General features: G+C 31.8%; 1 protein-coding gene across 1 annotated transcript; it reads left to right on the top strand.

Annotated features, from left to right (window-relative positions):
- Nucleotides 1–8,564: 8,564 nt before the first annotated feature.
- LOC124533681 (ras-related protein Rap-2b) lies at nt 8,565–52,007 on the top strand. The gene is made up of 3 exons (XM_047109109.1): nt 8,565–8,763; nt 38,580–39,015; nt 50,628–52,007. The coding sequence occupies exons 1-3, from the start codon at nt 8,675–8,677 to the stop codon at nt 50,949–50,951; spliced, it is 849 nt and encodes a 282-aa protein (XP_046965065.1). The 5' UTR covers nt 8,565–8,674; the 3' UTR covers nt 50,952–52,007.
- The last annotated feature ends 20,082 nt before the right edge of the window (nt 52,008–72,089 follow it).

Raw genomic sequence — 72,089 nt, forward strand, 5'->3', positions numbered from 1 at the left:
CAGTCACAAAATATACTGAACATTCCGCAGACATTTTTAACTTTGCCGTTTCGTAAATTCAAATCGTTTGTAAAAAATACATTGGAAGAAAAAGCATATTATTCGATACAAGATTTTATAGATGATAATAATATTTTTTATGGTATTAATACCTGTTGAGTTCCAAGCAGGATATATTAATTTAAATAATTGTATTTAACTAACATGACTTTGTATTTTTTAAATATTAAAAAAGAATAACTACTGATTTTCTTGCCGATTCTTCTCGGTAGAATCTACTTTCCGAACCGGTGGTAGCTTCACTTAATTGTAAAATGACGCTTAAAAAGTGCTTGCTTAAGCCTACTTGAATAATGTTTATTTTGATTTGATTTGAACAAACTACAATGATTCCTAGACTATATAGCAAATTGGAATTTTAACAATTTAGCGAAATAAGCATTTTTATATGAAATAATTTAGCAGACTGGCAAAGTGACCCACACTTTATCACTTAACAGGACTCTGGTTGGTCCATTTCTAATGTCACTTCTGCAGCTATCAAACAGCTGACTATTCAAAGCGCGCGAGAAATGCTGTCATTGATACAGAAGGTACTCTTTCTATTGGTTACTATTATTCCACAATGTAATTGGATATGTTCAATTTAATTTCAGTTCACTGAAATGATGAATTTTGCTCAAGCGTTGTCACAAGATAACACATGCAAACTTACAGATTCCTTCGGGTACTAGTACAGCATATAGTAAAGTAAAGTAAGAGTCCGTAAATTTCCCATCGTCGGGCTAAGGTCTCCTCTCCTATTAAGCCAGCCGTGATCGTTTAGTGGTTAGGACCCTACGTTGTGTACAGTATATATCTACTGTCTATTATGATCATTATCATTACATAGTATAAAACAAAGTCGCTTACCGCTGTCTGTCCCTATGTATGCTTAGATCTTTAAAATTACGCAACGGATTTTTTAATTGATTGAATTATTCGAGAGGAAGCTTTTAGTATATAATACGTGGACAATATAGTACAGAAACAAAAAAAATCTATATTATATTTAGTATCAACATTGCACCAATGGGAAACCATTACAACCCGTGCGAAACCGGGGCGGGTAGCTAGTTTCATTATATATATATAAATTGAACGTAATTGAAATAGAAAATCAATAGCAATATTCAGACCAATGTGCAGTGGTATATTTCAAATACAAGGGTATGTGTATGTTTTATGTAAAACTTAAATACACGGAAAGCCATTTTATCAACGAGAGGAATCAGAGCGCTTTCTCGAGTCGCCCCCCGGCTGAGTTCGTTACCGCCTGTAGGTTTCGTCCATTGCGTTTCGATAAAATTATTCGTGAAACGAAAATCCTTATGTATTTACGTTGAGGAAAAAGTCTTTTAATAAAATCAGTACCCTTGTAAAAAATACTTATTAATTTTCGGTATTTACGAGTTCTGATAGGTACTTCATAAACCTTTTTTTAGTACCGAAAATTTATGACGCCTAAGTAATAATTAGAGTTGTATATTGCAATTTTGCTAAAAATATAAATTTTTCATTGTATTCAAACAATTGAGATGAGATGACCAAATGGCTAGAACCAGGGAATATTCATGTGCTTAATTTGTGTTTACAATTTATTTCGTGCTCGGCGACAAGGGAAAATATTGTAAGGAAACCTGCATGTGTCTAAAATCAAAGAAATTCTACCACATGTGTATTCCACAAAACCGCATTGGAACAGCGCGGTGGAATATGTTCCGACCTTCTCCTCACAAGGAGAGAAGGACTTAGCCCAACACTGGGAAATTTAAGGACTGTTGTTATTGTTAAACAATTTCCTACCGTTCCCTGAAACACAAACATCAAATATTCAAAGAATCGACGTTCCGAGTCTAATCACTTTATTATCATTATATTAATGTATTCGCGTGAGTCAGTACTATAAAATTACGTTTAATTTAGAATTTCCTTTAACGAGAATCGACTTTTATAACTTTCGTTTACCTAACCTTTACGTTTTTTTCTCCGAAGGATTTATTTTTTTAATAAATATACTTTGTTGTAATAGGTTTGTTTAGATAGACCTACCTGCGGTTGACTTATAAAGATAATTTTTGTTTTTTTTTGTAGGTAGGCGTACGACCAATATCTTAAAAACGGAAAAAAGTATTGATACATTTTTTATAGATAATTTATGATCTTTAATTTTTGTCTTTAGCATTTTTATGATAAAACATACAGTTCAGCTGAAAATCGCGAAATATTTTTTTAATTTTATTCATTACATTTTTTTTTAACTTTAACCTTAAGTATAGTTCTACCATACAAAGGAATGGTGGGAAACTACAACATTTTATTTATAATTATATTTTAAACAATTGTATCAATTGTCAGCTTATTGTAAGTTTATGTATATCCACTTTTGTTTTTAGTTCTAATTTGAATTATATACTCATGTATTTATACGGTTGGTACAAATAATTATTGCTATTTTAATAGCAATAAACGTTAACACTTAAAGACAGTAAGTTTTATTTTTTTATTTTAAGGCTTTTACAAAATGCGAATGATATAAAATATGTTGAGGAGAGGCTCTTTGGTGTCGCGTGAATTTAGTAATGTGATCGACTTCAGATATATAATATCTGATTCGTAACAGTATAACGTAGCACAAAATAAATTCGATTTAGTAGATCTTTTTTGTAAATGTATATGAATTAGATATTGAATTAAGGGCGTCAAATGGGAATTTTGTTTTGTTTATCAAGTTTTTTGTTAATATCTCAATTTTAACAAAAATCGCAAAAGCATGTTATATAATACTAGCGAACCGCCCCGGTTCTCACGGGTGCAATACTGATACTAAATATAGTACAGATTATTTTTATAATGACATGACATTACAAACTTCTAAAGTTATCAGTGTTTCTTTACTATATTGTTAATATATAATATACAAAGACCTTCCTCTTTAATCACTTTATCTATTAAAAAATCCGCATCAAAATCCGTTGCGTAGTTTTAAAGATTTAAACATACATATATATAGGGACAGATAATGCGACGTTGTTTTTTATACTATGTAGTGATATTGAAAATATAAAATAAAATTAATACAGTAATCATTAATAATACGTGCGAAGTAATAACGTAAAATATCAAAAACAAATGCTATTGTTTAATGATAGTGGGTACTAATGATCTTATTTTCAATGGGGACTGAAGAACTGCTCAGGATAACAGTTCAGAGGCGTGTATTGCATGCTTGAGTATTTGTTATCTCATCTTCATTATCCGGTGGAAACGCAATCCGACACGACACGAACAGAGATCAGAAGCAACCAGCGGCTTTATGTGCATTCTAAAACTTGGGAGAAGAAATACAACCGAACCATACAATAATAGATGTTCTATTTGACCTCATCTGCAGCCTTATAAACCATACTAGACCAACGAGGCAGATAAGGACGATTCACATTGAATACGCCGCATCGAATCGCACCGATGTGGAAATTAGAAAATTGAAGACAATAGCGCTACGATTTAAGGGCTGCCTGCGCTGTAAAAAGTCGTAAGATCTATCCTGACCTCTTGAACTATTGTTATTCCCAATCCTAATACAAACTTGAATCATATAATGGAGTATGCTAGTATTCTCTTTAAAATATGTATCTACATTATATTTTAAAATAGAGACAGTCGTCTACAAAAGTATGTTCCATGTGTCCGTTTTGATATATAGATGTCATACAAGCTTGAACTTTAAATACACTGTACACTTTTTTATATATTATAGGTGGGAAACGAGCAGGAGGCTCATCTGATGGAAAGTGACTACCACCGCCCATGGACATCTGTAACACCGTGGGCGAGCAGGTGCGTTGCCGGCCTTTAAGGAAGGTGTACACTCTTTTCTTGCCGTATGCAAAACGCACTGTGGCGCGATTCAATGCATCGCGTTTGATGTGTATCGTACCTTAAGGTTAATACTAAACTTAAGTGTAATGAAAGTTTACGAAGAGTTCAAGTTGATTACTTTTGGTAAATATACGACAACTATCAAGGCGGTAGGGACCCATAACTTTTTAATATCTTTAATTTACGTCTTCCATAAAGTTATGTTGTTAACAATATAAGTCGTTGTGAAATGAACAAATTACAACGTCATTAACACCAAATGTGAGATAGATTATGTTTATTAATTTCCTTCTCCTTCTGATTAACTTGCCAGTGCTGTTAAGGCCTAGCGCGATTAGCCCAGTCTTTAAGCCAAGAAGTTTATCTACGGCTAGATCTTTTGGTTTTTATTTTCTTCGTGTGCTTTGTATGTATCTAAGTAAATATTTGCGTTTTCTTCTTTTCAAACTTTGAAGAAGTCTGTGGATTTTTGCAACACAGAGATATTGCGAACATGACCTTTATATAATATTTACAATATCTGCCTGTATAAATAACTGCGCTTTACATATTTGTTATTACTGTTTATCCACAGCCATGACGCGTGGTGCCTTCGGCTTCGATTATTTCTTGGTTAAAAAAAAAAAAATTATAACATAGGTACTCGTATGCATTGGCGACTGTATTAATTTATGTTAGTATACTATTTAATTTTTATTAATATCAAAATATCGACTGTTAACTTTTAAAAAGAAAAGAAATCAAAAAGAAAACATTCTTATCGTATTGATTTGTTATTTATGAGAAATTTAGTATAATGTCTACTTAATGTTGTACAACCCTTCACGATTTCGCCCACGAAATCTTAAATATATACGTTTTTAATGCGATTCTAACGCTACTCGTTTACTCAGCGGATACTCTTCATTTATATAAGAATTATTAACATAAAGAATAAAATAAAATATGTACAATTCAAATTAAAAAAATAGCTACTATACATATCATGTTCGCGTGTAATAGTTGCAAGAATGCTAACAGTATTTCCTTGTTGAATCGCAACACTCCGTGTATTACATACTGTGTAAAATTTTTTGCATGACTACTCTGAGGTCAAAATACAACTGAATTGAAATAAAATTGAGGTATCTATTAAGTAGCGTTAATTCTATTTCAATAACGTATATCAACCAATATATATTTTTAATACAGCAAAATTTTTCTTAATTTTTTCTTGCTTAAAAATATCATTAATCATACCGTATTAATAACGCCTTATATTGCCTATTTATATAAAATATTTAAACTTCGAATTTGAAATTTCGAACGACCTATTTATAAAATATATAACGATGATAATCTCCCTGTGACCACGGATGCTGTCTACAACAGCCCTTGACAGCGAAGACTAATTGCTAACCGCCGGAGCAACACCAAAGTTCAAGTTAAAATAGAAGTATGAGACACATGAATATATTTTATATCTACATAAGTGTGTGTATGCTAACACACACGTGCAATGTTATTTGTTATATAATATATCACTTCAACTTCGCGTTAAATGTCACTAAACACGACTATAATGACACATTCCATCTACATTCCGAGGAAAATGTTTCAAAAATAACGAAACATTTATGATGAAAATAAATGCTAAAATCATTTCGAGAAGAATTGTTATAAGTGTCATTTTAAAAGGATTTCAACGTTATATTCTGAAGCATATGAGTTCTGTATATAGGTGTGAATTTTTCAACTGGCATGTATGACCAATTTCAAAACTATGACGAAGAAAAAATGCTGAGTTCTTAGAATCGATTCCGATAAAAACTAAATTGATATCATTGGTATCTTGAAATTCACTATTCCGAGCCAACCGATTCAATTCGCGTTGTATTGGAATGCTTTATTGTTACTATTACTTCAGCCGCTTCGAGATGGTTTGTCTTACTTCAGTTTATAGCTTGAAAGCCTTCGTTTTTTTCATAGCATTTTATTATACCTCTAGTAAATCTCATTTAAAAAATAGATGAAAATATTTTTTCTGCTTTTGCTACATACATATCTAATGTAAATGAAACTATTCAAAATAATAACCATAATAATTATTTATACGCCAATTCCAGTCATCTCCATTCGTTTGCCAGAAATTAGTTGAGGTATCTCACCGCTTGTCTTAAACATTGGCTGCGAGAGAAATTGTAAACAACTTCTTATATGGCCAATACGCCAATCTTGGGAACAGAGGTTTTACCTCCCCTGTGCCTGTAGTTAAACTGGCTCCTTCGCCCTTTAAAATGGAACACACACATTCAATTTGTTTGGTCTAATTATTAGTAATTGGTATTTATCCAGACGGTCTTGCAGCCCTACCGCCAAGTTAGGGGCTTGTAATATGTTTATGAAACGGCTAAATCGAAAGACACCTACAAAGCATTAACTAAATATGTACGTGATCTGCTTTTCTACTTTGTTATAAAGTTATTTGCAATTCCATTCGAGTTTCCAACAATAAACTTTTGGTAATTTCATTAACTAGCTATTCTTGTACATTGACCTCGCTTTATCCTATGCGATAAATGAAAAAATAAGCACGTATATCAGAATTCAATTCAAAAACAACTTAAATATCATACAATTATTTGGAATTCTAATGACCTCTTTGATTTTTATATTATCTTGAGAATATAACTATAGTCCATGTATGCAATGGTTTTTTGAATTGAATGGTACAAGGCGAGAGGACGTAATCTTCTAGTCAACAGACAGACTGACATAATATGTATGTGTTTGTAAACAAGTGAATTCTCACAAAGAAAGACCGTCGTAGTCTTAAGACTAACGGTTTAAACAGCTTTCCAAGACAAGTTTTAGATTTCGGAATGCTATTAAGAAAGTCACGATAGGAAAACCTTAAACTGTTCCAATTTCATCCACTAATCGACTTCAAATTGCAAACTCAAGATTGAACCCAAGATCGCTAGTTACTAAAAAAAATAGACCATCAAATATACTTCTATAAATTAGTAATATGACAGTAAGAATGTTAAACGAGCTAGTTAAGTACATATTGTATTAAGGATATTAAACATACAAATATTACCGAAGCAATTTTCTCATAACTCCAAACCCATTAATTATCCCAAAATTCTGACTATATAAAATCGAAAACATCACAATCTGTCATAACAATGTTCAATAGCTAAGTATTAATCTTTATCCTTTAATAAGACGTCTACGAATGTTTAATTAAACCGTAGATAGAATATTTATTTTACCGACGACTCGACCTCGTTATGAAAGTAAATATTTAAAAGCGGCATACCCTCTTAAATTGCCTCCTTCAGTTTTATTGAACTCAAAAGAATATACTTGTAACTTCATATATCTGCTAAGAATTAAAAAAAATAAAGAAGCGTCCAAACGCTGATAATATATATTTTATAGGTCTATAAAATGTGACAAGAATTAATATAATTATTTTCTTATTTCTCATATTTGAATAATTAAGGAGAGCTGAGATGGCCCAGTGGTTAGAACGCGTGCATCTTAACCGATGATTGCGAGTTCAAACTCAGGCAAGCACCACTATATATATGTGCTTAATTTGTGTTTATAATTCATATGTGAGATATTTTGATATTTTTGATCTCGTGCTTAGCGGTGAAGGAAAACATCGTGAGGAAATCTGCATGTGTTTAATTTCACCGAAATTCTGCCACATATGCATTCCACCAATCCGCATTGGAACAGCGTGGTGGAATATGTTCCAAACCCTCTTCTTAATGGAAGAGGAGGCCTTATAGCAGTGGGAAATTTTCGGGCTGTTACTTTAATTTACTTTAAATAATTAAGAACAGAGAATATTATACTAACTATGGATCCATAGTCGCAGTAACGTACATTGCTTTCCAAATTCTTATTTAATTACTTTAAGGCTTTAACGGTTAAATTAAAATATATTTCCATTCAATTAAAATCTTTACAAATGGAAAGCATTTTAGCTAAGTTCGTGAAAACGCCGATCGCTTGAATATTTTATACCTCGTAATAGACGTACGTTGAGATACCGAAGCAACAGGCTGGTTCTACGTAATATACCTACACTTCGTATATTCAATCTCGATATGATTTAACCGATATAGTCTATAATTTTATTAACTGAAAATATAACTTTATATAACAACTTTAAGCTTGACATTTTATTAAATATTAATTTAGCTCTTGCATTATAAATCAAATCAAATCAAAAATCAAATAAAATATCCTAAATTATAAATGTGTACTTCTATAGTTAAACATTTCTAGTTTTCATTACACGAATAGTATTCGTAATATGTATTTTATTCAAAAAATAAAGCAGACGTAATCTAGGATCGGATTCGATAAGTTTCGCGATAAAACAAAGTGAAAATCGATTGTGACAAACGAAAAATGCGAAGCGTATTCTGGACTAAGTTGAACTTATCGTAGGTTTCCCTTTTGGATTCCTTCAAAGAACATTATTGTTTATTATTTATTAAGAACAAGATAATGTTTCTGTTATTTATTAGGTTATAAAAGTTAGTAATATTATTGTCATATTGGCTTATTTAAGTGGTAGCCTGAAGCTGCGTAGATGTGTACTCCGTATACCGTAGCGTCCCGGCCACCACTCGCCGCCCGAGCGTCACGCGTTGCGCACGTCTACACAGTATCATCCCTGACGGAATTTACGCGTCCCGACACTGACAATCGTGGTAGCATGTGTTAAGTGGTCATCGAATTGAGCAATATGAAAGGCAGACATCAATTCCGTCGCCGATTTAGTTTACAGCCTTCCTTCCTGAAAGAGGAACCCGAAGAAGATAGAAGACCGCCAAGGTATGTGATTTCCAAAAATATTTTAACAAAGTCAATATTATTGTTAGTTTCTATTGAGGCTATGTTTGCAAAGGCCTGTTGTATTACATAGTTTATCCTAACTCGTCGGGTCGAAGGAAAGTTTGGACAATTAACATAATTGGAGCTAAATTGCTCGATCCAAGAACGTATCCTATTTCTTCGACAAAGTTTTACACCTTTTCAGTTGGAGAATTTATTACATTTAAAAGCTATATCGACTGAAAATGATTATATACTTTTTAATCCTTTTATTTTAAATATTTAAACGAATACACTTCTGTTCATGATAATTTAAATAGTACTCGAATCGAGTCCGTAAATTTAGTGTAATTTATATTGTGATGAGCTATTTACAGATCATTTTGAAGCATTGTTAAACAAAAATTTAAATTTGTGAAACAATTTTTTTTAATGGATATACAGACTAATTATAGAGCCATTTGGTGACTGGACACCACATACACAGGGATAGGATAACAATAAATGTCTCTCAAATATCCAAAGTATCTTTGACCTTGGAATCAAAGATTTCTCTTGTGCTGATTGATACACTGGCTCATTTAGCCTGCAACTTAAATACAACGATAATAATACATTGCTGTTTCGTCTGTGTTAATATGATATGGCCCATACCCCAATGGACTTGCATGAAGATCTACCACAAATTATTTCCAACCAGTTAATCTTCCTCCAAACTTAATATATTGGAACTTTGATTTAGAGCATTACTATATAAATAAATGGCGCATAACATTTAGCGGACATTAAAAATTAAAAGCCTTTGTGAGTATTGCGCTTGTTTTAACGATCGGTAATAAATTAGGATTTACCTTTAATGTATTTTATCCTTGACTCTTACTGTCTAGAAGATAAAATAAATGGTTGATGTCTGAACAACCTTTGTTATTTCAGATCATATTATCTATTCAAGTTTATTATTATATTAATAATTTATTTTTATTGAAAAACCTAATACATCGAATGAATATAAAAGTGTTTTATATGGTAGAAAAAAAATGAAATTACATTACTTCCACCATCGTATGGATAGCACGTAAAAAGGTTTTATGAAAAAAAAAATCGCAGTCGATGATTTCATCAATACATTTTCGTTATTATTTTATTTTTCAATTCGCAAATAAGCACCATCCAATTAAAAACGTTTTTTATATTTGTCTCACTCGTGTTTTTTTTTTAATTTATTGTATGAAAATATTGCCATTTCGATAAAAAACGAGATTGCATTTGTGTATATTTGCGTTAAAATAATATGACAGATTTAAAAAATTCAAAAAAAGAATCTCCTCTTAATGTTATAAATTATTTGTTCAGTTGATTGCTATCAACTTTTAAATAGTAAATGTTTAAAGTAAACTTATATGACGAAGCCCGTGGGAAGATTTAACAGGATGGCCTTACATTTGGAGAAAGATCACTTTTAAGTTTTTGCCTTAAGATTTAACATAAGTACGCTAAGATTAGACTGCATTCTACATCTCTAGCCTTAACCTACATTTATATACAAAAATAAAATATGCCTTTAAGTCTAATAGTTTTTTTTATCTATCTATGTATCTACTGTAAAATTGAAATTATATTTCTTTTAATATTAAAATGTATTTATATTTAAATATATGTATTTTATTAGTTTACTTCAAACTTACTAGCATTTTAAGATATTTATAAAATTAATAATGTTTATGATGATTTGAGGTTATTTTATCTAAGTTGACGCTTGTTCAATAGTACACTATAAAACGAAAACCTTTCCGAATACACTCTTTTTCATCCGCATTATTGATCTAATAGTCATACATCTATTCTTATACAGGTACGTGAGGTGTTCTGTAATTATTAATGATATATTAATTTTAACATTTAGTACCAATCTTAGTATAAAAATTATTAAATTTAATAAATTTAGGTACTTTATTCCACTGTATTAAATATTATAATATTAATTATAATTAATTATTCACTAAGAAAAAAAGAATCCTTTGTTTAATTAATTATTTATATGTCTAGAAATAGATACTTGGTGGTAGGGCTTTGTGCAAGCCCATATGGGTAGGTACCACCCACTCATCAGCTATTCTGTCGCCAAACAACAGTACTCAGTATCGTTGTGTTCCGATTTGAAGGGTGAGTGAGCCAGTGTAACTATAGGCACAAGGGACATAGGATCTTAGTTTCCAAGGTTGGTGGCGCATTAACGATGTAAGGAATATTTAATGTTTCTTACAGCGTCATTGTCTATGGGTGATGGTGACCACTTATCATCAGGTGGCCCATATGCTCGTCCGCCAACCTATTCCATAAAAAAAAAGATAGACTCTCATAGTTGGCATCGATAACGAAACAAAACTCGAATTGTCACACACTAAATGGATATATAAATAATCTATGGCTTAAACAATATACTGAAAAAAAAAAATTGTTTGCTAATTTTTCTAAGTTTGTTGGCTGACTATTAATAGATAGTATAGCTCGTCTTCCGTCGGGATTTGATAAAGACTTAATATAATTTACTGGCCCTCTTCAACCTGGATTTGCTTTAGCTCTAGAGCAGAACACAGTGAGTGTTGAGTGTGGACTAATCTCGTAACTGAATCAGCTTTGCATAAAATAGACTAGGTATTCTATTATAAGACAACCAAACCATATGGTAGCACTTATGTTGTACTAATGTAATACATTATTTATGCGTCAAACTATGCCCATTAAATTATCTATACACAGTTTCTAGGTTTCCTTTTCGACAAGATTGTTTTGAATGTTATACACATATTATAAATGTGAAAGTAACTATATCTATCTGTCTGTTTGTTCTCCTTAGAAAGCTAACCTACTGGACTGAAATGATATGAAAATTGATATATAGAAAGCTTGTACTCCAAGGCACGGTACTAATTTGTATGCGTAACACCACATAACCCTTTAACGCGATAACACCTAATAACTATTTATTTTGAATGCGAGTATTTAAGTTACTCAATTTTGTTCGTGTATTGACATTTATTTTGTCTTTGATACTATTCATTAAAATCTAATTGAAATATGTCTTTCTATATTATTTCGTGAAGTAATCACGAGAAAATAATTCATTCAAACAAAACAAAAGCATCATACAATTCTTAATTATGATTAAATACGTGCTTACTCGAATGTGTGCTTATATGACATAACTTGTCGTTTCGTTTATTTGAACGAGCTTGGAGTTCATTTCGTCAAACATATAAGCAAAACATTTGCTTAACAGATAGCCTATATGAGCAAAAGTATTCCCAACGCTCTCATATGTCCTCAAATACGCTGCAATACGTTACATTTGTGTGGCATAATGTGTTGCACGTATGTATATCACTGTTTGTATGTGTGAGTGCATATAATGATAACGTGATGAATAAATTGAGTTACTGTATTATACGTTTTTGAATAAATGAATACAATTCACCAAGCTTGACATGAAAACATTTTTAATTTCAACAGTTTCTCCGTATGAAATGGCGGAAAATACAACTTTTTTTAATGTACAAGGTTACTTGTGTGGAGTTTGCATCATCATGTCTATACGACTGAATGTATTTGGATGACTATGAAAGCTAAATAGATGTGGTCGTTTCCTAGATAAGAGTTATGGAAATTCTATGAAAGAGAAGCAACAGACAAAAGCTCTTATATGAAATTGTTTTCTAATGGCTTTACGAAACAATACGAATGTGCTACTTTCAGTGCCAGGTCGGAAAAAATATATTTGTTCAATGGTAGTTCCATTGGATTTAAAAAGTGAACTTCGCAAATGGAGCGCAATGCTGCTTGGATATTAATAATAACACGTTTTTTTTTCTATTTCGATTGTCTGTTACTTAACTTACTAAGATCCTAAGTATCAATAATAGTCAAAATAAAAAAAATCATTAGTAGCGTGAACTTTAGAAATTAAGAAGAAGATTTCTTAAGAAATTTTACACTGTAATGGTTAAAATTTGTCTACACTGAGGACTATAGGCGGGAGTAAAAATTGCGTTTTATTCATATCTATAACGCTATATAATTATATATAATTGTCTCGATTTCTTAGTAAATACTTTGTATATTAGTTATTTTATTGAATTGTCACACTTAAGTGGCAGTGGGCGGGGCACATTGCTAGAAGAACTGATGGCCGATGGAGGCGACGAGTTCTCGAGTGGCGACCACGGACTGGAAGACACAGCGTGGGTAGGCCCCACGAGGTGGTCCGACGACCTGGTGAAGGTCGTGGGAAGACGCTGGTTGCGGGCTGCACAGGACCGGTCGTTGTGGTGATCTTTGGGGGAGGCCTATGTCCAGCAGTGGACGTCTCACGGCTGAAATGATGATGATATTAGTTATGAATTTTAATCAAGAACAAAACAAATATTAAAAAAAATCGACTTAGAATTTAGACATTTCTCCGATAGAAGTTTATCGCTTTCATCGACATCTTCTTACAATTATTATGGGATCGCGCCACGTGTAGCCAGTGCTATTGTTTACTATTGTGATAATTAACTTTCATCAATACCCTTTATTCAAACGACACTTGGAGTATTTATTATACAGCCTTTTAAATTGTTTTATATTATGTAGTTTATAATTAATTATTTCATTAATAAGTATTGTAAGTGTGAGTATTTCGTAATGACAGTCATTATAAAATTTATATTGATTACATGACGTGGTAGGAGAATATTTTATGTGTGTGCAACGTCGTGACATTAGTTGCTAGTGTGTGTGCTGTTTTTTTATGATGGTTTTTATTATGCTATCACATAACGATGTAACAATATGGTAGACGAATTTTAGTGGGTTGAATGACCTCGTTTTACATTAACGTAAAATTTCAATATACAATCACATTACAACAACAACAACAGCCTGTAAATTCCCACTGCTGGGATCACATTAACGATACATAAAATATAAAAACAATAATAATAAAAATGATAAAACACTCCATTCGTACTAATGAGTGTCGTAGGAACACCAATCACAACCATCAAAACAATACAATGTATATATAATATAATAAAGAATTTCTGAAGAAGGTAAAACATAAAGGACGCGTTTTATTCTATTCTAGATTCTCTTATTTCTACACAATTTATAACTCTGCGAAGATCCAAAATGAATGTACGATCATAATTAATAATAAATCGATCCTATGAGATGGTATATGTGCGAATCTCTATCGCTCCAAGTCCGTTTTATTTTCACTCGAATTTCAAATAAAGTGTTCTGATTGGTCATTTCGAATTTGAATAGAAAAGACTGGTTTTACATACAACAAAGAGAACAATGATCGTTAGTCAATGTCTAACGTTGCTGACTATATATATAGCCACGTCGTGTTATCCAAGTGGGTGAAGCCTTAGGGAGCGCTTCTGAGAAGACTTAACAGATCATAAAAGCCAAAATCCCGAGTTATCGTGGCCTTCCGTTTTTAAACACAGCGAACAAAGGCTTTTGCTGAGAACTTGCAACACTTGATAAATTTTATATCAGACATACATTTATTGTTGCTAAAAGAACTTCGGACCTACCGTCATATGCTAATATGTAAAATTTATACTTACACTCCTTCATTCATTATTTTTCTGTTCTATTGCTTGCAGTAATTTTAGGCTATTACATTTACAGGCAAGTTTGTCTCATTGACAGCGTAATACCATTGTTAGGTTTGGCTTTTATTGTTCAAAATGCCAATAAACAAAACCGGAACTAATTATCACCGGGAGCTAAGAAATACTATTTATTTAGGTACCTACTTTTGTTCTTTAGAACTGAAAGCAATAATAACACATTTCTTAAATGATCCTCGCAAATTGAAGAGATAATTTCTTCGGTCAGATCAATATAACTTATTGATTTCTAGTGGCTAGGTTATATTTTGGCAAATGATTATTAAGTCTCAGGTTAAAAACAAAAAAGTGAAGCAGCAAATGTTATCGCACTTTGCTTACGAAAAATTATCCATACCAACTTACAAGACGAGATACAAGATTATTATGCTCTTCGTAAGACACGTGAGGCCTTCCATCCTGTACGTGTCCTTCAGGTAAAAAGAAAATTAGGTAAGAAGAAAGTTTATATGGATATATATATCATGTCAACAGTATTTGTAAATACGAAAACCGTCACGGTTACTTTTATACTGATTTTCTTTAATAAAAACGCCAATAATTATATTGAAAAAAAAATAAGCCACGTTTCAAATGACCGTTCACGCGTTCAACGACGCATCCGAACATTTTTACATCGGTTACAAAGAATCGCACGACGCGGCGTCAGCTCTTTTATGAAACTATCCCATTATGTTCGAATAAAAGCTATGACGACGTCGCACCCTCTTTCTAACTGTAACATTATTACTGTCCATTCATCCGATATTAATGATGTTTCTTTTTAAATAAAAGTATCGATAAACCGTATCGGAAAGTTCAAATGTCACGTCCTGTAACAAAGAATATATTTTTGTCTTTGATTAAAAATGGAACGGCGTAACTCACATATCTGAACCATGGGATTCCTGTTAAGGAGAAGATTTGTGAGCTTATTATCGCTCTAATGCATGTTGGTTAAATACATATTTTATGGTAGGATGAGCAAATGCAGCCTTCCCGAGGCTTTCATCGCCAATCAAGAGAGTTATGCACACGGATTAATCACGTGAATAATCAGTGTTGTTTGCAAAGATCAAATATTTAATAAGATGTAAGATTAATCTCTTCCTTCCACTGGCTTATCAATACAATACGTTTGAGTAAACTAAGTTAATCTCTGTTAAAACAGATGTATATATATCGATCGAAATAACAAAATCAACTGACTACACGGAACTACAATCGATATTAATTTCTTAATTTACGTCTTAATGAGATTTGAATTTTTTTTTATGGTTTAGGTTAGCGGACGAGCATATGGACCACCTGATGGTAGGTGGTCACCATCACCCATAGACAATGAAGCTGTAAGAATTATTAACTCTTCATTACATCGTCAATGTGTCACTAACCTTGGGAATTAAGATGTTATATCCAAGGGACATATGTCTCATGTCTGTAGTAACACTGGCTCACTCACCCTTCAAACCGGAACGCAATAATACTGAGTACTGTTATTTGGCGTTAGAATAACTGATGATGAGATGAGTGGGTGGTACCTACCCAGACGGGCTTACACAAAGCCCTACCACCAAGTAATATATATACCTAATAGTTCACATTCTCGATTTGAAATGTTTAATATGAGTTATTTAATCAGGTAAATATACTATGTTTCGAGTATATTATCCTTTTATTCAGATGCCAATATCATGAATTACTTATTATTCACATGATACCTATTGTATGTTGAAGATACAACGCCAGAAACTTCTACGCGATTGTCAACAGCAGTTGTATAGAATAGTAAATTATTCTGAGAGACATCCATTTTATTTATTTCGAAGCCAACGAAAGATATCTATAGGAATTCGAATGGGATGTGATATAGTATTCAAAGTATAAGAGAAGTATTTTTTAGAAATAAATACTACTAGTACAAGAACGAACATAAGCTAGATGTGAACGTTAATCATGTAACACAGGGTTAGTAATTAGTTTGGTGTCTTAAATGTTTTGCATATTGTTAAACTGGTGACTCCAAATTCTATGAATTTTCTTAAACTCTACAGTAAATCATTTTTGAATAAAGTAAATTAACAACCTGTAAATTTTCCACTGCTGGGTTAAGCCTCCTTCTCTCCTATCCTCTCTTTAATGGGAGAGTAGTAGTAGAATATTCCACCACGCTGTTCCAATGCGAGTTGTTGGAATGCACATGTGGCAGAATGAAATTGATGAAATTACGTTAAATGAATGAAATTAGACACATGCAGGTTTCCTCGCGATGTTTTTCTTCACCGCCGAGCACAACATGAATTACAGTCACAAATTAAGCACATATATAATAAGTATGCTGGCCTGAATTTGAACCCAAAATCATCGGTTAAGATGTACGTGTTCTAACGACTGGGCCATCTCAGCTCTCATTTTTGAATCGTCTAATATAAAATAATAGTCCTGCTAAATTTATTTCACCGTCATCTACGAATCGGTGGTGTTTGTTATTGACAATCTGTAAGTAAGTATAATGCTTCTATTTAATGCCTTTGCTTGAAAGCAAAGTGCCACTAATTAGTAGTGACACTTTGCTTTAGGACACTTTGGACCACCGCTCAGCTCGAATTTTAAGATTTATTTTCATATGTACGTACATTGGTCATTGTCAGGTAAATCAACATGACTAGTTAAAAAATTATAACAATTTTTATTTACATTTCATTTCAAATTCAAAGACTAATTCTTATTTCAATATAAAAGCACGCATACACTACACATTTACTTATTGAATGTAAACAAAATCTCTCAATGGTTTACAAGGAAATAAAGTCATCGCGATTCGTGTTTATATTATTTTAAAACATCTGCATGTAACATTTTTTCCCATCTATTTAAATTTTTTCATATTTTCTTACTTATTTATCTATTTGCTTTGACGGTTCAGTCATTTCCTCCATTTGTCGATTATTGTTGTGATTTCTATTGCTATGAATAAAGAAAAGTAAAATGGCTACAAAAATATATCCCAAATAGACCAATTCCTGTATGTTTTGATCATTTTTTTCAAGAATTATTTGGTCGAATTTTGATGTGGAAAAACTAAATAGTCAATAAATTTGTTAGCTCACAATTACGTTCGACGCAAAGACATTTATTTTACTTTATAATTGATTTTTTTACGTTAAAACACATGCATAGTCCGCAAAAAAATTCCTAACTCTGTGTTATCTAATAATAGAGGTTACAAGGTTTGCTTGTTCCTTGTATGCAAAAGTAGTTAGAGCAGCACCATTTTTGAAATTCTACCACCATATATTATGAAGATTTAGAAGAGACAATTAGTATAATAATAATAAATATTGGACAACATAACAGACATCACTCTGATCCCAATGTAAGTAGCTAAAGCGCTTGTCTTATGGAAAATCAGAAGTAAATACGGTACCACAAAGACCCAGACCCAAGACAGCATAGAAAACGAATGAACATTTTCTAAATCGACTCGGTCGGGAATCTAACCAAAAAAATATTTCTTAAGACCCATTGAAAGGAATTAAAATGTCCCACATTTTAATTCCTTTCAATGTCTTAAGAAATATTTTTTTAACTGATATATGATCGAAATCAGGACACTATCACACAGGACAGCTATCATATTGCCATAGACAACATCATCCACGAGTTAAATTTCATACGATAATAAACTAATGAAGAAGTAGCTGAAATACAAGAGATGAGATATATCCATACCGATGAACTAATTACGCCTTATTAATTGATTGATTACGCTTGCTGCCCCACTCCTGAATCCATTCTTACTTATTAATATAAACTTATTGTTTTTTGATATTCATAACGATATACAGATCATAATATTAATTTATAGATATATATTGTGTTGCTAATATTTAAATCTTAACAACTAATACTCGGTAATTATTCATCTAAGATGTCAGTGTCCTATTTCTAATGACCTATTGCAAGCTTTTACATATAATTTCGACATTTGTCTCTCGTCACTCGCTTAGGGAGGTCGAATGTTACATTAGACGTTAAATCACACTAATTTGGCCCTTGGAATTAACTAGTTATAATAGGAATTAACGTCATGTTATCTTATATATGTTTTAATATAATATATGTATATCATTAACATTACATTGTGTAAAACAAAGTCGCTTACTGCTGTCTGTCCCTATGTATGCTTAGATCTTTAAAATACGCAACGGATTTTGATGCGGTTATTTTAAAAAGATAAAGTGATTTGAGACGAAGGCTTTTGTATATAATACTCTATATAATAATGAAACACTTATAATTTGAGAAGTTTCTAATGTGATGTCATAAATAAACAAATTTTGTACTTAATTTAGTATTAGTATTGCACCCGTGAGAAGACGAAGCGAGTCGCTAGTAAGTAAATATTAAAAGAAATCTGTTTACGTCACCATAAATGGTTTTTATTGAAAAATATGGCAATGAAAAGCATATCTGGTTTTAAATAACGAAGGTTTCAAAAAGAATTCGAATAATACATGGCACGTTTTATTTCTCTTTCAACAAAATCAACTAGAAGTTGGTGACATACCCTTTTGTCTCCGACTGCATTTTACATTTCTAAGCCGAGAGTATATGGCTTGATTGCCTCTTTTCAGTTTAGTTCGCTGACTGTTTTTTTGCTTTTTTTTCAGTAAATCTATTTTAAGCTTTTTTGTTTCACTACGAATGTACATATTATATATTCGACCAAAAAGTTTTAATGGCGTGACCACCGTTTTTTGATCTTGCTGGAAAAACGTTCTCATGCGATTCACCCATATGATGCGTATATGGGACTCGCCGATGCTTAAAATGCAATGTGGGGCATCCTGGCATACTGGAAAATCTATTAAAAGTGGGAAAACATCGTTTTTTTTCACGGGATCGCTTGCGCATGATACTATAATGTATCGAAGGCTAGCTTCACTATGCGGGCCTTCAAGCTAAAGGGGTTCCCAGCATAGATAAAGAGTCCCTCATTTCCCAGCGATATTATGGCGGAAGGAGAACGTGCGCGTAAAGCCGAAGTCTTCTCTCCGGTGTGTCGTGGCACCGATAATCCCAGCGTTTCAAATGGGGGTCGAACGCCGCCACTGACATTTTCCCTGCTGATTGGGTCCTACATCTCCAAATCCGGGCTCTTTGAGCAATAGCAATGACCCACCCCGGCTCACTCTGGCTTCCCCCCGGTAACGGTTCCGGGAACTCCTAGGGCAGTGCCTAGCAGGTTGACTTCTAATCTTTATTCTATATCTATAACTTGAATTATCTACAATTTGGAAAGAAGCAGAAAAAACTGTTTTGATTAAACAGTAATGCATAGAATATTCTTCTAAATATTTTCAGGTTGACGCCTCGCTCCGCAGGGATTAGTTATTCTTGGTACCATTAGAAATCAATATATAGGCTAAAGGTCACTCCTTCCCCATATTTATTATTAGTGTCTTTCATACTATTTAAATTAAATAACGACATCTTATACAAGTATATCAAAATTCGTTGTCTCTTTAGCGTATCTACACTCCTACATATATTAAAAATCATACCCCAGTCAAATAGTAGAGTTCCATTTTCAATTTTCATAAATGTTTTATACGAAAATTTAATAATTCATAAAAAAATATCACCATTAAATTGACTACTATTGTTCCTTGGTAGTTATGTTGATTTCAGAAATAAAATGAATTTCAATTTATTAAAATGAAATTTCAAACATAATCAAGTGCGTCATGTATTGTATTGTAATTGTTGCTGTGACTGCAATCGCATGAATTTTAATTTGTACGACAATATACATTAATTTTACATTTCGTATTAACAGTTAACTGTTACAGGCTGGTTCACGATCAATATAGGAATATTAATACACTGGAATATGTCACTGTTTGAATATAATATCACCCAGAAACAATGGTTGATATGGCTGACAACGCTTTATACTCGTGATCACGCCTATCTAATATTGCCTGTCTAAATTATGTCTCTTATTATTATTTATATAAAATAACCTATATTTGTAAAATGGGTTACTTTTCACTTGAATTGCCAACAAATAACTAGATTAAATATAATGTTAATTACTAGTTAATATTTATAAATGTCGAAGCATCAAAAAGACTAATTAGGACGTTTTTCTTGACAACCTCCATGGTCAAGTGGTGTGTACACCGGTTTTCATGTGTACGCCACTCCGAGATCCCGGGTTCGATTCCCGACCGAGTCTCTCGATTATCATAAGATTTCTATGTTGTCTTGGGTCTGGGTGGTACCATCGTTACTTCTGATTTTCCATAACACAAGTGCTTTAGCTACTTACATTGGGATCAGAGTAATGTATGTGATGTTGTCTCATATTTATATTATTTTTTATCGCAAACATGACAGTTGAAAAGTTTTGTGTCAGGAAATATCGGAAGTGAGCCACTACACTTATATTCTGAATATTATCATGTCTGATGGCATCATCGAGTTGATGCCTAACTCTTCGTTATTGATGAGTACGTGTCCACCAAAGTTATTGTACTATTAAAGTTAAAGTACTTATTACTAGTTGCCGCCTGCGGCTTCGCTCGCATTTGTAGGGGTTATTTGTCTATTTGTCGTGTTAGCCAAACTAGGTACCCCATGTCATTCCTTAGAGTTAAATTTTGATACCAAATTTCATGAATTCGGTTCATTAGGTTCGTCGTGAAAGAGCGACAGACAGACAGTTTTTTTATGGCTAAATGTTGACGGATGAGCATATGGGCCACCTGATGGTAAGTGGTCACCATCACCCATAGACAATGTCGCTGTAAGAAATATTAACTATTCTTTACATATATCATAACTTAACTTAACTTAACATATATATCAATGTGTCACCAACCTTGGGAAATAAGATTTTATGTCCTTTGTGCATGTAGTTACACTGGCTCACTCACCCTTCAAACCGGAACAGAACAATACTGAGTACTGTTGTTTGGCGGTAGAATAACTGATGAGTGGGTGGTACCTACCCAGACGGGCTTGCACAAAGCTCTACCACCAAGTAAACACAGATAGAGTTACTTTCACACTTATTATATTAGCATAGATAAAATAAAGTGAAATATTATATAAAGATATTGTGTAAAGTATGTCCCTGAACGATAAATACCAATTGGACTTGTACTGGCAATCCACGAAGACGCACCCCATAATTTTCCGAGCGGGGAAAGCGCGGCGTGCTCAACCCAAGCGTTGCTTAGTCACGGCGACCTCAGTACGTTGTATATGGCCAATTAAACTTACATTGGCCTGGATATATCAGATTACTCCATTTTTTATTATTAAATATAAAAAAGTGGTTAAAAGATTAAGTTACCAAACTTCCACAAAATTCACTAAATGAAAATTTTAAAATGAAAATTCGTGCCCTAGACCAAACAATTCTGAATAATTTAAAAATTCAAACTAATATACTATTATTATAGTATATTATTATAGTTCTGTTATATAAATGATATTTAGTTTTGAAACATACCAACCTATTTTGAATATAACACTTATAAATATACATTTCTTGCAATAAATATTTATTATTTAAAATATTATTATCATTATATGTATCATTTAACCGATGATTACGGGTTCAAATCCAGGGAAACACTAGTAAATGTGCTTAGTTTATGTTTGTAATTTATCTCTTCTCGTTGGTGAAGGAAACATCTTGAGGAAACCTGCATTTGTCAAATTTGATTGAATTTCTGGCACATGTGTATTCCACCAACCCGCATTGGAACAGCGTGGTGGAATATGTTCTAAATCCTCTCCTTAATGGAAGAGGAGGCCTTAGCTCAGCAGTGGGAAATTTACAGGCTTTTACTTTATATTATTTACAAGTACGTACGTGCTGATATAATCCAATATTTAAATATGTGCCCGTGGTGTCCTTCTTTCCTAATTATTTCCAGTGTAATGAATGTATGGCAACATGAAGAAAAAAAGGTTCTGGTACAATATTAACGTTATTAACATTCGTTTTTCGTCGTTATCAACAATATTCACCTCCTTTAAATTGTTTTCTCAGTAATACCTTAAATAATTATTTGTTTAGAAAACTAAAACATTAATTACTTGTTAATTTTTATTGTTTACTTGGTGGTAGGGCTTTTTGCAAGCCCGTCTGGGTAGGTACCACCCACTCATCAGTTTTCTACCGCCAAATAACAGTACTCAACATTGTTGTGTTCCGGTTTGAAGGGTGAGTGAGCCAGTGTAACTATAGGCACAAGGGACATAACATCTTAGTTCCCAAGGTTGGTGGCACATTGACGGTGTAAGGAATAGTTAATATTTCTTACAGCGTCCTTGTCTATGGGTGATGGTGACCACTTACCATCAGGTGGCCCATATGCTGGTCTGCCTACCTATACAATAAAAAAAAATTATATAAATTAATAGAAAATAATTATGAGTTAATTTCTAACATATTTTGATTTTAACTACAAACTATTAATATGAATAAATTATTATTTTACAGGCTGTAATATTATGTTTTCTCTAAAAAGTATTTTATATTTTTGTATACCTATAAATTGACAATAAATTGAAATACAGTACAATACTATCAATTGACATACAATTATGACTATTGGATGCGAAAATTGCATCCGTATTAAATATATATGTATACAGCTATTCCTAAATTTAAACTTTAGTGTAACAATTTAAATAAATAAAACTTCCTTTCTCATTCACTACTTAAGTGTATAAAAATCTTTATTTGTATTTGGAATGCCTTTATTGAATATCTATCATTCACGAAAACAATTGGTATCATATTATACATCATTTTTTTTAACACACATATATGTGATCACATGTTACAATGGCGTAGCTAGGTGAGAAAGGTCCCCGGTGCTAGAGAAGAATCGGGTCTTCACCCCCGATACCACATAAGAAAACTTGTGAAGCTTAAGCTTTAGTTTAGAGGGCCCCCTGAACTCCGGGGGCCTGGTCCACTGCACGACTTGGCCTTACGATAGATACGCCACTGCATATTAAACACGCTCACTCAGAACTCAAGAAATCTAGCGACGGTGATGATGCTGTAAAGGTCAGTGAGTTCAACAGCACTTATGAAGTCAGAAAAAGATCTTACCTGTATATAGGCCTAGTGCGTAGCATTGTACGTAAATCTAAGTACTCACTTTGTATGATATGAAGGAGGAAACTGATCATAGGAACTCCTTAATGGATAACAATTAACGCTTTGAGGAACACTGTACACAATAGCTAAGTAATTGTTATGGCGTCTCTGCAGACGCAGAGTATAATACAGTAACCTACCGATATTGTCCCAGAGAGTGTTAGATAATCTACTGAGTTTTGACTCATTTCAATTAAATGAGTGAGTGTTTAATTAAGTAAACATATTATAGTTATTACAAGGATCTGATGTAGAATTACAGTACATATCCCATATAAGATTACCAAATAAATATATATAATTTTATTAACGCCCCAGCTTCGCACTGGTGCAATGTTGATGATAAATATACTACAAATATATTACAAAATTTGTTTATTTACTAGGTCATATTGGAAACTTCTAAAATTGTCGGCGTTTCTCTACTATATTGACCATGTATTACCTATAATCTACATAAAAAAATCCTTCCTCTCGAATCACTCAATCTATTAAAAAAACCGCATTAAAATCCGTTGCATAAATTTAAAGATCTATGCACATATACGGACAAATAGCGGTAAATGACTTTATTTTTTACTATGTAAAGATAAATTGCTTATTTAAAAGTTTGTACAAGTTTTCTTCACACGTGCGTGAAGGCGATATCATTAAAGCACAATAGAGCCTTAACCAAATAGTATCATTACTTGCAAGATATACACAACTATGTAAAATAATATAACTATAGTTTGTTCGCGTTAAGAATGCAGTTAGTTGTCATTTTACTCCGCCCCCTGACCAATCAAATCTTTTTTAACAGCAGGGTGAAGGTATATGCATATTTGTGTTAAAATTCCAACAAATTATATTTGTTTTAAAGACTAAGTATAATGAATCTTAAATTTTCGCGATTATTACACATTTAAATAAAACTAATTATAACGGATGAATCGCGTATATTAATATTTTAAACATCCCGATGTTTCGAGCACTTTGCAGTCTACCCGTGACCACGAACACTGCAAAGTGCTCGAAACGTCGGGATGTATAAATATTAATATACGCGATTCATCCGTTATAATTAGTTTTAATTAAAAGTATAATGAATTTAAAAAATACACATTAAAATAAAAAATCAAATCGGGGTGTTTAATCAACAAAATTCTTAACACTAAATACAATCGTTTGCGAATCTTGCCATCGCGATGTAGAAATTTACATATTTTCAACCGACTTCCAAAAGGAGGAGGTTATCAATTCGTCTGTATTTTTTTTCTTTTTTTTTTTATGTTTGTTACCTCATAACTTTTTACTGGGTGGACCGATTTTGATAATTTTTTTTTGTTTGAAAGGTAGTGCTTCCCGTGGGGTCCCATTTTTTTTTAATTTTTTTCCGATGATGGTATCCATATGAAAACGACATAATTCTTAAATTTGCATTATGTATATGCGCGACAAATAGGTGAATAACTGAAAATCACGTTAACCAATTTTGATTATTCTTTTTTTATTATAAAATATATACTTCAAGGGTAATTTGGTGAAAGTTTGGTAAGGTTCTGACCACAGGATCCATGACAAAGTAACGGAACGGAAGGGAACGGAACAATTCTGAGGAGCACGTTAGCGATACTCAGTCGAATCTTTTATTTATAGGTTATTTGGATATTTGAGGCACCTTCCGTAATGTGGTTATGTTTATGTAATTATCTTAGTCGAATATTATAATCAACTAGCTACCCACCCCGGCTTCGCACGGGTGCAATACTGATACTAAATATACTACAGAATTTGTGTATTTACGACATCACATCGCAAACTTCTAAAATTATCAGTGTTTCTTTACTATATTGTTCATGTATTATATACACAAACCTTCCCCTTGAATCACACTATCTTTTAAAAAAAACCGCATCAAAATCCGTTGCGTAGATTTAAAGATATAGGAACAGAGAAAGCGACTTTGTTTTATACTATGTAGTGATGGAACTCCTATACGGCTCGCAGTGAGGGTGCGATATGGGGCAGAATTTCTTACTATCTTTAATCAAATTTTGTGTATGTGATGTGATGTTATATGATGTAGGAAATATAGTTGGTCTTTTTCAAAGTTTTTTGCTCAGTTCGATTACAGCTCTTTCGAGGGATCCTTGTAGTTTACGCCGCGTGACGTATTAAATCCGCATTTAGGAAGTCTATTTTTGCTTTATTCGCAAGTTTTCTTAGAAATTGTCCTCGAAGTAGTTTCTGACTCATATAAACGGAACGCTTAATTAAAAAAAAATAGTTAGTCAACATCAGCTTCACTTAAAATCAAAAAATAAATAAAAATTTTAACAAAAAGAAAAACCGACTTCAAACAAAACACTATTTTAAAAAAAATGAATATGCACGAAAAAGTAATAAAAATAAATGCGTATTCAACACATTTTTTAGAGTCTTCCTAAGTTAAATGAAATGAAAAATATTAGACTACTTAAAAGTCGATTAACGATTATATCATGTAGTTATAATTATTGTTATATTTGGAGTCGGTGTCAGCCAAGAAAACCCTACAGTATATCTATCAAAAAACAATACGAGAATACTTTAACTAATATGTTTTTTACAAATTACCTTTTACACAAAATATACTGGATCAATCAAGGGGCTCGTATCGCTTCTTTCTTTTGATTGTTGGGGCAAGGGCACCGTGGCTGACACCTGCTCCAAATATACCAATAATTATAACTACATGATATAATCGTTAATCGACTTTTAAGTAGTCTAATATTTTTCATTTCATTTAACTTAGGAAGACCCTAAAAATGTGTTGAATACGCATTTATTTTTATTACTTTTTCGTGCATATTCATTTGTTTTAAAATAGTGTTTTATTTGAAGTCGGTTTTTCTTTTTGTTAAAATTTTTATTTATGACATAACGTCCTCTAGTAGCTAAAGGTTACATTAATTATTACGTGTACAGCTTGAATAAATTAAATATAAATAAAAAAAATTTAAATTATAGAATAAAAATATCAGTTAATAATTAATTGAATGTGAACTTGACTTTGTAATTTTAAAAGATTTAATTGGTCAAAGGGGGCGGAGTCAGGCCTGTAAACAATGACAACTCACTGCATTCTTAACGCGAACAGACTATAATGTTACTACTACCACTGGTCTGAGTGGTCAAAATTAAAAAACATATATTGACAGAGCAAACTTTTTTCTCCTCTCTTATTTCTTATATTTGTTATTGATAAAACTACCTTTTGCCTGCTGCGTCAATAGCTCCGAAAAATATAAATACAAAAAATTCGTTTGCTACAAGGAGAAAAATTGATAGTAGAAAACTTATGAAACCAAGCTTCTATTTACAAAAATGAAATCGATAAACATTGCAAGTTAATTGAAAGCTTGTTTCAATATACTGACTTATATATTTGCCTATGTATGTATGCAGTATGTATAAATAATTATCTATATTATAATATTATAAATGTGAAAGTAACTCTGACTGTCAGTCTGTCGGTCATTCACGAGCAAACCGCTAAAACGAATTTGATGAAATTTGATATGAAGCAAAATTGAAATCCAAGAAAGAACAAAGGCTACTTTTTTTGCTTAACACATGACAACCAACAGCCTTAAATGCGAGAGAAGCCGAGGGCGACAACTAGTATAAAATAATTTATATATGTTGTCTTTTGTATCATAACCTTAACCCTAATAATTATTACTAATAATTTTATGTTTATTATCTAAGTAATGTAAGAAATGAGAATTTACATCCTATACAAATTTTCTGTAGTTGATGACGCTTGAGACTAAATAGAATATTGACTATAATCACTCATCTCAAGCAGGATAATAAAAAAATACGATTAACTCCATAACAGCTTAGACGGTAAGAAAATATTTTATAGCATTCTCAAATTGATAATAAACATTATGACATTACCAACTTCGATTGCCTCATGATTACTCAATAAAGATATTTTGTTCACCACCTACTGATAAATAAAACGCTCCGATAACATAGTTATTGCAGCTCGTATTCGTATGAGACTGTTCTTGGAAAAATCATTATATCCGAAGAGTCCGTTTACATGATCACGTTACGATATATTTTATGTGTAAAATATTAAACGAATGATTTACAAACAGATAGATTCGGCTGTAGTAAATTATACGGGTTTATATGAAACGAGATTAAAAAACTCGTTTCGATTTATTGTAAACGGGCTATAATTTTATATAGAGTGATCATCACAGTTAATATTTTGAGGCACTCGAGAGCTATTTATTCTCGTCGTAAAATTTTTACGATATTGTTATTACCTTCACACTCAGCACTTTGTGAATCCTAAATGTTTTTATTTTCCGGTTGTAAAAGAAAACCATATATTCTAAATTTTTAGTATCCCATTGAATGTATTCACAGATAATACAATTTTTCAACATTAATTATACCGAACAAAATAGTCTTGATACAATTACATTGTTGATGAAAAGCTTTCAGTATTTCGTTAATCTTTTTAATGCGAATGTTAATGTATTTATTATATTAAAATAAATACGTAATTAATTTCATTTCAATTTTAATTGTAAGGGTAGTTTTTTAGGTTTATATTATACAACTACTATTCACAATTTGAATAGGTTAAAACTTTATACAATCGCTACATAAATTCATAAAAGTAAATAAGTTAATAAATATTTTTCCTTATACTAAGTAGGTGGACTGGTAGATGCTACCTGATGGCTAATGGTTACCACCGAAAATGAACGAATGAAATGGCGAATGTCTAATACATTGGCATTTAATGGAACATAAACCAATCCGTATAACATATTAACGCCGCTGATCTTAAGAATTAAAAAAACTTCCTTGAATCTGTTATAAAACTTCAAACGTCAATTTAGATTGTAGGAATTGTGTGAGAAATCACAACGTACCACATTTAGGAGCTTACATGATACCATTATGTAAATACCAATAATAACTACATAACAATACTCTCACAATAACTAAAAATATAGGACTAATATATGACGTATATGAACAAGATGTAACTCAGTATTAATAGAGCATAACTCAAGAAATAGATAGTGTTATTTTAACACTTTTTTAATCTAGAGCAAGCGACTGAATAACTTGCTTTGAGGAAAACCCAGCAAGGAATTAGCATACAGGAGTATTTCTAAAAGTTCTCAAGAAAGAAGAGCAAGACTGAAGAGCTTTTTTTGAATATAATCTTAGGAGCTGAGATGTTATATTCCTTGTGCCTGCAGTTACTCTGTCTCACTCACTTATAAACGAAACTACAAAAAATACTAAGTATTGCCACTTGGGGGTAGAATATGTGATGCATGGGTGGTTCCTACTCAAACCCCTTACACCAAGTACATATATACGTACGTACTACTATTTAATTCATTTCCCTCTTTTCTTATAAAATGATTAAAACCTCGACCTCGGCTGCGGTTGCAAGCAAATGTTTGAATTCAGCAAATTTCCTGTTTCTTAAATATCTGTAATTTCCTACGTCAATCTGTCAGTAGACAACCCATAGAGAAGTTCTCTTCACGGTATCAAATAAACTACCTGTAAATTTCCCACAGGGAGATTAAATGGATATATGGTGGTGGAAACCAACCTACTCAAATTCTGATACACAGAATTTCACCCAGCACTTACTTATGTACGATGTTTTTTCCTTTACCGACGAGCACGAGATAAATTATTTAGTAAACATATCTAAGCTTCTTTATTTATATGAAAATTCAATGTTTGGAATGGAATTAATGAATGTTATGAACCCAAAATAAATATGATTTAAGCATGGATTAAGGTTCAGCGCCAATGACTGTTCCACCTGCTTTTTGACGACGTCAATGAGGGTGTCATGTTCATAATTATTTCACAGAATTTTTTTAAAAAGTGATTTCTTGCATACATTTTTATATTTTTAAGAAAATTTAATGAACTTGTATAAATCATGAAGGTAAACCGCTGTTCATTCTGTGTATAAACAGCAACCTGTTGGTATTAGAATAGCAAATAGTTTCTAACAAACATTGAGTATCAACAAGAAAATTAAATACACAAGCTGATCTTAAATATTAATAATACACAGTTTGATTACTTAAGAGCTTCCGCAGATTTATTCATTTGTGGGTTGGGGTGGGGTGAGATTAAATTATATTAAGTTATCCTTTTTTAAACACGACGACGTGTATGTATGCTATGAAGATCAGCTGACTAGTTGAAACAAAGTCACTTTCCTATGTACGAATTCAAATTAATCCTATTAGAAACTAGTTTATTATTAAAAAAGTCCTATGTCAGTACTTACTTCGAATAATATCATAGATTAAATGCATGCGATTGTCACAAAACTTGTTTATTAAAGGTTTATCACAAAACAATTTCTTTTTTACCAAATACGAATCTTAAAAATAAGCATAATAGTTGAATTAGTGTGACTTTCCGAACGTCATACGTCAAGCTGTCAGATGGCTTTTAAATTCATTCGCTTTTGGGAGGAAGCTCGAAATAAGGTTAGGTGTGTCATAGTTATAGTGTTTTTGTAATAATATTAGCAAACTAAATTGAGTTAAGTATTTTTTTATTTTAATTTCTTGTAATCATTAAAAGTAATTTTGTTTTGTTTGTAAAAGTATTTCGACGTAAATAAAAATAGAATGACACCTTATAAAAATAAACAACTGATTTAAAATGCAAAGTCAAAAATTATAATGGAAAATTATATTCAGATCTTAAACGGGCGGCTTTACCAACGATTGTAGTGACTACTTTTATATAACAAGCAATAACTAAATTGTTATTTAAGTTGGAAATCTATGTTAGAATTATATTTATATAAACTATTTTTATTTTCATTAATCAATAAAGAATTTATAATTTTATTAATAACAAACCAACACTATAAATGGGGTTGAGTTCTTTCATGTCAAAAAACGACCTGAGAATTAGCGTGCTCCAATACTAACTAAGCGATAAAGAACTAAGTAATAAATATATTACTATTTAAACAAACAGTTTTACCATTACAAACTTTGTATTATGCTAGTTTTTTTTAACAAATGAAACATTAGCTTATAATCCAGTGCTTTTAAAGAGGTGTAATTGAAATTAAATTTAAAAAAAAGTAAGAAGAAACAACAAGTTTCTAATGGAAGGCGAGGACTGATATTACATTTAATATTCTCTCTCTCTGTCTGTCTCTCATAGTCCAATGAGATGGCAATTGTAGAAGACCGAAAAGAGATGAAGCTCAATATTGTTAATGCAATGACAGTTCTCTTTCAGCTGTTATGAGGCACAGTTCAGGTTTTCCAACTAAGGTTGTTCACCAATGAAACCAATCGAATCAAATCAAAATATACTTTATTCGACTAGGTTTTTACAAGCACTTTTGAATAGTCATTATAAAATTATTAAGTCAAGCTACCACCAGCTCAGAATTTAGATTCCGAGGATAACCGGCAAACTCAGTACTTACTCTTTATCAAAATTTAAAATTAACTGTCATGTTAACCAAATACAATTATATGCATATAATATATCTTGCCTGCTAATATCAGAGATGTTGTATTAACAAAATTATCGCGAGACATTTGCGGTTGATGTCAATGCGAGTTCGTTTCACTCAATGCGATATAATTATCGCGAACTTTCCAAAAAAGCACAGCTTGTAAACATGGCATGGGTGCCCAATTATACATCTCCAAAAGTGTTTTACATTTCTTTTCCATAGCGCTCTCCTTATTCCAAAAACATGTTAATAAGAAAGATATGACCTTCTTCAGTTTTGCTGGTGATGACGCAACGCGCCTTCAAGCAAGTTCCGCTATGAATTAATCATTGCCTTGTTGATGTTCAGCCTAAGACTGATTCCGGGATATCTTTGAATTGATGAGTTACTTTCACTCGCTTGTTATAATAATTATCTATTGTTGGCGCTTGGAAGAAGGTTCCTCAGTTCGTTTTTATACTTTTATCTGGTTTTATTTATTTTATTGTTTTATTAAGTTTTTTGTAAGTAATAACTTTATGTTACTGTTTTTTAAACTTCTATGCTTTATTTTTTTTTTTTTTCGATCAAACAACATAATCAAACTACAATAAATAATATAACTGTTAACAAACCGTATAAACTGCTTTGTAATTTATTGAACAATCTGGTGTTTAATCAAAATAATTGTATCGGAGGCAATAGCTGGTCGATACCTACTATTAGAGTGACGGAGGAACCCTTGAACCTCCTTGTCCAATTTGACCTTACGATACTGAGCTTATATCAAAGGTTATATTGTTGCGTTATACAAATATTTATCTGTTTACTGTTTACAGGGTTCCGCATATGATGCTAGTAAAAGGAGCAGCAACTTTAGAATACCATTTTTCTATTTAATGCAAAACATCTAACTGATTAATTCTTAGTAGGTAGTTTCTCTACTACCCTAAAACAATATTTACATATGATGTTTGAAATGTAAGTTCGAATTTCGCTTATTATAATTTTTTTATCAGAACTCACTTAAATTAAATAGAAATATTGGCCGAATCTGTTTTTGAATCGAAAAAAAAAACATCCTCTGCAGTATGTAAATTTAAGTACGCCTCCTAAATCTTACCTAAAGCTTACCCAACGCTGTTGATTTTCACAATATTTCTTTGTATTCTTTGTTCTCCACACGCTAAAAGATAGCTCAGACACTCATTTTGCGCCTCGTAAGGAAATTTATTTCATGCGAAAGCGCATCGTCGTCTCTATTTTATTTTTCGTTCCAACCATATATTTATCTTGCGCTCTAATTGGTCAAGCGTAATAGAAAAATAGTTAACTGTTAAAATTAGATATAATCAATGGAATGGCTGAATTTTGATAGGATTTCATCTGCTAGGTAGCTGATGTAAATATAATAAAGGATTAGCTTAGGCTATAATAATAACTCTTTTAGTATGTAAATATTACTTAAGGCCTTTTATTTTTTAACTAATGCAGACATATACTGAATCAATATATTACTTACAGGCTGACGACGTATTATCCCTGTTAGAAAGATGGCGACCGCAAAATCCATTATTCAATAGCGGTGATCATTTCTAAGGTTGCAATTATAATATGACTATATTCAAAACATCAAGATAAAAGATACATTTGAATTTGTTTGTACAGATGTACAAACAAATTCAAAAGTACTCGAAACTTTCAAAGTATTTCAAAAAGAGATTAACAGACAACAATGAGTGAACAAAACACGACATAATTTATTTTGAATTGTTTCATGAGAGATAAAATCTTGTAACTACGTGAGTCAGTTCATATATCAGATCTTTGAAAGTCCTCTTATGGTTCATTTAAATGTGCCTTCAGTATTTATAGCATATTTTGAACCCCCAAAACCCCCGCCTACCTACGGCCATGCGTTGATTGGAATGATTAAACTTACTTAGAGCACCAATACCAATGGCCAGTGACCATATACCAACAGGTGGCTCATTTTACCGCCCACCATATTATAAAAAGAAAATTATTATTACACATTAATTTGATTCTAGAAAGTGCAATACATCGGTTCTGACCAAATTAACTTTGGTTGAAGTATTTGACCTTCCTCTTTAAGTGTTTTATTATGTCTGTTTCCCAACGTTAGATTAGTTCCTTGGTGCCAAATATAAATAATTATCCTACCAAAAAATAAAGTCAAATCCGAGAATGTATTTTGCCTAAAAAAAGTATATCCTATAAAGTCGTAATTGTCCGGAATCTTTTAAATTATCTTGTCGTCATAAATTATGACAAGCAATTTTAAGTAACAGTTTAATTTCACCGGTAATTTCCTTGATATTCCTATTTAAACATCCATTTCATTTATTATACACCATTATGATGATTTATCGTTTCTGTGACTCAAGCTGTGTAAATTTATACTCGAAAAGTTTTTGAAACGATAAGGATGTCAGACTAACTACTTCCACTTACATCTGAAGCTCATAGGTCCATGCCAACCGTTGAAGAAATAGATTACCACTCCTCAGAACTTATCAATCCTTTAGTTTTAGCCTATAATTTTATTTTGAATTTAGTCATCATTTCAGAAACTGGTGTAAGTGCCGCAAAAACTGTAATTGGAAAAAATATACGTCATTTTAATTTTTGAGCTAACCTAAAAAAATAAGCATCAATTCATCTAATTTTTACATCGAGTCAATTGATTATTATTTTGACGATCTCCGTGGAAGAGTGTTCATGCGTACGCCACTCTGAGGTCCTGGGTTCGAATCCCTACCGAGTCGATGTAGATTATCATTTGTTTTCTACGTTATCTTGGGTCTGGGTGTTTGTGGTACCATTGTTACTTCTGATTTTCCATAACACAAGTGCTTTAGCTACTTACATTGGGTTCAGAGTAATGTATGTGATGTTGTCTCATATATTATATTATTATTTATCGATTTCGATAATACTTTTTTTCATAAGGTTAGGCCATTTCTAAAAAAATGCACCAACATTTATCGTTGCATTATTATTACATAAAAATGACATTAAGTCAATTGTTAGTCTGTTATATCGACCATGTAGTTAGTCATTCATAGCATGTCATTTCAAAGTACACTAAATAACGCTGGCACGGTAAATACGCTCGGTTCCGTACATCTAGTTATCTAGTGCTTACCGAGTTAGCGGTCGAACATAATTGATAGACTGATCGAGTTAGCATAACCGTATATACCTTGAAATTTGCGGGCGATGTTACGAATATGTCGCTGCAATCGAGACTATTTGTAACTTTTAAAAAGTCGTAGAAGAGAATGAAGCCTTATAAGTATGATAATATTTGTACTCTTACAATGAGTGCTCATAATATTTAGCACTAGAATAATTGTTATAATTAATCCAAATGTAGTAACTTGCTATTATTAAAAATAGGCGACAATAATTGATTTACAACTAAATCGTTTCTAAATATTCAAAATATGCTATATAAATAATATAAACTTTTTACATAGTACCACCTTACTTTCTTTTACGATTATTAATATAATATCAATATCATAATAATCTAAAATAGTAATTGTTTAACCCGTTGTTTTCCCATCTCGATTAGTTTTCCTTATATTTTTTCATTATCATGATAAACCTGCCAATCGGGAAACACAGACCTTCTCATATTTCAACTGAATAAGTAAGAGATATATTTCCAACACCTTTCCAATAATATATCTTTAAAAAAAGTTGGAAATAATAACATTTTCAAGACCCTTTTTTGTTACGAAAGTTATGAATCAGGGACATGATATATTCAATCACATGAATTGGAAGAGGCCTATAAGAGTTGGGTAAGTTGGGGTTAAGTTTCATATGAAATATGACATATACGCATTTTATATATGAGCCTGTGAACCGATATGGCTCAGTGGTGAGAGGATTATGAGTTCGAACCCAAAACCCAAAAGATTGAGTGCTTAAGAGGATTATGAGTTCAATCCAACACAAAAATTGAGTTGTGAAGTGCTTAATTTGTATTTAAAATTAAAACATCGTGTTATTTTTGTTTGTTTGTTAGCACGGATCTTTACAATACTTACCTGTCTGGATAGCTACCACTCTCTCATCACATATGCTACCACAAAGCAACATCTTTGGTAAAATTGTGTTCCGGTGTTCTGTTGTAAACGGTAGAAATTCCGTAAAAACGTCTAATCAGCAGTGATGACCACTTACTACGTATATAAAAAAAATCCATTATAAGTTCCTCACACATGTATACAATTCTGAATCCAACAGTATTTATATAATTTAAAATATAATATCGAAACATAGCTATTACAATCATTTAAATCTCTAAAAATCTACCAAAATAATAGGTAACTTGGTAAACCAGTACAATTAAAGGCACAAGGGACATAATATCTCAAATCCCAAGAATATAATTATCATGATTATATTCCTTACTGTTCCAACATTTATTTCCTATAATAAAAAGGCATTTCATTCAAATTAAAATTATAAGGAAAATATTAGTAAAATTAGTTGTATAGTTAGTGGTTTTAGAATATTATGGTGTAATGCGATTGTTTTAGGTGAAGTTTAGTGATGTATTGATCCGCCGTGTGATTGCCGACCGATAAGCGATGACAGGGCGCGGACAACTGATACGTAGAAACGATAGATATCATACTCTCATTGATAAAGGACAATTTTGTTAAAATCATATAAACAAAAACACAATTTAATAAAATATGCCCTGAATATACTTACCATATATATAAATTTATTTTAAATATTGTGTGTTTTAAATAATTTGTTTTATAAATAACCAGTTATCGCTATAGAGTTCAAAGTTGCTTCACACCAAATTTTATCGAATTTGAGTTGGTTTGGTAGTAAAAGTTTTACTTGGTGGTACGGCTTTCTGCAAGTCCGTCTGGGTAGGTATCACCCACTTATCAGATATAACAGCACAATATAACAGTAGGCAGTATTGTTGTGTTCCGATTTGAAGGGTGAGTGAGCCAGTAGACAGGCACAAGGGACATAGCATTTTAGTTCCCAAGGTTGGTCGAGCATTGACGATGTAAGGAATAGTTAATATTTCTTACAGCGTCATTATTTATGGGTGATGGTGACCGCTTACCATCAGATGGCCCATATGCTCGTCCGCCAACCTATTCAATAAAAAAAAAGAGCGACATACAGAGTTACTTTCACATTTATAATATATATAAATCTATACTAAAAATAGATTCAATAATTAATGAATTGTAAATATGCATACCTCCTTTGATATTTCTCTTATGCCGTTATGATATTTTATGTTGCCATTATATAATATAATACGTGTGTAACGCATATGATATAGGTACATTTATTTCAATAATCATCATTTTACATATATTACATCTGTGTTGGCGTCCCGTGTCAGCAACGATTTTTATTTAACTGCTATTCGTCTTAAAAATTAGAATTCTTTAATGAAAACATGGCGTTACTTATACTGACAACCTTTCGCGTTTTACATTAACCTAAATAGGTGTGGGTGGCGTGAAGCAAAAATATCCCAATAAATTATACCGAATAGACCGAATAAAAAATATGTTTTTCTGTGAGTTAAAAAATGTCTGAGGCTTTTTGTTAATTAGTTAATAATTTGCAAAACAAACGATAAAAGATAATGAGCTTATTTTCAATGGACTTACCCTTGTTCAAAAATGTTTAGGTATAACTAAATGTACCTACATGTATACTCTTATTTAATCATATTTAACAAGAAAATACATATAACAGATTTAAAAACTATATATGTTAAAAGATATCTTATTGTGTTTTCGTATCATCATTATCATCGTAATCATAACATAGTATAAGACAAAGTCGTTTACAGCTGTTTGTTTGTTTTTTTAATAGATGTATTGATTCGAGAAACGGTTTTTTGTACATAATACATGAACAATATAGAAAGGAAACACTGATAATTTTAGAAGTTTCTAATGTAATTTCGTAGGTACATAAAAACGTTTTGCGCTTACATTGCAAACGCTAGCTGAAACTTACGAGATTGATTAAAATAATTTTCTACAGTATTGTATAGTTTCAAAAAGTTTTTAAAATACGTCAGCGATGGTAAATGTCTATCTCTTAGGGATAACCCACAATAATCATTTTTTTATTCTTTACCTATATAATTATTGATCTTTCTGAAATACATTTAGTATCAGTAGTATATTATGTGATATGTCATTCAATAGAATTGAATCCAATGAGATTTCTGAACAACTATTCACTTCAAACCAATCAATGTATTTCATGTCTTCTCAATTATAATTATTAATAGTTAAATGATCGTAACTACTGCTGTTGACATTTTATAACACCCATCACAACTTGAAATTAAGCATAAAATAAATGTCAACTTCATAATACACAACCTAAAAAGTATTTGAAACGTTTCATTGAAATGAATTCAGTCAAATTGCTATGTTAAAAGGAATTCGTATCTCTTATTATTTGCGGATACATTTTCTAAGTTTATATTAAAGCTATAAATTAAAATATATCAATTAAATAATTAGGATTTAAAAAAATAAGGAGATAATTACTTATTATTTATATGACTTGTAATTTTATTCGTATAGTCAGTATGTATTGCTGTCTAACAATTCGTACGTACATAAATTATCCTAATTGGCTATTTTTGCGAGGTTCCTCCGAAAACCGGACGATTTACATGATTAATATTCGCTTCACGAAATATGTCCCACGTACAAAAGCGAGCGTGGGCGCCATTTCAGTGGTTGAATACATTCATACCGTGATTGATATCATTGTCGTTATATGTCGGTAATCTTCGTATGAATATTGACAATTGTTTAATATGTACGATAAGGTATATGTAGTTCTTGGTACTGTACACACTAGAATAAAGGATACTACCGTCATACAGCAATACTTGTTAAGCCGTTTACAGTTATACCACAAGGAGGTAATTCTGTAGGATATTTTTTATGCTTATGCTTGGCGGACGAGCATATGGGCCACCTGATGGTAAGTGGTCACCACGGCCCGTAAACAACGGTGCTGTAAAAAACATTAACCATTCCTTTCATCGCCAAAGCGCCACCAACCTTGGGAACTAAAATGTAGTAAAATGTAGTTACTGGCTCACTAACCCTTCAAACCGGAACACAACAATACCAAGTACTGTTGTTTGGCGGTAGAATGTCTGATGAGTGGGTCATACCTACCCAGACGGACTTACACAGAGCCCTACCATCAAGTAAAATATAGGACATAATATCTTGTATTGTAGTAGTTTATAATTTTTACTGTATTAATGTTTATGAGAGAAGTACGTGCGATTGTGTAGCCTACCTGCCTTCCAAAATTATAACTATATATTATTGCATACTGTAACAATCAATGTGAATAACAATTTAATTTACAATATCTTTCCTTGCAGGTCTGAAAGAACCGAACACACAGTCACATCCAGCAGCGGCAACCTCACCAACAATGCAGTCCGACACAAAATAGTCGTCCTCGGCGCGGCCAAAGTTGGCAAATCATCCCTCATATCACAGTTCCTGTACAATACATTTTCTCCGAAATATAAGCGAACTATCGAAGAAATGCATCACGGCGACTTTAACGTAGCCGGCGTGAGATTAACTCTAGACATTTTGGACACGTCAGGTGCTTACGAGTTTCCAGCGATGAGAGCGCTATCCATGCAGTCGGCGGATGCTTTTATATTAGTTTACGACATAACTGATGCGAATAGTTTCGTCGAAGTTCGTGCGCTGAGGGATCAAATTCATGAAACTAAGGAAAGCACAGCGGTACCGATTGTGGTTGTCGGTAACAAAGTTGATTTGGCTGAGTCCGGAGAGAGGCAGGTTCGTAAAACTAAATATTTAACGATTATTTCATAATTAATGTTGTCTTAAATTTTCGCGATTATTACACATTCGAATAAAACTAGTTATAACGGTTTCACATGGGTGAGTCTACCCGTGACCACGAACGCTGTAAAGTGCTCGAAACGTTGGGATGTCAAAAATAATATACGCGATTTAAATCCGTTATAACTAGTTTTATTCCAATATTTCATATTTTATCTTTTGCTAAACATGCAATTAAAAAAAAACAATGGCTAATTTATAAAGGCGCTTTTACGTTATTGGCAACGTATACAAACATAATTTGTTTCAAAGAAAGAATTCAATTGCCCATCACTTATTCAAACACTAAATTATTATGTCACTGTCCCGATGTGATGGATGAATGACCCAGTGTAATTACAGGAACGAGGTAAAGGCATAACTTTTTAGTTCCCAGATAGCTCACATGTCAGTCTGCCTACCTACTAAATATTTTGCCGAGAGATAATATTCCATTAATTTTAGATACCGAAGGATAATTGCCGGTTTTGTTAGGTTTATAACTTCAGTAGATAAATCGTTTATTTAGTTAGTAACGAAACGAATAAATTAAATCTAATTAAACAAACAATCTAAATAGTTGCTAAAGTATCTAGTAAATCAAGTATCAAATTAATTGAACCAGTAATGCTCAAACCTCAAAACTCCCGATCGTTTTAAGACGAAATTCAACGATTAGTTTCGTGAACGATTAATTTTAAATATAAAATTCATTACTTCTGTGTTAATATAAATAAGTTGGGTTTGGATCTTCTAAAACCTCAAATCATATTTATTATAAAAAATATTCAGTAGGTATTTTCCGCCACGCTAATTAGCCGTAAAAATATTATCTCATGACTAAAACACAACTAAAAAATTATATAAATCGTGAATAAAGTTGATACCGAACTTATTGTATAAGTATGTTTTTAAAAACAAAGGAAAGAAATAAAACAAAACGAAACGACAAAAACGTAAAATATTTTCACTGCGTGATTTAGAATCATTATCTTGTTCTTCTTACGTATAAAAGGGGAAATGTATCACATGCTATCCAAAACATTCATAAATTATACAAGGGTGGTATCAGATAAGATAAAAATAATAGTACGTCTGGAGTGTTCCCAGTCTAACTGTCTCGGTATTAAATGGTATAGTCAGCTATTACTTTTTTTATCTTAGTTTGAAATCGGCACTAAGACCTCTCATTTACGTTATGGACAACGCACTTTTATATTGAAGCAATGTAAGATAAGTTGGATATTTATGTGGGCGAGCAGCTTTACTTCCCACGGGTCGACTTAAAATCTGATTCGCAGCCTTTAATACGGCTTTGAAAATCATATCTTTGTAAATCCATCAATTTAAGAAGTAATACTTTAATAAAGGTCGCCTGGAAGAAATCGCTATATCAAGAAGGCCACGTTTGCACGCTTCTAACTTATATTGTATAGAGTCTTCTAACTAGTCTTCTAACTGGTATAGTATATTGTATAGCGATATTACAACTTACAATTTTAGTAACTTATTCTTGGTAAACATTCGCAGAATCTTAAAAACAATAATAATTTTATTAGTAATTGTTAACGAAACCTAACAAAATATCAATTTTGCAAGTAAAGATCTTGCAGTACACATACACCTCGTGAATTTTATTTACTTTAAATATGAAGAGAACCTCTTTTGTTCTTCAAATTATTCATATTAATTTATTTTATTTTAAAAATGTAATAAGTTAACAATAGCTTTAAAATTTATTTAAAAATTTTAATTTGAGGTAGTTCGTAGTAAATGACGTCATTAGAACTTGAAAAATGAGGTAGATGATTAAGAAGTGAAAAGACGCTAAGTAGGACACTTAAGAAAAATTACGTAGAGCGAATACGCGATGTATTTATTCCCTCTGGGAGAGTCTTAGTACGATCGGAGACCAGTAATGAAATGAGTGATTGATTGATTGATCTGGTCTAAATACAAATAATTGGACAGGAAGTAAAGTCTACTAACAATCTGTGGATTAAGATTTAAGTTTATTTTCGAAGAAATATGTTAGTTCCAACAGATGCATTGCAAGAAAATGAACGTGAATATTATAAACACAATTTGGGTAAATGCAAATTCACTTGCACTGGTTGCCATTATTAGCCGGTGATTCATTTGTCTGTCCACTTGCCTTGCCCGCAAATCTCAATAATTTTGCCAATAATTTTTGAAATATAACGAAAATGGAATAACTGTTGGAAGCACGTATTCGTAATATCAAAAGTTTATTTTCAACATAATTGTTATCTGATTATAAAACTGAAACTATATGAACACTGTTGGTGACACACATTACGTATGCAATATTTTGTATGTTTTGTCTGGGGACGGGCGTGTTGAGTAAACATTGCTATCGCGATGTTGATTTGACATAAAGCGACAGTGCTATTCTTCATAAATAGATAGAATTATTTCGTATATTATTAGTTTTATATTATGTTTGAAATATATTTAAAAAAATCCTATTAATTATATATATCTTACAATCAATTTTAGAAATCAGTATTAAGCTATGTGACTATACCACCAGAATTGCAATTAACAATTTGACGAATGAATAACCGAAAAACATAATTAATTGTAAACAACATACGCTATAGTTTTACACTTAATCCTTTTTTTAAAACAACGATTCAAAATGTGTAACAATTTGAATAAAGTATCGGTTCATATTTTGATCTCATACATTTTATAATTGCAACTTTAAGTCTTATACAAAGACCGGTTTCTAAAACAAATAAGTCGTCGAATTTCATAACACATATGTCAACATTTTACGCCCCCCAGATGATACTAGAACTCCAAATTGTGATTCAAGCCGTAACATATATATTCCTATGCCAGAAACTATTTTCGAATAAATTCCAGTTGTTGTTATTCTCGTTTTTATATTCCAATCGACCTCTAGCTACAGACTAATGTCAGTAAAACAATCGCGCGCTTCACTCGACATAACTTATACATATTTAATTTTTATAAGTACCAAAAAAAAATCTCTCAAATTATTAATTTTTACACGCAAGGTGATAATTTTATTAATAAAAGGTAATTGAACTGGCAAATGAGTCAACGGATGTATATTGGTCACCACCTCTCATAAGCGTCAGTAATTACACCGTCAATGGGACACCAACCCTGGGAATCAAGAAAAATTGTCCCATTTGCCTGTAATCATACTGGCTTACATACCATTTGAACCGGAATACAACAATAGCTGAAGTATATTAAGGTAGCATTTCTAATATTCTTTATAGTAATTATACTTATACTAACAGCGGCAGACTGCTGCAACAACTTTTAGATGCTACATGTACATCCTGTAAATTTCCCATTGCCTATTCTCCCTTTGGAGATTTGAGAATTTTGTTGAAATTAGATACATGCAGGTTTACTCACGACGTTTTGCTTCACCACCGAGCAAGAGATGAATTATAAACACAAAAGAAGCGCATGAATATACAATGGTTTTGTTTTTTGGTTGCCTGGGTTTGTGCCCGAATGCATCGGTAAAGATGTACGCATTCTAACTACTGGCTCAATAAGCAGGTATAGAGAATAAATAATATATTAATATGTTTTAAATTTAAATTTTTAAAACTAAATTGCAATTAAATATTATATTTAACATATGAAACACAAAAAGAAAAACCGACTTCAAATAAAACAGTATTTTAAAACAAATTAAAATGCACTAAAAAGTAATAAAAATAATTGCATATTTAACACATTTTTGAGAGTCCTCCTAGGTAAAATGAAATGAAAAATATTAGACTACTTAAAAGTCGATTTACGATTATATAACGTAGTTATAGTTATTGTTATATTTGGAGCCGGTGGAGCAAAAATAGACTTTCGAAAATGCGGCTTTAATACGTCATGCGGCATAAACTACGAGGTACCACCCTCGAATGAGCTGTAATCGACCTCAGTAAAAAAACTTTGCAAAAGAGCTATTCGTATGCTATGTCGTACATCATATGACATCACATCATATACACAAAATTTGATTAAAGACAGAAAGAAATTCTGCCCCAAATCGCACCCTAACTGTAAGCCGTTTAGGAGTTCCGTCAATACATAGTATAAAACAAAGTCGCTTTCTCTGACCCTATATCTTTAAAACTACGCAATGGATTTTGATGCGGTTTTTTTAATAGATAGTGTAATTCAAGGGAAAGGTTTGTGTATATAATAAATGAACAATATAGTAAAGAAACACTGACAATTTTAGAAGTTTGCAATGTGATGTCGTAAATAAACAAATTCTTTAGTATATTTAGTATCAGTATTGCACCCGTGAGAAGTCGGGGTGGGTCGCTAGTTCATTATAATATTCGATTATGACAATTACATGAACATAACCACGTTCCGGAAGGTGATTCAAATATCCAAGTAACCCATAAATAAAAGATTCGACTGAGTATTGCTAACGTGCTCCTCAGAATTGTTCCGTTCCCTTAATTTGTCATGGATCCTGTGCTCAGAACTTTACCAAACTTTTACCAAACTACCCTTAAAGTATATCCTTTATAATAAAAAAAGAATCATCAAAATTGGTTAACGTGATTTTGAGTTATTCGCCTATTTGTCGCGCATATACATAATGCAAATTTAAGACTTATGTCGTATTCATACGGATACCATCATTGAAAAAAAATAAAAAAAAAATGGGACCCCACGGGAAGCACTACCTTTCAAACAAAAAAAAAATTATCAAAATCGGTTCACCCAGTAAAAAGTTATGAGGTAACAAACATAAAAAAAAAAAAATACAGACGAATTGATAACCTCCTCCTTTTTGAAGTCGGTTGAAAATAGGGATGTTATTTTATAGGATAGACTTACATATAAAAATAAAGTCTTGATTTTAAAATTAATTATATATTTTAATTTAGTAATTAATTTAATCGTATAAATAATGAGAAGTACAATTTCTTCATCAAAAGAGTAATATTTTTTTCTTATAAATGTATATTAAAGATGAAAAAGTGGTTGTTTTAACGATAGAAAAACTGTAGTATTTCGCGATCTTATAATTCTTTTATTAAGAAGCTCACGGGAAAGCTTTCTTTGAGATAATGAAACGGCCTATCTCGGGGCTAATAATTATTCTTTGACAATGTTTTTCATATAACATGAAAAATGTATACCTTTTTCTATTATTACGAACACAAAACAGTTGAATTTATCATTAAGGTTATTAGAAATTTTATTACGTGAAGACTTATGACAATAATTTATATACTATCTGATGGTGGAAATATGGGGGCACACAACTATAAAAAAATCAAAATACACCAAACTACAAAACGCACGGTAATTATCTGTGGAGATCAAATTAAACAATACAACAATGCATTGAATATTAATTACCTTTGTGAAGGTTGTAGGACCTCTTATGAGGTTTTTTTAACTCCAAATAACATTAATTCGTATTTTTTTTTGTTTGAAGTAAGCCAGATTTAATTCTATGTTAGAAACTGGTTGAGATCAATCAACGATAAGCGTCAACATCGTCAACCAAGTTGCAGATTCGAACCTGAGCCTTTGGGCTATTCGTTCCAAGCACAATTAAATTGGAGGGCTTAATATTTACATGTATTAATTAATACCATTGATTGATGCTATTCTTTAAGTTACTAGTTCGAATGTCAATGGACAGAGAATCCATCTGACTACCTGGTAATCATTTTTCCATATTATTTATGAATTCATTAATATTATTATTTTATGCTTTGATGTATACTGAGTTAAGAAAAAATCGTGTCAGACTAAAATGTCTAAGGTATAAAATGGTGCGTAATGACGGTCACAAAACTTATAACAAATCATCACAGATAACTTTAATACAATAAATGTAAATAAACCGCATGTTTAGTATGTAATATGTATTATGTAAAAACAATGTTTTTAATTAGACTAATCAATATTTTCTAAGCATATTTTCTAATGCATTGGCTATAAGTTAATTTCAAAATCAAATAAGTATTTTTTTACATAGATAATGAACTATTCAAATAATAAAATTGGAGTGTCTGTTTGTAATGATAAAATAGCCCTTTTTAACCTATTCATATGTATGTATACACGGTACACATACCAAAATAACATTTATTATAATTTTCGTTGGTGTATCTGTCTGTTTGTTCCGGGTAATCTCTGGAACGGCTGAATCGATTTTTACGGGAGTTTCACTACGGGATAACTACTATAATAATGAGTAACTTATGCTACAGTAATATTTTATTTGTTAAATTCAAACGCGAACTAGGTCGCGGGCACAGCTCATATAGAATAGAAATCTAATATCTTCCATCACATTTAAATTTTTCTTATCAATACTCATTTCTGGGTCAATGTAATGGGACATTACTGTCAATTTTCCACGAAATTGCCTTCAAATTTATTATAACCGATTTTAGGTTCTACGTAGTAAAGGTAAATTTCGGTGAGTTACTAGTTCCGAGAATAAATTGAATTTCCGTATCTTCGTAAAGTAAAAATATAGCTTCGCCGTCGGCGTCGGCGCCCTCGTGTCGGATGCACGTCGGACGCTTGCATTTCCCGTTAGCTCGTGTAACAACCTTAATACATGCTGCCGAGTTACGTTTAATTTCCGTATATTTGAACTTAGGCACTCTGGACAATATAATACGTTTTGCTTGGCATTATATGTAATTTTTCCTATCGGTAAGTTACCCGGGATAAGGGTTCATTCCCTAGGTAGCAATCATCAATTGTTTGCTATATTATACCTCATTATTTAGGCTTACATCCAAAGCTGTAAATTTGGAATTCCTAGGTCCTCGGGGCAGGCTAAAATGTTTGGTTTTTTTATTCGAAATTCTCAGTCCGAAGTTTTGAATTTGACAATGTTACTTCCATGACTTGGAAAGAATGTAACATCGTGGATTATGCGACTGATCTCTCTGGTTAGCGAATTATTGCCTTATCGGTTTATATATTTAAGGCAATAGAGAAAAAAACCCGTGTTTTAGCATACACTTGGGAACTTCAATAGGTCCTGCGTAAAAAGCTGTCGTGACTAAAATCGGTCAGGACATCATCGTAGTAGCTATGCAACAAAAAACATTTATTCATAGTTATCTTATACATGCTAAGTTATAATTTAAAAATTATACACATATTCACACAATATTCACAATTACAAAAAAATGCGCGGCCATTTGATCTTTCGGCGGCGGCGGCGGCCGTTTGATCTTTCTGATAGAAAAGGTCTTTTTTTTATGGTATAGGTTGGCGGACGAGCATATGGACCACCTGATGGTACGTGGTCACCATCACCCATAGACAATGACGCTGTAAGAAATATTAACTTCCTTACATCGTCAATGTGCCACTAACCTTGGGAACTAAAATGTTATGTCCCTTGTGCCTGTAGTTACATTGGCTCACTCACCCTTCAAACCGGAACATAACAACACTGAGTAGTGTTATTTAGAGGTAGAATACGCATAACTCATGTTAACATCTCGTATCGTAATTAGGTAAGTCGACGTCTTTGGTTGTTACAAACATCAAGCAACATATTTAGCGTTAAATAGGAAAATTATACGAGACTGAAATTACCTATTCCTTAGTCACAAAATGCAATATTTCACAAGATAGACTTACTTTGACTTTGTTTACGAAACATTATTAATTTCATTACTTTTTGCTTCTTTAAAAAAATAAGATATAAATAAAAAATACTTTAGAAAAAAATACATTTTCATATACTTTGTAATAGGGATTTGTGTAAGTCAGTCTGAGTTGGTACCACACACTCATATCCTTCTGCCAAACGGCTATACTTAGTATCGTTATGTTCTGGTTTGAAGGGTGAGTTTTTTGAACCCGGGACCTCAGGGTAGCGTATCCATGAAATACGGTGTACACACTACTCGACCACGGAGGTCGTCAATTTTAAGAGAACGTAACTACAAGTATAAGAAGGCATACATCGCTATTAAGGAATTGTTAAAATTTATATACGAGACCAATGTCGGTGGTGTCAGGAAACATTTTTTTGCCTAACAAATGGTTTAAAAAAAATGAAGTACCCCAATTTACGATTTATTTTTGATTGAAAAAATGATAATGACGATTTATACATTTGTTTTATTTTACTTATGCAAACCAAAATTTTACTTTAGCAAAATACATATAACTAAAATATTATGAATATATACATGCGTTTGTAAATAATATATTTCTTTTTGTGGATACATACTCTTGTGTATGAGTATTAGCATTTACAGTTTAATATGAACAAATACATTTTTTGTTACATAGCACGTTTACATCAACAAAAACTCATCAAACACGTTAACAATTGTCGTTTGAGTAAAACACGTAAAAACTTTTTATCTTTGTAACTACGCCGTAGAGCCGTAGCGGCCGTGGATTAACGCAGTTACGAGCACGTAGAGCTTGTGACAAGACCGGAATGGACTGGATAATAGCCTGCAGCATCCGCCGACCCGCCAATATCCGCTTTGCTGCGCTCTCTACAATACTTCTACACATTTTCTACCTTATCACATTCGAACGGTACTGACCGCGTGCTTTACTTGTTGTAATAAATAGAATGTTCTTCATGAGTGATTTTATTACAGCACGTTTTTCTTAGAATATAACCTAAAAAAAAACTATTATTTTTTGCTCATTGCTAACCAGATTGGCAAATGAACCTGGCAAGTGGTCACCATTGCCCATAGACATTAGTACTGTAAGAAATATTAATATTTATATTGTATTTGTTTATATTCCCTGTATGGTTTACAATAAAGTATAAAGTAAAGTAAAATAATATTTCTTTCAACAGGTCTTTTATTACTAATGCTATACTGGAACACAACAATAGCAAGTATTGGTGTTTGACAGTAAAACATATAAAAACTGAGTGACCTACTCAAACGGACTTGCATAAAGCCCTACCACCAAGTGAATATAATAGTTTTTCTTTAACATAAAACCTTTTTCTAAATAAATAACACATTCCCAACACCAACACAATAAATAACAAACCCGTTGTTAACACATGGCAATTTGATCTAGGTTAAAAAACGCATGTGAAAAGATACGTGTAGCGCGGTCAGTTGGATTAACATTGTACGAGCGGACAGTTCGCTGGCATCGATCCTGTTTGTATATTATAATTAGTTTAAACCTCATGACCTGTGGCGAAATTGTAGTACAATTATTAAATTTCGAATTGCTAACCAGTATTTGGGAAACATGTTCATTTAAATTTAGGATAATTAGTAAAAAACGTGTTATAGCGTGTAGTAACGTGTCAATTTTTAATCAATTTCTGTCCATGGAAACAATATTTCGATTTTCGTTTGATTATACAAGGTATGTAGGAAACAATATAAATTAAAATGTTACAATAGCATCAATAAACAATTCAATGTTGAACTTAAAATTATTTTGTAAAGATCGAGTTGTTAGGACTATTCTTATCGTACAAAAAATAAATATTAATTTTTACTCTATGTTACGTTACAGAAATATACCTTTGTAAATTATATTCAATAGTCCCAAGACGTCTAATAAATGGGCAATTAACTCGAGTTCTATATAAACTAAGCGGTACGTGCTGGTATTAAGCGGAGACTAAGTTTTATTAAGCTAGGTCTCAAACTGAAGGAACATTATATTAGAAATGATTATTCCTACGACGCAAGGCTTATGAACGACTATAATCACTTACCTTCAGATGGACCACTTATTCACCAATAGTATAACCATACAAAATTAACCGAATAATGGCTTCACTTCACACACGCACACATCTATGAACATACACACGCACAAACATTTCCATATAAAAACATTACTTTTTGTTTAGTACTTAAAGGTGTTAGTTTGATTATACTTTACCCAACAATTACAGGTTACGTTTGATGATAATTTGTATACCTCAATTAGACGGTTTTCTGAAATGGCTGAAATTATTTGATTGTATCAAGATTTACTTGCATCCGAATTTCAGATTGTTTTTTTTTATTTATATCCAGAAGTATGAAATTTGTAGCTTTTTGAGCTTAGTCAAAAGACATTATATTTGAGGAAATTACATTTTTTTTAAATAGATTGATTATTCTAAGTGAAGATCGAATTTAAAAAGGGTATACATATATAAACAAGCATCACTTAACTATATTTTACTTTCTACAATTCTAATATTTTTTCAAAGATATTTTACAAATTATACTCAAACTCAACTCAACTTGCCTAATTTATATGTTTTTAAATCAAACGTATCAGAAACTCAGGCGATTTGTAATAAGCACTTTGCCACTTCTACCTAATTTCAATTCTACGGCAAGGAATTATTAAAGGTATTAACCTAGCAACACGTGTCACATCCCAAATGAAACGGATTTATTAAACCCGAGTGTATAATGAAACGGCGTCGCTCTTAATGAAGGGTCTTTAGTTAAATACTTTTATTTTGAATATATTCCAATATGCAATACTCAGCTAAATTCTTGACAATTTATAAATAAAATATATATTTATTAAAAAAGGAAATCCGGTTTTTTAAAATTTTTTTTGTTTTAAGTTTAGTTTACATTTATTTTATTTTTTTAACTTCTAAATAATGTTATGGTTTCCACCATATGTAAACACTGTGAACATGCTCTGGATAATCCTAACCATTTTATTCGATTTGATAAACCACAGATCCTTGCTAGAGAACACAGATTCATTCCTAGAATGATACGCGAGGCTATTGAAATTCAAAAACATCCGAACTTCAATAGAGAAGATGGTTGGAGACTTTCTAACGCCTGGGATCCACTTATTAAAAATTTAAAATCCCAAATCCAACAGACTGCAAGACCTAAAGATACAGTTAGTGCCTTCTGCGTCCAACCGAAACGTTACTCAAGATATCAATTGAGAAATCGTTGGCGATAGTTGTTAATAATATTTCCTTTGTACTTCAAATAGACAAATGTCATCTATAGTCTACCAATGACCACGAACACTGTAAAGTGCTCGAAACGTCGGGATGTTTAAAAAATAATTAATATACGCGATTCAAATCCGTTATAATTAGTTTTATTTAAACAATGTTTTGGTTATACATGGTGTATTTTGACAATATTGAGGTGACAAGAAATAAAATTGTTAACAAATAGTGTGTAAATTAAGACTATAACAAAAAAATATTTTAAATAACAATATATTAAACCGGTATATAAAAATATACTAAGGAAAGTAGAAAGAGAGGGAAAGGTCGCCCGGATGGGTGATAAAGCGTTTTCCTTACGGTAACTGTCTGTTGACTATATAGTAACTTGCGTAATAGGACTTAGTTCCAAAACTTTGTTGCAATAAAAAACTTACTAAAATGTTGAGAAGGGCATCACGAGACGTGATTGATTTTAAAGCCCTATAACAGCGTGAAGTATTGGTACAGCAGTTTTACATCTTACTTAGCTTGTCGTCCTAGGGAACCATTTTTGCGCGTGCAGTTCATTTGTTTTTGTTCCATTGTTGTGTTTTACAATATCATGTTGTTACAGGTGGAGTTCCATACAACAGAATCAGTTGTAACGGTCGACTGGGAGAACGGATTTGTGGAGGCGTCAGCGAAGGATAACATAAACGTTTCCCAGATCTTCAAGGAGCTACTGGTGCAGGCAAAAGTGAAATACAATCTATCTCCAGCTCTTCGACGACGACGGCGTCAATCATTGCCGACTGGTCCTCAAGGGCCCCCTGGTTCTGCTCCAAGTCCTTCACCATCCAATCAGCCCCATGTACCGTCGCCAGCGCAGCTCGCACACCTACAACAGATCAGGGAAAGACACGCTAATAGCAAACGTAATTCATGCACTATCTCCTAAATCAACCTTCCATACTGAAGTATAATCATGCAGTCTTTATTGGTTATTTTTAAAGAATTGCATGAAACATAACTTGTCTTCCTTGCATTAACGTCGAAGTTATTATTTTGAATTCCATTGAAAATAAACCCTCCGTTGTGTACTTTTGTAATACATTCAAAGATATTTTATCTCTAGATGCGTTATATACTTAAAAGTGAACACTAAATCTGGCACAACTTTTTTCATATAAAAAATGTTTTGTCATCAGGGAGACGTAGAATTTACCACAGCATGAAATACTGTTGTTAACAAGAGCTCAGTGTGTTCTTCTTGTATAAAAAGATTTTAGAGATAAAACGTCTAAATGTTTACATTACATAAACTCGCAACATATTAACAAAGCGTGTATCAACTCATCTACCTTCCTTTTAAATACCAACTACCCCGTTTTATTTTAAAAGTAATTAAGTTTACAAATAATCGAATGAGTTTTTTTTTAATTTAAAATTAACATATAACGCCAACGCCGTAGGCAATTAGTTTATATAAGTTAGAATATATAAAATATATCTTGGAAATGAAATTTTTGGAAAGCGTGATAAAGTGTCGGTTGAATTGTATCATGACTGGTTCGTTTTAAGGTAAAAGTATTTCACTTGTAACGTAAGGAAATATTAGAATAGTTTATACTTCATTCTTTTGTCCGTCCTCTGTGTTACTCAGAATCTATTGGACCGTTTCTTTTACTTTTATGGAGTTTCGAAATCGCAATGGGTACTTGAATAATAATATTATTATTAATCAGAATATATGTGGTTATAAAACTTTAATCTTAAATTATAATAAAATAATGTTCTATTCTAGTCAATTCTGTTGTAAATAAAAATGAAAAATCATTATCTCATATATTATATTCAGAGAAATTATAATAACAAATCACATCCGACTGCCGCAAATATATTACTATTATTGATGCAGGGATCAAGTCAATTGGTTAATTTCGTAATGCACTACACGATGAAAAAAATACATTTTCAGAGATTGTTTTTTTGTAAATACTAGGAAAACGTACTTTCATTTATTTTTTATTTTTTACATTATAAACATAAGCCGCTAGAAGCGTAGGAGTTAAAATGCGTACTCTGATTTCATAGTTATTTTTACCTTTGTTTTACATTTTTTCCAATCATTATTATGGATTCCTATGCAAATGTATCACATACGGAAAAAAACTAATAAGTTTATTTTATTATTTATTAATAAAAATAGTTTATAATCGCATTATAGTTGTGTTGTTGTTCTATTTTTGTTGAATTTAATTACTTTTTATTACGGATTAACAAGGCATGATTGACAAAACTCTAATTATTAAATAAATTAAAAAAAAAACAATTAGTTTAAATCAATTAAACAACTATACAATTATAGTAACACAATTTTGAATTTGATATTGTATAAACCTATGTCGATCAATTTACGTTTACAATATATTTTTACACAAGAAAATAAATTAAAAAATGTATGTATTTATTGTCAGTGCTATGTATGTACTAGTTTGTTCCAGTACACAACAAATCAAATGAACCCAAATTTAGGTTCAACAATAGTACATCACTATTATACAATACCCCATCCATGTATTGTCTTTTGAATAACACACACATGCAAAGTTTCAAATCGATTCAATCATATGAAGTACGTTTAAATCAACAGCGTCGATCTGTTTACAATTGGTTTGTTTTTCGAACGCACTGAAATTGATAAATCTACCAGTACCAGTTTGGAAACCCAAAAATTAACGGTTATAAAAATATACGTATGCAATGAAAACTTATTTTGATTAATTATTTGTTAACAAATAAAAGCCTGTAATTTTTGCTTGGTTGGTCTTTATTCGATTGAAGACTGACATTGCGAAAGGCTAGTCTTAGTAAGATAGGAAAACACCAAAATGTATTGAATTGACAGATGTATCTCATCTGTTTTTCTTGTCGCATAATTTACGATTTGTAAACAAAATTGTTTCGTTTATCGATTCGAATTGAATGGAATTTGTACAAACCTGTAGCAGAAAGATTTACATTTTAAAAATACAATGATAACAAACCTTTGTTTCAAATGTTTATCTTCGATATATATTTATTGAAATAACATTGAAAAAACAAATGCATCTTTATTTGTCCCGTGTACGTACATAGTACTGATACACAATCAGTACTATACAAACGATTGAATTGAAACTTTGTATAGTATCCGTTGATAATATCGTAGTTTTCGACGATAATAGGAAAACATTGGGTGGAGCGAGTCACGTCAAATAATCGTTAGTCAAAACAATTTAAACAGTCATGCCAACATCTGTCGAGTATTAGTGGCCAGTGACTAATCGAAATATACAAAATAAGAAAAAATATCTTTATTTGGAACGTTCAATATTTAATATATGTATATTCATAGTACGACACAACTTAGATGTAGCATAGGCAAATTCAATCAAACCGATTACTGCCGATTTATACAACAAATATAAATAGCTCCCTATCGCGCCATTCGACGCTTTTCGTCGCTATTGATTCTTGCGTTAGTTTAACCCGAGAAAGAAAGCAAGTGCATGTAAATAGACGTGTCAAAATGATCAATTTATTAGGTCATATGATATTACAAGTTCTTACGTTTGTGTAAAGATCTTATTCACATAATAAACAAATATTAATAATTTGGGACAGCGTGCTTAATTCGGATATAATCGGTGTTACAAATTTTACCGATGCTACATCTAAGTTGTGTCTTACTGTACACATATAACTTTTAACAGATAAAAAATATTTTTATTAATTTAGATTTTATAGTCGTGCCTTTTTTACAATTAGCCTTTTCATTTTCAAATTAATTCGCTTATTAATTTTTAATTTCCATTCCAGTCAAATGGCTGTGTATTAGTTTTAAATAAAAATGAAATTATATTTATAACATAAGTATTTATTTGTATGAAGAGGGAGAAATAACATTGCTTTGACTAAAGATAACTGTAAATCTTCTACAATTTACTAGAAATAGAACCTCGTTTGTTGCGTTAAGCCAATACAAGACATGTACATTATATTTTCTTTAAAAATATGTGATACGTTCGTTTAAAAATATAAAATTGTATTTGTAAATAGAAATTTAAAATGTTCTATCTCTTAAACAATTTTATCTTGCGTTATGGTTAAGAGCCGACAAGGATACATTTAATTTATTTGTAATCAAGAAACGACGACATAAATAAGACTGTTTTTTTTTAAATTAAAATATTGTCAAGAATACACTTCTTGGGTGCCGTAAAATATTATTGCGTTTTATAGATTTGTAACTTCGGCTACTAATCATAATGTTTATAATACCTAGATTCGGTAGATTTTAGAGGATTAATAAGCAAGCTATAGAGCGCAACGGAGCGGGAACTGTGAGCTTATAGGAACAAAGTGATGCTTCTAAGTCTCCTGTTAACATCCCCTTAATGCCACGCGTGAGTAACGGATTTCTAAATGAAAATGGTATAGCGAGTCGCTGACACAAGTATATAAGACTTGTGTCAACGATTCGCTGTGATAATCAACTTAATATGTGTAAAAATATGAAAAGAACTGCTCCGATTGGCATGAAAGATACTATAGTTATTTCAAGAAGCTAAATCTTATTAATAGACGTGCAAAAGTGTATTATGCAAAAGTATACACTTTCCTCCGGCGAAACTGCGTTTTGACATAATTTCATTGTAAGCTGAAAGTAATTCATCTTCACATTTGGTGCCAATATGATTAAATCTCTTTTGTGTGACATTTTTATTATCTATAGTATACATTAGTTCATTTAGTATTGGAATTTGTCCAAAAAAAATTTAATTTTGTTTAATTTTTTATATTTATGTCTTATATATAGCGCCGCTTTCTTTACTATCAGTAACTCTATTTAAAAAAAAATTCTTTATTTATTCGTAACAATTTAGTAAACATCAAGAATCTTTTTTAATTTTCAGCACTTCCACAGCTATAGTTCATTAAAATAAGACCATGACAGATTTCTTATATACAGCTATTGCCCCATAATCAGCGGGATAAAAATCGGCTCACTATTTTAATAAATAAGATAATTGGTTTGTAAATAAAGTTTGACTTTATTATTTTCCTACTACCATTTTGTTGATGGATGATTGAGTTCGAAATTGCGCCCAATGTTTGCAGGAGATACGTTGCACTACCATTCTGACCCAAAAGCCGCCACAGACACGCCAGAATACGCGCTCTATATTTTGCTTATTTTGACTATACGATGTAGATTTATTCGTTTGAAAATTTTTAATGGATTATATTGGTGTTAATAGAATATCTGGTGCGTTATTTCTCGATATGTCTCTATTGATCTTTATTTAATTGTATTGTAGTTCTATAAACCTGCTATGTTTAGCAGTCAGCACAGATGGATTTGAAAACGTAGACGAGTTTACTTGTAAACTTTTAATGTAAATTTCTAAAATGTATTGAAATATTTAATACAGTCATAAGATTCTTCGCCATATCCCCTATATTATATGTTTTTCATAATATAATTTTAAATATTTGTACCGAATATAAATATTGTAACTTAAAATAAATATATTTACTTCTGATTTTTTTTCATTGTTATTATCCTATCGCGAATGAATATAGAAATTAATTAATCTTGTGCTAAAATAGAGAAATTATAGTTAATCCAGAAATAACACTGCATAAATTAATGTTTTGCTTCGTTTTACTCCAAATATTTCTATTTTATCATTTATTTTAGATCGACAAATGAGCAGACCAGTTGAGTATACCCTTAACCCTTGAACCGACACTGTTCAAGGGTTAAGGGTATACCCAGTTGGCTTAGGATACAAAGATATGGAACCTTATATATTATATCTAATAAACTTAGATAAAATTACACGCACGTAATTGCACCAACGTTTCTATAAGACACCGCATTGCTGTAACATAACATAGACATATTATCTGAAGACAAATAATATGGTTATACTATAAGGATCATCCGTTTTCTATACCTGTTGCAATGTCAAGGTTCGGAAGCAATGGCAACTTGCCATCCGATGTATTTTTTGTAACTCGTCATCGTTAATCATTCAAACAATTGAACTATTATAAAACTTTAAAGTAATACTTTATTAGTTTAGGCAACATTACAAAAAAAACCTTCAATGTTTTTTATCCATTACATAAATATTATATCTTATTTACTTATTTATGCAACTATATATACGCTGTATATATTACAAGGCATATGAAACGGGAAATCTAAGTTCGCCAAATAGGGATAAGGCACGAAATCTGCGCAGTTTTAGTTTTTACCACCCGCTTTATAAATAAATAATTTGTACAATACAATACAGAAATATTACTTGGCTACAAATATTTAAACAGTCGATATTTTTCCTATGTGTTAGTCAGAACTTTAGGTCGGTCAACTTAGTTTGTACTAATGAGTACAAGCGAAGCGAAGGTCTGGTAAAAACAAATTAATTTTACAACTAAAATATAAAGTAAGAGGCGTATTCAAGTGTTTCAAATAAGTTAGTCCTATCCATTGGAACTTCATAATAAGGTACCTTGACTTAAATGACTTTGACGCAAGCGGGGCGATCATATACTATGATTTTATACTATGAGTTGCACCTGTAAGAATTTTTTTACTATGATACGATATATTCAATACAAGAAAAATATTTTGCATTCCCATATAGAAGTATAAATTTCGACTACTAATATTATTCCAAAATCTGGTTTCACTAAGGGAAAATCTAGTTGTCCAGGGACATAATGGCCCAGTGGTTAGGACATGGGCTTAAATTAAAATTAAAATTAAATAACAATAGCAAAACCGGGCATATTATAATACCATTATTATGAACACTTAAGGTTACTTTAGCAGTTAAATCTTTGTTACGCTAGGGATCCCCAGTGATCGATTTAGTGTTTTTAGAAGGATAAATCGTTTTATAGGGCCCACAGGGATAAAACACACAATGTAAATCGGTCCTGAAGTGTGAAATACACAATACACACATTCAAACATTTCTCATGTATAGTTTGACAAAAGTTAGATGTAGCATCGGCAAATTCAATAAAACCGATTACTGCCGATTTATACAACCAATAGAAATAGCTCCCTATCGCGCCATTCGACGCTATTCGTCGCTATAGATTCTCACGTCAGTTCAACCCGAGAAAGCAAGAGCATGTAAATAGGCGTATCAAATTGACGAATATATTAGGTCATATGATATAACAAGTTATTACGTTTGTGTAAAGATCATGTTCACATAGGAAACAAATATTGATAATTGAGGATAGCGTACTTAATTCGGATGTGATCGGTTTTACGAATTTTGCTGATGCTACATCTAAGTTTTGTCGTACTATAATGATTTCCTATTGAAAATAACAAGGCATTTTTTATCACTGTTAATAAACATATGTCTCTTAATGTTACGATATTATAGAAGTAATTTCCAAGTGACGTAAAGTTTTGACATATTGTTCGTCTGTTCGCACACGTACGCGCGGCGTGCTGAAGATTAATTACGGCAGTCTCCAAGTTAGATAATATATTGATGTACAAAATTAACCGATGTTCAGTGCTGATAGTAAATTATTTGCAAGACTTTTATTTTCCAGTGGATGTAAGTATTTATTTACGGTCTTAACATCATTTACTTAAAATCTTAATCTGTTTGCATACCAATTTATTATAAGCTAATATAATTATATTGTATTAAATATTTACTATTAGTAATGCAATCATACATTACAGTTGAGATACCTACGTACATAGAAAATATTTGTTTAAATGAAACTTTATAAAATATTAGTAGTCACCCGCGGATTCACTCAAGTTTTAGGGTATTTGTTAGGCTTTAAAACTAGACTATGTCCATTTTTGAAGTTTAAGTTTGCTTCATACTAAATATCATCAGATTTGGTTCAACGGTTTGGTCGTGAAAGAGCGACTGAAAGACAGATAGAGTTACTTTCACATTTACAATATTAAAATAGTTTGTAGTTTTTTATAGTTGTTAAACACACTTTGAATTTTACCTAAAGTATCCCAATAATAAATTAATTAATCGGATTCGACAAAGTATTAAATACACAGAAAATTACAAAGCGATATTAATTTAGGACTACCGGCAAAGCCTTCGCAATTTTCACACTACACCGCTTACATAAAGCTTAGTATTACGATGATATTTTCACAAATTTAATTTAACCTATAGTGAAAACATGCCTGTGTGTGGATATTGAAAATAAATTACACTGTCATCCTTTGTTTGCGTTGTCTACAACAAGCTAGGGCGTAAACCATCAGTCGTTGCAATGTTTGATGTATATGTAGGTACTATCCACTGTTACTAATGGCCTATAATATGCTATGGAGCGCGGTTAATATTCCTTGACTGACGCTAGACTTGAGACTGAGACCTCCTTTGACAAACTAAAAACAATACTAAAACAATTGAATAAAACTTATTCAAGGAAAAGTTTTTGAGAATGTTTTAGTATATTAAATAGCTGCGCCTTGAAGTTTTATTCTCTTTAACTTTAAACTATTTTCATATTAATTGTTATTTTCATGTCCTTTTAATGAATATATTTGTATTGTTTTCGTTCTGATAGAATTTTCATTCTAATCAAAGGTAAATTTAATGTAGATTCAATGTATGTAGATGTTAGGAATATCTAAATTATTTAAATCTAATAAAATTGTCCATGTCTAAATCTCATTGTTTTTGGTAAGTATCAGTAATAACATTTGTCTGTATATTAGAAGACACTGTTATAATAAGGCTATGCCGGACTTCACGTGTCCTGTTTCAGACGGCCTTGAGGAGGACGGCAGCTGGCTTCTACGCACTAGCGAGAAGTGCGGTGAGGCAAAATTACCTTCCTGCCCCTGGTAAGCTCCGTTTAGTCTCAAACGGAGCACAACTCGCGACGAGCCACGAATGTGTTATATCGTTACAATCCTGCAGAATTTAAACAATCCTGCAAAATTTTAACAGGTAAGAATCCCAAATAATCCAGTTTCTTCTCTGGTTCCGATTACCTTTACAAAATTTTTAACTGTATATAAAACTAGTCTGTACCGGAAAATTCTATGATGATAATTAATTAGTATATAGTGTATAACCTAAACGTAAATCCCTATGTCATAATTTTAGTAGGCGTTTCGTATTCGGTATTTTTTTTTGTAAATATTTTAGATCGAGAATATATTAGTACAATGAAATAAAGTACTAACTTTCATCTCGAACAAAATGTGTCTCTTGAGAGACGACTTGAAATACATTAACTTTTATAACCTTTGAAATTTTAATACTGAATTTTATATTTTCATAAGAAAATTCCTGGTCGGGTCATAGTTTATTACTTTAAGTAATTAATGTTTCACTAGTGGGAGTCGTCATTGTTCCCGCAATGATAGCAGTGAACCTCGTTAGAACGTTGAGACTTTCAATTGTTCGTTTTGTTTACTGGATGCGGCAAGCGTGTCAACAGACGGCGAGCGTGCTACCGATTGAGTACATATTTAGGGCGTACGTTGCGGCTATTGGTCCGTTTGAATACGTATTCGCTCGCCATTGTGTATTGTTTCGGGTGAAAAATAAACATTTATTGCAATGTTTCCCACGTCGCCTTAAAAATAGCTCAGGGCTAAAAAAATTGATATAGAACGGGCGTTAATAAAATATTTCAGCTCATATTTAACTATAACAAAAAAAATACATATTAAAGTAGTTTTTTTTACGCAGTCGATCATTCGCGAGTTTTATCAGTCTAATTTGATTTGAATGTCAGTGTGATCGTCAACTATTTCGTGATGGCTTAATATACACTCTACTACCTCCTTGGATAGTAGCAGTAGCATGGTAGTAATAGTATGGTATGACAGTAAGGTAACTGATAAATCCACACTTTACAATTAGTCGAAAACAAACCTTGCATTTAACATTGCTTGTAAAAGCATAGCTAATATATAAATAATTCGGATCTTTAGTCTCTGAACGTTCTAACAGATTGTAATACATAGACGCGGTGGAAACGCTTAAAGTTCCCACTAATAAAGGGCTGTCTCCCATGATTCGTCATTGCCAACAGCCGTGTGTACAACGGCGTCACTTGTTGCGCAGCGCGCCGATCGATACCTTCCCGTCGAGAGGACCTGCCTTGTCACCTCACTCTTACAAACACTTGCTATTTAGTCCAGAAGCTGTCAAGAAGCGATGATAAGATACTATCTCATCGATGCTTCATTAAACAAAGGAAACGCGCCTCACATTAACCATTCTTACCGTCAAGTTGATTATTAACAGACGTTATATTGCGCTTTGAATATTATTATTATTTTTTAGTATTAGACAAAGAATAAGTCTATTCTTAAGGCAATGATAGACGGGAGCAGATATTTATTTGATTGATTATAGATTTATTTTACGAAATGAAATGACAATAGCTTGTCGGGACTGAACGTGCAAAGTTTAAATTACTAATTGACCTGATAATAACCATCAAATAAACGATCGCGAATATTCTGGACAAGCCAAAATTATTTGGAGTTTATATTTGATATTAAATTTTGCTATATTACAATACTTTGACCTCGGCCTCGGTCCCCAGCGTTTTATTATTATAGAACAACGTATTAAATAAAAACTTTGCGTGAAAGTTATAAATTATGTTTGAGAAAGAAACGAATATTGTTACTATGTAAATGTGTATTTTTCGGTATATACTAAAGTTTTAAATGTTACTGGGACTCCGAGATATTTAATAAATTCGAACGTAAATATGTCTGTTCGTTTCTTACCTTGGACCGACACCAATGAATTTGGACACAGAGGTAGCCTGATAAAGTTCAATTGTTATTATAAAGTATAGGTATCTTGTATTTTATAAGGCTATATACAAAATACAAACGTATTTAAATCATCCCGAAACAAATGAAGATAACGATAAAACAAAATAAAGAGGAAAGTTTAAAAGCTAAATTAAAATCCATTGAGTATCACTAATCATATTATATTCTCTTTTGAAAATATAAATTGTAGGCATTTATTTATCGCGGCGTTGGAAAGGGGGTGTGTTATACTCTGATAAAAGATTCCAGGCGCCGCTCTACGGTTTGAAAGGCTTTATTCGACCGAGAATATTTCAACCTAACGAACTATGAAATAGTCCGGCGGGATCAATCAAATCTACCGAACCTTTCATTTATTATACAGCCTTCAGATGTTGAGACACTTTTAATGGGGATGAAACAAAACTACGACGAAACAATACAACTATTTAAAATTAAGTGTTAAACATACTGACAGTTTGAACACCCCGTGAATATATTTGCACGTTTAAGCCCGAGCAAATACCACTGAATTTTCAAGTGCCTTAATTTTACCACTTGGAGAACTTTGAGGTTTCATCCCTTATCCTACACTGGGTCACCAACCCTTTAAGCCGGTAGAATACGCGGTACCAATCTAAACGAGTTTGCTCAAGATTTTGCGTACTACCAAGTATATAAAATAATTAATCAATAAATACAGTGGAAACGACAAATAATTAATTATTCGATCGTATCTTAAAGTTTGAAGTCAGTTAAGTTAATACTGAACGATTTATTTTAACCTCGGGAAATCAAATTGAAGTTGTTCGTAATAAGCAATAGAACCTGTAAATGACAACTTGAAATTGGTTCCCAAAGTACTAGCTTTACGCATAAATTTAAACAACCTGTATAATCTTCTTGATAACCTACCTGGCTTAACGATTTAACGTTGTTGACTAAAATTTTCTATATATTACGTAGTCAGGTAAAGTTATTAATCCACTGTGGTTATTAAGGTACACTTTGATGTATTTTTTTAAGTATCTGAAATAATTTATTAAAAATATTTTTGATTGATATTAATTAAAGATCTTTCTTATTTGTATATGATGGCTTTTAAAAGGGTAGTGCAGATCGTAGTATTCTATATTCAAATTTCAAATTGGAGCAATTAAACGATTGTGGATTTTTCAATTAGAATCTCTCAGTAACAGCCCGAAATTTGAAATTTTAAACTGCCCTTACTCCGGATAATACTTTAAACCGTTACTACGCGCTCCGGTCGGTTGGGTCAGAAATCCGTTCCGTCAATTATGAGAACGCGGAAATAGAGCAGGAGTAGAATCTTGCTCAACTGCCTCGAACAAAATACATCAATTCTCTTTTGAAAATAGTTTCTTGATCGGATTCGTTCGGGACATCATATTGATTGTATCTATTTACTTATTAGGTACTATTATATATAACTAGTTGAGTTGTTAATTTTATGAACTCCTAAACGTCGAATAATGAATAAAACTTATTTATTTGAAAACTCCTAAAATGAGAGTTATATTATTAATAATATTGTTGTTCAGCCGTTAGGTGTAAAAAATATGACGCCTTTCCTTGGAGTTCATAGATAGATAGAATGACTGTCGTATATATAATGTAAATATAGATATTGCAGTAGTTATCAGTATGTTTATGTTACCTGTGATTATATAAATAAACGCTTTACACAAACGAATTGTATGTGTCAAATCTTTCGTCGCTGCGGTTCTGCTGAGTTTATTATTTTTTTATATTATGTAGTCTAACATAAACACAGTATCTGTCAATCAAAAGAATTGTATCTATTGTTCTCGATAAATTATTCATAACATCAAAATCTCGATTCACGTCTTCACATATTTTATGAAATGACTTTTCAAGATATTTTTTTCAGTCCTACGTTACTGATTCTTATTTCTATAAAGCAAAAATATTTTCACTCGACAAATAATATTAGATCACATATTTCTTTGTTTATTTCAGTGCTATAATTTTTTTTTTGTTTTCCATTTAGCTTGCGACGTCATAAAGTATAACATAAAAAGGAAATTGCCGGGGTTTAAACCCGTAACCATCGGTCAAGATGCACGCTAGACCACTCGGCTCACTGTACATATTCTACTGATAAACACCACATAACATAGTATTGTTATATTTCGGTTTAAAAGGTGATTGAACAATAGTTACAGACATTTGTATTGTGCGAATGTCTATTAAGGGGAGGGTTTGGATCATATTCAACCACGCTGTTCCAATGCGGGTTGGTGGAATGCACATGTGGCAGAATTTCGATGAAATTAGAAACATACAGGTTTCCTCGCGATGTTTTTCTTCACCGCTGAGCACGAGATGAATTATAAATACAAATTAAGCACATATATATATATGGTGGTGCTTGCCTGGGCTTGAACCCGAAATCATCGATTAAGATGCACGCGTTCTAACCACTGGGTCGTCTCAGCTCTGGTGACCACTTACTATCCGGTGGCTTGTTTGCCAGTTTGCCTTCGTACTTAAATAAAAAATAGATCGTACTATACATAATAATCGATTGATCTAACGAATCAATCTCGCCTTTAAGTCGATTGAAGTTTTCTATTCAAATATCTTTTGTGGTTGAAAGCAAATTTTATGAAGTCCTTAACATTGAATGGTTAATAGAACTTGGTTATAACGAATTTTATGAATATTCTTACAAATGTTTTGAATATTTGGTTTCTTTGAGTAGAGATTTTTTTTTTTTTAAATATTATATGAGTATCTCCACAGACATGTCCGTGCTTTTGTGTATCTGTCAGTTATTTGTAGTATACTTTTTAATTTTGTGTGCCTGTACATTTTACTATCAAAATTTAAATATGAAGGCGTTTAATTTGTCTTCTTGGGGGTTCTGTATTTCTTGACCGGTTTGAATGGTATTCAGTCAGTTAATTCTCTGAAATACAGACCAATGTGGTATACAAAGAGTTTTTAAAATATGTTCAACTTTCACGCAAGCAAAGCCACGGGCATAACTAGCAATGTAATAAAATTATCTTTAAGATATGATATAAATAAAATTTTAGTAAAGAAATTTTACTGCAATAAAAAATACAAAGGCATGGTAAAATTGCGTTAGAAGAAAAGAGGTTTTATATACATCACGGATACTTTTTTTTTTAAGTAACGCTAATAACTTTTTGGTTTCGATTTACCACGTGAGGTGATAATAATTTCACCAGTTCAACGAGCGAGGCGCATTGGTATGCACACCGCAAAGCTTGGCTGCAATTATCATGTCCGCAGTAACGTTATTCACTTGTAACACAAACGTTGTTACAACTTTGTTAACAAACATTGTATTGAATATATTAAGCACTCGTATACAAACTCTTTAATGAGTGCCATGACTGAATTAATTTATACCGCTTAACTCAATTTAAGATACAATCTAAGCAAAACAAAAATTTGTTTTAAATGACCAAAGATAAATAATCCACTCAAATCCACACAATTGTAATTGCGTTTAGATAATTCATATATTATTATTAATAACCTTAATTGTATATCGTAATAATTCGCTTAAATTAAAACAATCAAATAATAAGGAAGCTAGCTAAGATAAGTAGATGAGGATGTGTGCGTGTAAGCGTATGCTCGTGTGCACGTGTGTGCTTTTGCGCGTTGCGCGTGTGAGTGTATGTATTATATATACCAATTATAAAAGTTTGAAATCCGGGAAGTACGACTGATTTTGTGCGTGTTTTATGTCCTTAATTTGTGTTTGTGTTTATAATTGATTTCGTGCTCGGCGGTAGAGCCTAATATCGTGGATGAACATGTGTGTGACTCGATAAATTCAACCATAATTATGTTTATACAACAATTCTAACTAAAGTAGTAAAATACGAGTAAGCGCTAAATCGCAAAGAATTGGATCGAAGTTTTATTTGCTTTTGCAAGTAGAAATCAAAATCAAAATAAACTTTATTCATCATTATAAAAATAAGCCCACATGGCTTTTACAAGCACTTTTGAATCGTCATTTAACAATTAAGTGAAGCTACCACCGGTTCGTAAAGAAGATTCTACCGAGAAGTACCGGAAAGAAAATCAGTAGTTACTCTTTTTCAACATTTAAAAAATACAATATATGTATTTAATGTATCCTGGAAGTCCACATGTATTAATTCCAGGCTTTTTTATCATCTACAAAAACTTGTATCGAATAATATGCCTTTTTTACCAATGTATTTTTTATAAACGATTTGAATTTACGAAACGGCAAAGTTATAAATGTCTGCGGAATTTTATTATAGAAACGGATACCTGGCCCCAAGAAAGATTTATTGACTTTGCGGAGTCGGAAACTTGGCGTTAAAAAACTTGGCTTTTAAGCTTATCCTTACTTCTAGTGCATGTACAATGATTATCACTGATTTTACTGTGAATATACATAATATTGCTGTAAATATATTGCGACGCTACAGTGAGTATTCCTACTTTGTTAATAACATCCCGAAGAGAGTCTCTAGATCGGGATTGCTCTCTTTTGTAAAATAAAGACAGATTCAATATCTGCAGCGTTACCCCATATGACATAATACTGTAAAAATAACCAAAATAAACTAAACGATCGGTATCAATATCAGTTAGTTGTCTAACTTTTGTAACCGTGAATTCTGTAGAGTTCACATTCACCGTTCACATCGTCATAGTCAGTTTTTTTCCTGTCGACCTTAAAAATCAGTGAAGTATCGTCAGCAAACAATACTATATCACAAACATACATACAACATACCTTTAACATAGAAGAGAAAATCATTTATATATACTAGAAATAGAAAAGGACCCAAAATTAAACCTTGTGGAATACCCATTTTTAACGTAGATCCAGAAAACTTTATTCCATTAATGAAAACTTGCTAGATTCTTTGACTTAAGTATGAAGCAATGAGATCAAGAGCCTTACCTTTAACACCGTAATATTTGAGCTTATAAAGAAGCGTCTCGTCACAATCAAATGCTTTAGATAAATCACAGAATACTCCAATAGCAATCTGTGATTTTTCCAAACATCGTAAACATGTTTAAGAAACGCAATTCCCATATCAGTTGCTGACCTCTTGTAAAACCATTTTGCTCACTATGAAAAATAGTATCTGTACCGAAATGGATAAGAAGTTCATTTAAAATATTTCTTTCGAAAATTTTACTTAAAGATGGGAGTATTGAAATAGGCCTGTAATTACTGGGATCGTTTCTATTTATATTCTTAAAAAGTGGTAAAACTTTACTACGTTTTAACAAGTTAGGAAATGAACCCGTGTCCAAACTTTTCTTAAAAATTACTGCTATATACGGAGCAATATCGTATATGATGTTATTAATGAATTTACCGAAATGCCCCCCATATGTCGTTAGTAGTTAGTTGCGACATTCAAAGTATAGATATGTTTTTTGTCAAATATAAATAAATATTGACTGTCGTTCGCATAGATGATTATGTAATGTATGTTTGTAAAAACATAAAATACTCTTGCAGGAATTGTGACGTAGTATTAGTTAACTGGTTACAAATATTCGTCGACTACTCAAGATTGATAATACTTCTGTTAAGGCTTAAGTTATTTAATTATAAAGTAAAAAAAGAAACCGTGTTAATGGATTATTATAAAACTAATGATTTCATAGATAATCACAAACACGGGAATGAAACAATCACCTCCAGGCTGTTTCAAGTAGAAATAACCTTACCTTAGTAAGGTAAATAGCTCATTTTATAAGTAGTACTGTATATTAAATAAGCTAAAAGGATTTTGATTTAAAAAAACATGGTTTGTAAATACAAGTACCTATTCAAATTGTAAAAAATATATTGGTAGAAAAAGCATATTATTCGATACAAGATATTATAATTTTTTATTCTTTGGTATCTAGATGATGGAACTACATATAGGAGGTAAAGTAGATGACGTTATTGAAGATTTAATTAAAATTAAAGAACAATTTGATAAAATTGGTCTTAAATTGAATTTTTCAAAATGTGAAATTTTTTTTACGGACAATTTAACTCACAAAAATATTAGTTTGGCAATAGATAAATTTAATAAAATTGCACCTAATATAAAAATTCTTCATAAAGATACACTTTGCCTCCTTGGTGCACCACTATTTGATGAGGGCATAGAGCCTATTCTTAACGATAAAATTAAAATATTTTCGGACAATTTTGACAGACTGGGCATTTTAAATTCTCATATAGCTTATACCATCTTAAAACATTGCCTTTTTGTTCCAAAATTAATGAACATTCTACGTGCGAGCCGAATCTGGAAATATCCTAGTCTTACCAATCAAATTTATCTCTTGATGAATACTCTTGGGCTCAAGCTACACTTCCCATTCGTTTTGGTGGCATCGGCGTGAGAAAAATTTCAATTGTTGCCCTCCCGGCCTTTCTTTCTTTTGTACATAGCATTTCAGGCCTTTGTTCAGAAATTTTAAAATCAAAATCAGTAAAAATCAAGAATGTTACTGAGGCGATAAAGACCTGGAAGGTAAAGTGCCCTAATGATGATATCCCTAAGGAAGTTACAAAACAAAAACTTTGGGATTCTTCATTGGTTCACGCTACACTACACAGTTTGACACAAAATTTAACAAGTGCTCAAGACCGTGCCAGGTTTCTAGCTTTGTCATCTCAAGAGTCTAGTCACTGGTTGAATTCATTACCCTCTAAAAATCTTGGGCCACTTTTAGATAAAGAATGTTTTCGCATATCGATTGGTCTCCGACTGGAAACACCTCTGTGTTCTGAGCACAGATGCCCGTGTGGAAAGGAGCTGGACTCTTTCGGTTAACATGGTCTCTCTTGCCCAAGGAGTTCAGGTAGGCTTTTCCGCCACGGTTCTCTTAATGACATAATAAAAAGGGCTCTTGCCACCATCGACGTTCCTGCTCTTACTGAGCCTCGTGGAATTAGTCGTGATGATGGTAAGAGACCTGATGGATAAACATTGGTTCCTTGGGAACGAGATCGGGCCCTTGTGTGGGACGCTACATGTGTTTACACACTGGCGCCATCTCATATTCGAGAAACAATGTTAAGAGCCGGTGCCGCTGCGGAAAAAGCTGAAGCCAAAAAAAGAACTAAATATTCGTGTATTATATCTAATTACTTTTTTGTTCCATTTGCTGTCGAAACGCTTGGCCCTTGGAGTAGTGGTGCAAAAAGCTTCATCAAAAGTATAACACCTCGCCTCATTGCCTCCACTGGTGACAGGAGGGCTGGTTCGTTTTTTGCCCAGAGGATCGGAATTGCGATTAACTAGTTTTAGTTCATATTTGTATATATATTTAAGCATTTAATGTTGTTAATTCTAGTAAAGTAGTTGATCTTATAAAATAAAAAAAACGTTTATATGATAAAAAAAAAAAGATTTTATACATGATAAAAAAGCGTGGAGTTAATACCTGTTGACTTCCAAGCAGGATATATTAATTTAAATAATTGTTTTGAACTAACATGACTTTGTATTTTTTAGATGTTGAAAAAGAGTAACAACTGAGTTTCTTGCCGGTTCTTCTCGGTAGAATCTACTTTCCGAACTGGTGATAGCTTCACTTAATTGTAAAATGACGATTCAAAAGTGCTTGTAAAACATGAATAAAGTTTATTTTGATTTTGATTTTTGATTTTGATTCAAAAAGAGGTTTAATTATTTATTGTTTCTTTATATTTAATTTATTGTTTTTCAAACAACTCCTTTAAAAGAAAATATTACGATAAGACTGTTTATTATATTTATTAGTATTTTTTAGTTCTATCCAGAATTGAATTATATTTTGATCAATGTTCATATTAAATAATTATAAAGTTTTTATAAATATTTTCGCACCAAAATAAAACCAAATAAACTATCGAGAGATAATAAACAGAGTATGAAACGAAAACTCCATTTACTTCATTCAAACTGCGGAACAGTATTGTTAGGTTCTATTGTTAGAGCGCCCTGTTTACTTTATTTCATTTTCATACAACTTTTTATTGAGTTTAATCCGGTTCTGCCGACGGTTGATTTGAGATATCTCTTTTCAGCACTCACTTTGAAAAGTTATTGCTTTGGCCAATTAAATATGAATTTACTATTCGCGACGTCTCGCTGGCTTGGGACAGCATTTGGTCCAATATACCAATGTATATTTGATCAAATGTTCGCTTATTTGGATGTAGTATTTATAAGTATTAAAAACACGCACTTATCTCAAGTCTGAAACAATATATACTATTATCGTCGCGTGATTTATCAAATAATAAATAAAATTTTAACAAAAAGAAAAACCGACTTCAAACAAAACACTATTTTAAAACAAATAAAAATGTACTAAAAAGTAATAAAAATAATTGCATATTTAACATATTTTGTAGAGTCCTCCTAGGTTAAATGAAATGAAAAATATTAGACTACTTAAAAGTTGATTTACGATTATATAACGTAGTTATAGTTATTGTTATATTTGGAGCCGGTGTCAGCCTCGGGCACACGCTTCAACAATCAAAAGAAAGAAGCGATACGAGCCTCTTGATTGACCCAGTAATATATCATATAAAAGGTAATTTGTAAGAAACATATTTCTTAAAGTATTCTCGTATTGTTTTTTGATAGATATAGTATAGGGTTGGCTGACACCGACTCCAAATATAGCAATAATTATAACTACATTATATAATCGTAAATCAACTTTTAAGTAGTCTAATATTTTTCATTTCATTTAACCTAGGAGGACTCTAGAAAATATGTTAAATATGCAATTATTTTTATTACTTTTTAGTACATTTTTATTTGTTTTAAAATAGTGTTTTGTTTGAAGTCGGTTTTTCTTTTTGTTAAAATTTTATTTATTTTTTGATTTTAAGTGAAGCTGATGTAGACTAACATTTTTTTCTTAATATGGATAGATTAAGCGTGCCGTTTATATGAATCAGAAACTACTTCGGGGACAATTTCAAAAGAAACTTTCGAATAAAGCAAAAATAGACTTTCGAAAATGCGGCTTTAATACGTAATGCGGCATAAACTACAAGGTACCACCCTCGAAAGAGCTGTAATCGACCTCAGTAAAAAAACGTTGCAAAAGAGCTATTCGTATGCTATGTCGTACATCATATGACATCACATAATATACACAAAATTTGATTAAAGACAGTAAGAAATTCTGCCCCAAATCGCACCCCAACTGTAAGCCGTTTAGGAGTTCCGTCAATACATAGTATAAAACAAAGTCGCTTTCTCTGTTCCTATATCTTTAAAACTACGCAACGGATTTTGATGTGGTTTTTTTTAATAGATAGTGTAATTCAAAGGGAAGGTTTGTGTATATAATAAATGAACAATATAGTAAAGAAACACTGACAATTTTAGAAGTTTGCAATGTGATGTCGTAAATAAACAAATTCTTTAGTACCTATATTTAGTATCAATATTGCAGCCGTGAGAAGTCGGTACGGATCGCTAGTTCATTATAATATTCGATTATGACAATTACATGAACATAACCACGTTCCGGAAGGTGACTCAAATATCCAAATAACCTATAAATAAAAGATTCGACTGAGTATCGCTAACGTGCTCCTCAGAATTGTTCCGTTCCCTTCCGTTCAGTTGCTTTGTCATGGATCCTGTGCTCAGAACCTTACCAAACTTTTACCAAATTACCCTTGAAGTATATATTTTATAATAAAAAAAAGAATTATCAAAATTGGTTAACGTGATTTTCAGTTATTCACCTATTTGTCGCGCATATACATAATGCAAATTTAAGACTTATGTCGTTTTCATATGGATACCATCATCGGAAAAAAATAAAAAAAAATGGGACCCCACGGGAAGCACTACCTTTCAAACAAAAAAAAAAATTATCAAAATCGGTCCACCCAGTGAAAAGTTATGAGGTAACAAACATAAAAAAAAAAATGAAAATAAGCATTTTCATAGTAGTTCTTTTCAACCGACTTCCAAAAGGAGGAGGTTATCAATTCGTCTGTATTTTTTAATAGACTTCCTTTGAGTTTCCTTTGAAATTGTCCTCGAAGTAGTTTCTGACTCATATAAACGGAACGTTTAATCTATCCATATTAAAAAAATTAGTTAGTCAACATCAGCTTCACTTAAAATCAAAAAATAAATAAAATTTTAACAAAAAGAAAAACTGACTTCAAACAAAACACTATTTTAAAACAAATGAATATGCACGAAAAAGTAATAAAAATAATTGCGTATTCAACATATTTTTTAGAGTCTTCCTAAGTTAAATGAAATGAAAAATATTAGACTACTTAAAAGTCGATTAACGATTATATCATGTAGTTATAATTATTGTTATATTTGGAGTCGGTGTCAGCCAATAAAACCCTACAGTATATCTATCAAAAACAATACGAGAATACTTTGACAAATATGTTTTTTACAAATTACCTTCTACACAATAATATACTGGATCAATCAAGGGGCTCGTATCGCTTCTTTCTTTTGATTGTTGGGGCAAGGGCACCGTTGCTGACACCGGCTCCAAATATACCAATAACTATAACTACATGATATAATCGTTAATCGACTTTTAAGTAGTCTAATATTTTTCATTTCATTTAACTTAGGAAGACTCTAAAAAATATGTTGAATACGCAATTATTTTTATTACTTTTTCGTGCATATTCATTTGTTTTAAAATAGTGTTTTGTTTGAAGTCGGTTTTTCTTTTTGTTAAAATTTTATTTATTAAATCAATAGCTTACTGTTAATATTATAAGACAACCAACGTAAATCAATGTGACAATACCTAATAGATGAGTTTTAAATTAATCTGTATTTGTACAAAAACAGTTAAAATAATAGAATAAATAGAAAAATATAATGTTCATTCATTTTTTTAACTATTCTTTTTTTGTCATAATTTTTCAGATTACTTTAATAAGATTTGTCAATTGCGTACATACTGGCTGTAATAAAAATATGTACACTAAAGAAATTTGGGTAGTAATGTTAATTGATGTAAGTAGGTAGGTAAATATGGCTATAAACAAAATATACGATTAGATGTACTTATGTATTTTAGTTGCCATCGCATCGACATCGCGTCTTCGCTTATGTGTTTGATCAGGATTTATACGTAAAAAATAACCCTTCTATGTAGTTAAGTTCATTTCAAATTTAATTAAAATTCTTTCAGACAAACAAACAAAGT

This window comes from Vanessa cardui, chromosome 11, assembly GCF_905220365.1.
Source record: "Vanessa cardui chromosome 11, ilVanCard2.1, whole genome shotgun sequence".
Lineage (NCBI taxonomy): Eukaryota > Metazoa > Arthropoda > Insecta > Lepidoptera > Nymphalidae > Vanessa > Vanessa cardui.

What these genes read in the sequence shown, in the direction of transcription:
- LOC124533681 (XM_047109109.1), top strand. Translation starts at nt 8,675, where the DNA reads ATGAAAGGCAGACATCAATTCCGTCGCCGATTTAGTTTACAGCCTTCC. An exon ending in GAAGATAGAAGACCGCCAAG is followed by an intron (nt 8,764 to 38,579) that starts GTATGTGATTTC and finishes CTTTCCTTGCAG; the next exon opens with GTCTGAAAGAACCGAACACA. An exon ending in CTGAGTCCGGAGAGAGGCAG is followed by an intron (nt 39,016 to 50,627) that starts GTTCGTAAAACT and finishes ATGTTGTTACAG; the next exon opens with GTGGAGTTCCATACAACAGA.